Here is a 72,089-nt window from a genome sequence, read left to right as displayed (position 1 = left end):
TTTGGATCAAGAAGGTCATTCTGAGAGAGATAGCAAGAGAGTTGGCTAAAGACGGCACGCTCAATAGTTTTGGAGAGAAAAGAAAGAAGGGATACTGGTCTGTAGTTGTTGACATTTTTTTTTTTACATTTTTAGTCATTTAGCAGACGCTCTTATCCAGAGCGACTTACAGTTAGTGAGTGCATACATTCTTTTTACATTTTTCATACTGGCCCCCCATGGGAATCGAACCCACAACCTTGGCGCTGCAAACGCCATGCTCTACCAACTGAGCTACATCCCTGCCGGCCATTCCCTCCCCTACCCTGGACGACGCAGGGCCAATTGTGCGCCGCCCCATGGGTCTCCCGGTCGCGGCAGGCTACGACAGACAATCCTTATCTCATGTAGGTTTACATACCTTCCTTATCTCACATACCTTTCTTATCTCATGTAGGTTTACATACAATCCTTATCTCATGTAGGTTTACAAACAATCCTTATCTCATGTAGGTTTACATACAACCCTTATCTCATGTAGGTTTACAAACAATCCTTATCTCATGTAGGTTTACAAACAATCCTTATCTCATGTAGGTTTACAAACAATCCTCATCTCATGTAGGTTTACAAACAATCCTTATCTCATGTAGGTTTACAAACAAACCTTATCTCATGTAGGTTTACAAGCAATCCTTATCTCATGTAGGTTTACAAACAATCCTTATCTCATGTAGGTTTACAAACAATCCTCATCTCATGTAGGTTTACAAACAATCCTTATCTCATGTAGGTTTGCAAACAATCCTTATCTCATGTAGATTTACAAACAATCCTTATCTCATGTAGGGTCATTTTCCAAAACATACAACATTCTGTATATTCTCCCAAAATGCCCAAAAACATTTTTTGCTTACTTCGGAATTATACTTTGGAGGGATCGAGTGTTGGTTTTTTGAGAAGGGGTGCAACTCTCGCTCTCTTGAAGACGGAAGGGACATAGCCAGCGGTCAAGGATGAGTTGATCAGCGAGGTGAGGTAAGGGAGAAGGTCACCGGAGATGGTCTGGAGAAGAGAGGAGGGGATAGGGTCAAGCGGGCAGGTTGTTGGGCGGCCTAGGTTTAATCGGTGTCTGGGAAACCGGCTCTAAAGATGTTAAAAGGTTTTGAATGAAATATAAAAGATGTTAAATGTTCATTGTGGAAGAAACATTTCCATTGAATGTTGAGAGGCAGATACATCAGCCATCTGTTGGAAGACCGGAGACTTCGAATGCCGTAAAGGAATTGTAGACTACACTTGTAACTGTGGATTACAACAAAAAATGAAATCAACTATTTTCTATTGTAGTTAAGAAAATCCTACTTGGCATAACGGAATTTCTAAAACGCATCTTATTCCCTCTGATGGTTATTTTGCTAGATTGTGCTCAACTTTACCACAGCATGTTGCCAAAACAGCAGACTAATTGCTGAAAGTCTGCTTGCATTACACATAATCTTCAATGAAGCCATCTGGTTCTACAGTTACACAGCCATCCTACTCTCTAATGCCCACAATTAAACAGTACCTGTCGGCCGTCAGTGTTCTTGGCGTGTCTGACCTCTTAGAGAAACATCCTATCCCTGTAGTCATAAAAAAGTTTCATAGTTCATCATTTAAACACAGTATCTGCCTACAAACGTAGTTTGACGGAGGAAAAATGTACATCTTACAGTAAGTGAGCAAAGGTCAAGTAAGCTTAAGGTCTAAGCCATTTGAATATGTTTTTCAGGTTTGGTTTGAACGGTGTTGTATGCACACTACAGTCCACATAACAACCAGTGACACCTGTAGTGACATCACTGGACTATGTTGCCTTTCTCACAGTCCTAAGGCCTACTAGTTAGTGTGGCTGAAATACAATGGTTGAAGGGACTACTTAACACTGTGTATACTTGTAAATAAACATTTACCATTAAGGTGCAACATTTCGGTCACATAGATTCAATATTCCCACTTGAGAAATACCAGTAGATAAAAATGATTACTATGTATACAGTGTTTCAGTATGTTGGCATAGCTAGGTGAGTTACAGAGTGGGTGGTGTACTGTTGAATGGAGCTTAAATATTTCCTCCTATCCAGCTCGACCTGAAATCAGAGGAAAACCAGCTCCTTTTGGCTCTGCCCCCTCAGAGTGCTACTTTAGTATCCTCTGTGTCCCTGCCAAAGTGTGTACTCATCTCTCCCAATCTCAACAACATAAAGCGCTGGCAGAGAAGAGGAGTGGGCCTGAGGGAGAGCTGATTTGAGTTACATAAAGGGGATTAGATGTTGCATCTTAAAAGCATGGGATGCATTCCCAAATTGCACCCTGTTCTCTATATAGTGCACTCCTTTTGACCAAAGCCCAATGGGAATAGGGAACAGGGTGCCATTTGGGACACCAGTGTTTTTTAGATCCCAGGGAGTCAGTGATGATACTCTTTAATATGAACTGCGACAAAATTCTCAAGAACAGAGAGGAGCCTTGTACAGTACAGTAGGTCCCAACTGAGATGGGCCATAGAAGACAGTAGCCAATAGAACCTGTGTGTGTGAGCCCAGGGTTTTCAAAGAGCACTGACTGAGGCTACATGTTAGGTAACAGCTAGCGTAAATGACGTCACGCTGCTAGCTTAGCGAGTACCACATCCTCCTGATTCGGCTCACACAGAAGCTCGAACCCAAGACCTCCACCTTGCTAGCACACTTGACTGCCTTCCTGAAGCGTCTTACCAGTCGGCGTCATGCGAAAAGCTAGCTATTCGCTGGCAGAGGTGGGGATATTTCACACTCCTCCATGTCTTACACTAGGTTTCTATTGTTGAATGTCATTCTCTAAGCACAATAGGATATTAATGAATTTATTTAATACATTGCAATTTGATAAACTAGGTATTGTTACAGACATAAACACATATCCTGTACATAGGCTCCCAAACAGTCAACAAATAAAACCCAATGTGGCATGGTGAATTGTCATATTTGTTGAGCATATATCCAAAGCATGTTAAATATCTCTGTATCAGTAATGTGTTGTTGGGAGATGACAATATGTCAGGGGCACAAGGCATGTAATTGCAGTCCTGAATCATAAGCTTGTGATTAATTCACTTAATTTGTAAGGGAAAATGTTTTAAAAGTAATCAAATTAATTTAAATAGCTTCAATAAGGCTTACATTTTTCGTAAACAAAACCCATTTTGTATTGCACATAGGAGGAATATGGTGATACTCATTTAAATTTATTTCAAATGCTGTATTATTATGTTGGCATTTCTGCCATGCATTGGAACCATACTGATGTAGGATCTTCATTTGATCACTCTTTTGTTGCTGATAATTTTTCTGCAGAGCAGGAAATAAACTAGTATATTTGAGGTTTTTAAAAGGCTTCTAAAGTTAGTAATTTCCACTTTCAAATTTCAGACTTGATTTGAAATGTAAATTTGCCCTAACAAAAAATGTATCAACCGCTACAAAAAATATCCATGAATTATAAACCACATAATAATTCACATTTCCTGTTGCTGCAGAATTATTTTCCTGCTGTAGCAAACCTGCTCAAATTAAGATCCTACATCTGTATGCAATAACTGTCTCCATTGGTTTGTCAGGAGGATCAAAGTAATTGCTGTGTGGATGTGTTTACCTGGATCTGGATGTGAATTCATTATACCTGTTTTGACAGTTTGGGTTGTGGGAATTCAAATTGTTTACCAACAGATAGCGTGTCTGTGTTGATGAGTAACTGCAGATGTAAGATCTTAATTTGATCACTCTTTTGTTGCTGAGAATTTTCCTGCCCAACAGGAATTGCAAACTTGTAGCGTATTCAAGGTTTAAAAAGGCTTCTAAAGTTTGTAATTTCCACTTTAAAATGTTAGACTTGATTTGCCTTTATGAAAAATGTATAAACTACTACAAAAAATGTCCATTAATTATAATCCACATAATAATCCACATATCCTGTTGCTGCAGGATTATTTTCCTGCTGTAGCAAATTGTCTCAAATTAAGATCCTACATCTGTATGACACCTTGAGGCAGCACTTATGGACTCCCTTCATCAATTCAAACCACAGAATGGATTCCAGGTCTGGAGAATGGAATGACCATTGCAAAATGTTGATTTTGTGTTAAATTCATAATTTTTTGTGGATTTTGATGTGTGATTGGGGTTATTGTCTTGTTGGAAGATCCACTTGCGGCCAAGTTTCATGCACCTGGCAAAGGCAACCAGGTTTTTGGCTAAAATATCCTGGTACTGGGTAAAGTTCATGATGCCATTGACCTTAACATGGGCCTCAGGACCAGTGGAAGCAAAATAGCACCATAACATCAAAGATCCACCATCATATTTTACAGTAGGTATGTGCTTCTTTTCTGCTAATTTTCTGCTGTGTGTGTGGCCAAAGAGCTCTGATTTCATGTCATCTGACCAAAGCACAGGTTCCAATCCAAGTGCCAATGCCGTTTAGCAAACTCCAGGTGTTTACATTTGTTAGATGATATGAAAACAGGGGTGCCAATACTTATAATTGTTTTTATTTTTATTACTTGGTTTCTCTGAGCAGTTGTATTAGTAGACTAATATCCTCAATTGGTGTGTCAGTAGGTTCAAAGTCATTGCTGTGTGGATGTGTTTACCTGGATCTCAATGTGAATTCATTATACCTGTTTTGACAGTTTGGGCTGTGAGAATTCAAATGGTGTACCGAAAGATAGTGTGTCTGTGTTGATGAGGAACTATGATGCCTTGAGGCAGCACATTTTGAGTGAATAATTTAACTGAAATAGAAACCCTGCTCATATTTTTTGTCTTCAGTCAGAGGCTATGAATAGAACATGGTATTCACAAAGGGTAAATGGTGTGTGGGTAGTCCCCTTCTACTAGCTAGCTACATTGATATGCTGTATACAGTGGGGTCTGAAATTATTGACACCCTTGATAAAGATTAGCAAAAATAACTGTATAAAATTAATAATTAAAACACTGAGCTATATTGAAATTATATTACATAAAATGATTGACACCCCTGTTTTCAATACCTTTCAATATTTCACCTTGCGAGGAAAACGGCACTGAGCCTTTTTCTCAAATGTTTTAAGAGTCGGAGAACACATCAAATCAAATCAAATTGTATTAGCCACATACACGTGTTTAGCAGATGTTATTGCGGGTGTAGCAAAATGCTTGTGCTTCTAGCTCCGACGGTGCAGTGATGTCTAACAAGTAAAATCTAACAATTTCACAACATATACCCAATACACACAAATCTAAGTAAGTAATGGAATTAAGAATATATACATATATGGACAAGCAATGACAGAGCGGCATGGACTAAGATACAGTAGAATATTATAGAATACAGTATATAAATATGAGACTAGTAATGCAAGATATGTAAACATTATTAAAGTGACTAGTGTTCCATTTCTTAAAGTGGCCATTGATTTCAATAGGCAGCAGCAGCCTCTAATGTGCTAGTGATGGCTATTTAACAGTCTGATGGCCTTGAGATAGAAGCTGTTTTTCATTCTCTCTGTCCCAATTTTGATGCACCTGTACTGACCTCACCATCTGGATGATAGCAGGGTGAACATGCAGTGGCTTGGGTGGTTGATGTCCATGATGATCTTTTTGGCCTTCCTGTGACATCGGATGCTGTAGGTGTCCTGGAGGGCGGATAGTTTCAAATCAAATCAAATCAAATTTTATTGGTCACATGCGCCGAATACAACAGGTGCAGACATTACAGTGAAATGCTTACTTACAGCCCTTAACCAACAGTGCATTTATTTTTAACAAAAAAAAAAGTAAAAATAAAACAACAACAAAAAAAGTGTTGAGAGAAAAAAGAGCAGAAGTAAAATAAAGTGACAGTAGGGAGGCTATATATACAGGGGGGTACCGTTGCAGAGTCAATGTGCGGGGGCACCGGCTAGTTGAGGTAGTTGAGGTAATATGTACATGTGGGTAGAGTTAAAGTGACTATGCATAAATAATTAACAGAGTAGCAGCAGCGTAAAAAGGATGGGGTGGGGGGGCAGTGCAAATAGTCCGGGTAGCCATGATTAGCTGTTCAGGAGTCTTATGGCTTGGGGGTAGAAGCTGTTGAGAAGTCTTTTGGACCTAGACTTGGCACTCCGGTACCGCTTGCCGTGCGGTAGCAGAGAGAACAGTTTATGACTAGGGTGGCTGGAGTCTTTGACAATTTTGAGGGCCTTCCTCTGACACCGCCTGGTATAGAGGTCCTGGATGGCAGGAAGCTTGGCCCCAGTGATGTACTGGGCCGTACGCACTACCCTCTGTAGTGCCTTGCGGTCGGAGGCCAAGCAGTTGCCATACCAGGCGGTGATGCAACCAGTCAGGATGCTCTCGATGGTGCAGCTGTATAATATTTTGAGGATCTGAGGACCCATGCCAAATCTTTTCAGTCTCCTGAGGGGGAATAGGCTTTGTCGTGCCCTCTTCACGACTGTCTTGGTGTGTTTGGACCATGATAGTTCGTTGGTGATGTGGACACCAAGGAACTTGAAGCTCTCAACCTGTTCCACTACAGCCCCGTCGATGAGAATGGGGGCGTGCTCAGTCCTCTTTTTTTTCCTGTAGTCCACAATCATCTCCTTTGTCTTGGTCACGTTGAGGGAGAGGTTGTTGTCCTGGCACCACACGGCCAGGTCTCTGACCTCCTCCCTATAGGCTGTCTCATCGTTGTCGGTGATCAGGCCTACCACTGTTGTGTCGTCGGCAAACTTAATGATGGTGTTGGAGTCGTGCCTGGCCATGCAGTCATGGGTGAACAGAGAGTACAGGAGGGGACTGAGCACGCACCCCTGAGGGGCCCCCGTGTTGAGGATCAGTGTGGCAGATGTGTTGTTACCTACCCTTACCACCTGGGGGCGGCCTGTCAGGAAGTCCAGGATCCAGTTGCAGAGGGAGGTGTTTAGTCCCAGGATCCTTAGTTTAGTGATGAGCTTAGAGGGCACTATGGTGTTGAATGCTGAGCTGTAGTCAATGAATAGCATTCTCACGTAGGTGTTCCTCTTGTCCAGGTGGGAAAGGGCAGTGTGGAGTGCAATAGAGATTGCATCATCTGTGGATCTGTTGGGGCGGTATGCAAATTGGAGTGGGTCTAGGGTTTCTGGGATAATGCTGTTGATGTGAGCCATGACCAGCCTTTCAAAGCACTTCATGGCTAAAGACGTCAGTGCTACGGGTCGGTAGTCATTTAGGCAGGTTATCTTAGAGTCCTTGGGCACGGGGACTATGGTGGTCTGCTTGAAACATGTTGGTATTACAGACTCAGTCAGGGACATGTTGAAAATGTCAGTGAAGACACTTGCCAGTTGGTCAGCACATGCTCGGAGTACACGTCCTGGTAATCCGTCTGGCCCTGCGGCCTTGTGAATGTTGACCTGCTTAAAAGTCTTACTCACATCGGCTACGGAGAGCGTGATCACATAGTCATCCGGAACAGCTGGTGCTCTCATGCATGCTTCAGTGTTGCTTGCCTCGAAGCGAGCATAGAAGTGGTTTAGCTCGTCTGGTAGGCTTGTGTCACTGGGCAGCTCGCGGCTGTGCTTCCCTTTGTAGTCTGTAATAGTTTTCAAGCCCTGCCACATCCGACGAGCGTCAGAGCCAGTGTAGTACGATTCAATCTTAGTCCTGTATTGACTCTTTGCCTGTTTGATGGTTCGTCGGAGGTCATAGCGGGATTTCTTATAAGCGTCCGGGTTAGAGTCCCGTTCCTTGAAAGCGGCAGCTCTACCCTTTAGCTCAGTGCGGATGTTTCCTGTAATCCATGGCTTCTGGTTGGGGTATGTACGTACGGTCACTGTGGGGACGACATCATCGATGCACTTATTGATGAAGCCAGTGACTGATGTGGTGTACTCCTCAATGCTGTCTGAAGAATCCCGGAACATGTTCCAGTCTGTGCTAGCAAAACAGTCCTGTAGCTTAGCATCTGCATCATCTGACCACTTTTTTATTAACCGAGTCACTGGTGCTTCCTGCTTTAGTTTTTGCTTATAAGCAGGAATCAGGAGGATAGAGTTATGGTCAGATTTGCCAAATGGAGGGCGAGGGAGAGCTTTGTATGCGTCTCTGTGTGTGGAGTAAAGGTGGTCTAGAGTTTTTTTTCCTCTGGTTGCACATTTAACATGCTGGTAGAAATTAGGTAGAACGGATTTAAGTTTCCCTGCATTAAAGTCCCTGGCCACTAGGAGCGCTGCATCTGGATGAGCGCTTTCCTGTTGATTTATGGCCTTGTACAACTCATTCAGTGCAATCTTAATGCCAGCATTGGTTTGTGGTGGTAAATAGACAGCTATGAAAAATATAGATGAAAACTCTCTTGGTAAATAGTGTGGTCTACAGCTTATCATAAGATACTCTACCTCAGGCGAGCAAAACCTAGAGACTTCCTTAGTATTTGATTTTGTGCACCAGCTGTTGTTTACAAATATACACAGACCGCCACCCCTTGTCTTACCGGAGTCAGCCGTTCTATCCTGCTGATGTAGCGTATAGCCCGCTAGCTGTATGAAATCCATGTCGTCGTTCAGCCACGACTCGGTGAAACATAAGATATTACAGTTTTTAATGTCCCGTTGGTAGGATAACCGTAATCTTAAGTCATCCAATTTATTTTCAAATGATTGAACGTTGGCTAATAGGATTGATGGAAGAGGCAGTTTACTCGCTCGCCGTCGGATCCTTACAAGGCACCCCGATCTACGTCCACGATATCTCCGTCTCTTCCTCACGCGAATGACGGGGATTTGGGCCTTGTCGGGTGTCTGTATGATATCCTTCGCGGCCGCCTCGTTGAAGAAAAAATCTTCGTCCAATACGAGGTGAGTAATCGCTGTCCTGATATCCAGAAGCTCTTTTTGGTTATAAGAGACGATGGCAGAAACATTATGTACAAAATAAATTACAAATAACGCGGAAAAACACACATAATAGTACAATTGGTTAGAGGGCTGTAAAACGGCAGCCATCTTCTCCGGCGCTGTTTTTGGTCTGTCTTCAGCCCCCGGTAATGTCTGTCTTCAGCCCCCGGTAATGTGTTCGGCAGACCACACCACCCTCTGGAGAGCCCTGCGGTTGCGGGCAGTGCAGTTGCAGTACCAGGCGGTGATACAGCCCGACAGGATGCTCTCAATTGTGCATCTGTAAAGTTTTGTGAGGGTTTTAGGTGCCAAGCCAAATTTCTTCAGCCTCCTGAGGTTGAAGAGGCTCTGTTGCGCCTTCTTCATCACACTGTCTGCGTGGGTGGACCATTTCAGTTTGACGGTGATGTGTACGCCTAGGAACTTGAAGCTTTCCACCTTCTCCACTGCGGTCCCGTCGATGTGGATAGGGGGGTGCACCCTCTGCTGTTTCCTGAAGTCCACGATCATCTCCTTTGTTTTGTTGACATTGACTGAGAGGTTATTTTCCTGGCACCACACTCCCAGAGCCCTCACCTCCTCCCTGTAGGCTGTCTCGTCATTGTTGGTAATCAAGCCTACTACTTTTGTGTCGTCTGCAAACTTGATGATTGAGTTGGAGACGTGCTTGGCCACGCAGTCATGGGTGAACAGGGAGTACAGGAGGGGGCTGAGCACGCACCCTTGTGGGGCCCCAGTGTTGAGGATCAGCGAAGTGGAGATGTTGTTTCCTACCTTCACCACCTAGGGGCGGCCCATCAGGAAGTCCAGGTCCCAGGTGGTCCCAGACCCAGGTCCCAGACCCAGGGCCTCGAGCTTAATGATGAGCTTGGAGGGTACTATGGTGTTGAATGCTGAGCTACAGTCAATGAACAGCATTCTTACATAGGTATTCCTCTTGTCCAGATGGGATAGGGCAGTGTGCAGTGTGATGGCGATTGCATCGTCTGTGGATCTATAGGGGCGGTAAGCAAATTGAAGTGGGTCTAGGGTGACAGGTAAGGTAGAGGTGATATGATCCTTGACTAGTCTCTCAAAGCACTTCATGAGGACTGAGGTGAGTGCTACGGGGCGATAGTCATTTAGCTCAGTTACTTTTGCTTTGTTGGGTACAGGAACAATGGTGGCCATCTTGAAGCATGTGGGGACAGCAGACTGGGATAGGGAGAGATTGAATATGTCCGTAAACACACCAGCCAGCTAGTCTGCGCATGCTCTGAGGACGTGGCTAGGGATGCCGTCTGGGCCGGCAGCCTTACGGGGGTTAACATGCTTAAATGTCTTACTCACGTCGGCCACAGAGAAGGAGAGCCCACAGTCCTTGGTAGTGGGCCGTGACGGTGGCACTGTGTTATCCTCAAAGCGGGCGAATTAGGTGTTTAGCTTGTCCGGAAGTGAGACATCAGTGTCGGCGACGTGGCTGGTTTTCCTTTTGTAGTTTTTCCGTGATTGTCTGTAGACCCTGCCACATATGTCTCATGTCTGAGCCGTTGAATTGCGACTCCACTTTACCTCTATACTGATGTCTTGCCAGTTTAATTGCCTTGCAGAGTGAGTAGCTACACTGTTTGTATTCTGCCATATTCCCAGTCACCTTGCCATGGTTAAATGCGGTGGTTCGCGCTTTCAATTTTGTGCGAATGCTGCCATATATCCATGGTTTCTGGTTAGGGTAGGTTTTAATAGTCACAGTGGGCAAAACATATCCTATACACTTCCTGATAAACCCAGTCACCGTTTCAGTGTATTAGTCTAAATTATTTTCGCAAGCTACCCGGAACATATCCCAGTCCATGTGATCAAAACAATCTTGAAGCGTGGATTCCGATTGGTCAGACCAGCGTTGAATAGTCCTTAGCATGGGTACTTCCTGTTTGAGTTTCTGCCTATAGGAAAGGAGGAGCAAAATGGAGTCGTGGTCAGATTTGGCGAAAGGAGGGCGGGGGAGGGCCTCATAACCATCCCGGAAGTTCGAATAGCAATGGTCGAGAATTTTAGCAACCCGAGTACAACAGTCGATATGTTGATAAAACTTCAGCAGCCTAGTCCTCAAATTTGCTTTGTTAAAATCCCCGGCTACAATAAATGCAGCCTCAGTATATGTGGTTTCCAGTTTGCATAAAGTCCAGTGAAGTTCTTTGAGGGCCGTCGTGGTATCGGCTTGAGGGGGGATATACACGGCCGTGACTATAACCGTAAAAAATGATCTTGGGAGATAATACGGTCGGCATTTGATTGTGAGGTATTCTAGGTCGGGTGAACAAAAGGACTTGAGTTCCTATATGTTACTACAATTACACCACGAGTCGTTAATCATGAAACACACATCTCCGCCCTTCTGCTTCCCGGAGAGATATTTATTTCTGTCTGCGTGATGAACTGAGAACCCATCTGGCTGGACCGATTTCGACAGAATATCCCAAGAGAGCCATGTTTCCGTGAAACAAGGTATGTTACAGGCCCTGATGTCTCCCTGGAAAGAAACAGCTGTCTCACGACAACACTGTTAGACATGATAAAACAACAGCATGCTTTATTAGGAGGTTCCACAGAGACACTACTGCAAAAACTTATTTCTCAGATATCTCGGCTTCAATTCCTTGAATTTCCTCAAACAAATCTTTCATACCTAACTATTTTGTACTGAAACATTATCAAACACTGTTTGAGATTTTCACACAGCGCAGCATTGGTACCGGTATTACATAAAACAAGAAATATTGAGTTAAAACAAGCCTCTGCTCATAAGAAGAGAAGCAGTTCCCTGTGAACTAGGAGACTCCTCTCTCTATATATATCACCTCCCATTGAAAAGAGCACGTCTCAGATGAATGGGTTATAGGAAAGGAAAAACAAGGCTATTTTTAGACTTCACATTCATGCATTTATATGAATCAGTTGGCTCTCCTCTCTTGCCTGTAGCAAATATGCACATCCCTGGCTGGCTTGCCTACAATACATACAGTCTGATTGAATGGCAGTACATGTTTATTCGGATGAAAGGTAATCATTTGTGACAGGTTTAAGGACACGCGTGAACTGGGAGGGAGGCATTTGGGGAGCAGCATAGGCAGGCGCAGCAGAAAGTGTAACTGCCTCAGGGGCTTCTGAAACTATTAGGGTAAACCTGACAGACACTGGAGTCTATTCTCCAACATTAATCAGAGCAAGACTGCAGATCATGATGAGCAGAGAGATGAAGTGGGATGAGAGAAGATGGTAACACATACTTGTGGATGTGAATAGGTTCTCACTTAAGATTAATCATCTTTCTATTCAGAATTCATCAATGAATGTTAATCTGTAACAGTTTCTTATCTACTAGCTTTTCATCTATCTTTACTGATGTCCATTATGGTTTGAACACAAGTACAATACATACCCATGTACAGGTAACTGCCAAAACAAAGGAAACAGCAACATAAAGTGTCTTAATAGGGCGTTGGGCCACCACAAGCCAGAACAGCTTCTATTCACCTTGGCATAGATTCTACAAGTGTCTGGATCTCTATTGGAGGGATGCGACACCATTCTTCCATGAGAAATTCCATCATTTGGTGCTTTGTTGATGGTGGTGGAAAACACTGTCTCAGTTGCCGCTCCAGAATCTGTTCAATTGGCTTGAGATCTGGTGACTGAGACGGCCATGGCAGACACTGGAAGGCTTACATCGTTTTCATGCTCATCAAACCATTCAGTGACCACTCATGCCCTGGGGATGGGCCATTGTCATCCCATAGCCATGGAAGCCAAAATAATGTCCTGCCCAGCATTTTTATACATGACCCTAAGCATGATGGGATGTTAATTCCTTAATTAACTCAGGAACCACACCTGTGTGGAAGCACCTGCTTTCAATATACTTTGTATCCCTCATTTACTCAATGTTTCCATTATTTTGGCAGTTACCTGTAAATTGTATGTTATGATGTTGGATTGTTGGAATATGAGCTCAGCTGCACCATTGGTTACTTTGCTAGGGATATGGGGTGGTGGGGGTCCTATTTCTCAAATAGGGGTCTTTATCCAATTAGGGAATGTTGCACTTCAACAGACACCCATCAAGAGTTATTGGTTTTATCACTTTACCCTCTAAAAGCTGTTTTTAACAAAAAAAGGAATATTTTAAAATCCTAATTTGTGCTAATTGTTCTGAGGGTAAACCTGCCTGGGAGCCAGAGTGCAGCGGGGTAAGCTGACTGCTGGATCAGCCTGCATGGATGAGTGTTTTGTAACCACCGTGGAAAAGTACAATCTCTGTGGGAGTGAATAAAGTCCCATAGTGCCCTAACCTGTAGTCATGAACCATACTTTATTTAGATTCAGGTGTTGAAAAGTGATGGGCATTCTCCGAAATTTCAATTCTCAATGACTTTGATTTTGGCCTTGTAGGAGGAGGGGACCGGAACTGAAGAGGTTTGCACTCTGTGGGCTATACAGTAAAGAGATTCAGTGTCATGGAAGGTATCTACAGTATATCAGTACAGCCCACAGAGTGCAAACCTCTCCAGTTCCGGTCCCCTCCTCCTACAAGGCCAAAATCAAAGTCATTGACAATTGAAATTTCGGAGAATCACACCGCCTCCCACTCCTCTCCCACAAATTTGGATGGTTGGACGAGGTGGGAACACACTGTTAACAGTTTGTCCATCCTCTGATCTCTGAAAGGTATAGAAGCGTGTTGTGGGACTGGACAGGTACAGGTATTGGTTCCCTCCCTTAGATGGCTGATAACAATGAACCTCACCAACCTTGCATCACTTCTAACTGGATCCCGACAGAATCTTTCCAGTCACACACACTAAACCTAAAGATATTAATAAGCAGCAGTTGACTTTGCAACAAGTGGAAATAAACTTCTGGATAATAGGGAGGAGGGAGGAATGACTGTGGTATCCGCTCCTCATTAAATGCACACCACCTTTCCCATCCCAGCAGCCAGCGGATGGAGAGAGGCTGTGTCTCAGTTAGTGGTAATTGGGCAGAGCGGCTCTCACTACTCACAGGTCTCCTCTGCTGCTCTAAGTGCTGTATGTTCCTCATAGGGCCAATCCTGGGCTGTGTCCTAAATGGCTCATGTCCCGGCTCTGGTCAAAAGTAGTGAACTATATAGGGAATAGGGTGCCATTTGAGATGGAAGGATAATGGAGCAGCTCCTCAGGGTCAAAGCCTGGGGCATCCTCCAATCCCTCCCTCCCTTTCAACCAACCCCTCCCTCCCTCCCTCCCTCCCTCCCTCCCTCCCAACCCCTCCTTCCCAACTAGAGCTCTGCTACCTGACCCCAACAGGCCCTGACATTATACATCGGGTAAGGTCTGGGTAGGGCCTGTTTTTTCATCAATAAGTAGGGTACGGGCAGGGCATCACTAAATTGTGCACTAACATTTAAGCTGAGCCATTTGCACATGCTATGCAGTAAAGTAATATCTGACTAAAATCATAACATGGTGTCAGAAGTGCTTCAACCTCGTCAAATAATGTTCCTTGAGTTGTCAGAGTTTAGAGTGATGAAAAGTAGCTAAAATCTGCAGAGCCGTTGCTATGGACACTCAGAGACTCAGAGCCGCCATGAGCAAAGCGAGCTGCCCAGGAAGCGAGTGACAGACAGACAGGAGCAGCTAATGGATTTACTAATGAGGAGGTTATTTCTGATTTCGGGTTTCAGGCAGCGCCAGGCCTTAAATTTGGAAGAAGCAATTGGGCCTGGGTAGGGTAGGACCTGAAAGTTGCGGGCATGGGTAGGGCTCGGGCTTAAAATTCATGCCCGTGCAGGGCTCTACTCCCAACCCCTCCCTCCCTAAAATGTAGTAGCACCAGAAAATAAGGATTTTTAATTAATTGATATACAGCCTTTATTGGTCCTATATGAACTCTACCTACTTTTGAAGCACATATTGTGCCATAGAAACTAATATGTAACCCTGTAAAGGCATTTGTTTATTATAAAAGTGAAAATGTTGATACACTACATAGGGGTGTTAGAAAGCGGGATAAGAGGAGTTAGTGAGCTACATTATATGACCAAAAGTATGTGGACACCTGCTCGTCCAACATCTCATTCCAAAATCATGGGCATTAATATGGAGTTGGTCCCCCCTTTGCTGCTCTAACAGCCTCCACTCTTCTGGGAAGGCTTTCCACTAGATGCTGGAACATTGCTGCGGAGACTTCCCTTCAGCCACAAGAGCATTAGTAGGGTCGGGCACTGATGTTGGGCGATTAGGCCTGGCTCGCAGTCGGTGTTCCAATTCATCCCAAAGGTGTTTGATGGGGTTGAGGTCAGGGTTCTGTGCAGGCCAGTCAAGTTCTTCCACACCGATCTCAACAAACCATTTCTGTATGGACCTTGCTTTGTGCACGGGGGCATTGTCATGCTGAAACAGGAAAGGGCCTTCCCCAAACTGTTGCCACAAAGTTGAAAGCACATAATCGTCTAGAATGTCATTGTATGCTGTAGCATTAAGATTTCCCTTCACTGGAACTAAGGGGCCTAGCCCGAACCATGAAAAACAGCCACAGATCATTATTCCTCCACCAAACTTTACACTTGGCACAATGCATTCGGGCAGGTAGCGTTCTCCTGGCATCCGCCAAACCCAGATTAGTCAATCACCAGATAGTGAAGCGTGATCCATAATTCCAGTGAACACGTTTCCACTGCTCGTGAGTCCAATGGCGGCGAGCTTTACACCACTCCAGCCGACGCTTGGCATTGCGCATGGTGATCTTAGGCTTGTGTGCAGCTGCTTGGCCATTGAAACCCATTTCAAGAAGCTCTCGGCGAACAGTTATTGTGCTGGTGTTGCTTCCAGAGGCAGTTTGGAACTCGGTGGTGAGTGTTGCAACCGAGGACAGACAATTTTTACATGCTACGCTCTTCAGCACTCTGCGGTCCCGTTCTGTGAGCTTGTGTGGTCTACCACTTCGCGGCTGAGCCGTTGTTGCTCCTAGACGTTTCCACTTCACAATAACAGCACTTACAGTTGACCGGGGCAGCTCTAGCAGGGCAGACATTTGACAAACTGACTTGTTGGAAAGGTGGCATCCTATGACGGTGCCACGTTGAAAGTCACTGAGCGCTTCAGTAAGACCATTCTACTGCCAATGTTTGTCTATGGAGATTGCATGGCTGTGTGCTCTATTTTATACACCTGTCAGCAACAGGTGTGGCTGAAATAGCCTAATCCACTAATTTGAAGGGGTGTCCACATACTTTTGTATATATATATTATAACTTTGGTCACTTATGTTCAACACAAGATAACCATTGACACGAAGGTGGCTCACCTTTTAGCCAGGTAAATTTCTTTGGCAATGAATCTTTCAGCTCTAACCTGCTCTGGGGCAGGCTAACTCACTAACTCCACTAATCCTGAAGGAAGTGTTGATTTCCTTCCTCTTGCAAAGATTGCATCATCCCCTTCATTGGAGAAAGACTACTGATTACATATACATTTTTTTTTACATTTTAGTCATTTAGCAGACGCTCTTATCCAGAGCGACTTACAGGAGCAATTAGGGTTAAGTGCCTTGCTCAAGGGCACATCAACAGATTTTTCACCTAGTCAGCTCGGGGATTAGAACCAGCGACCTTTCAGTTACTGGCACAACGCTCTTAACCACTAAGCTACCTGCCGCCCCATATTTTATTCATCAAATGTTTGTGTTAATTTTTTAAATTATTGTACCTATCACATTACACATTTAGTAATGACAGGATGCATTTGAAACCACGCACAGTAAAAAAAAGAAATTACTTAACACATTTATTTTATCGATAGGAATGGGGTAAAAAGGTACTTATGTATTGATAAGCACACCAACGATGCCATGAACGAAATGTAATGAATGAAAGACGGCACTTCTATCCTAGTTCACACCATAGCCTGCTGAATTTGCAAGATAACATTTGATTTCAGCAAAAATGTTAACTTTGCCCTGGATGGGTGTTTCAACAATGTCTAAATGAAGAGCGACATGCACGCGCAGTTCCAAGCCTGGCTGGAGTTAACAGCAGCTGGAGGATCAATTTCCACCGTTGTAACATGGATGAAGTCTGAGCTGGAATGTGAAACTAATTGAACCTGGCTAGCTTTATAAATACACCCCTCTGAATCCACATGTAAATGTAAATATAAAATAGACCCATCTTGGCTGATGTCTCATGCTAAGTGTCAAATCAAATCACATTTGATTGGTCACATACACGTGTTTAGCAGATGTTATTGCGGGTGTAGCGAAATGCTTGTGCTTATAGCTCCGATAGTGCAGTAATATTCAACAAGTAATATCTAACAATTTCACAACATATACCCAATACACACAAATCTAAGTAAGGAATGAATTAAGAATATATACATATATGGACTAGCGATGTCAGAGCGGCATGGACTAAGATACAGTAGAATAGTATAGAATACAATATATACATATGAGATGAGTAATGCAAGATATGTAAACATTATTAAAGTGGCTAGTGTTCCATTTCTTAAAGTGGCCAGTGATTTATAGTTTATATGTCTACAGGCAGCAGCCTCTAATGTGCTAGTGATGGCTGTTTAACAGTCTGATGGCCTTGAGATAGATGGAAGCAGTTTTTCAGTCTCTGTCCTGGAGGGCGGGTAGTTTGCCCCCGGTAATGTGTTGGGCAGACCGCACCACCCTCTGGAGAGCCTTGCGGTTGCGGGCGGTGCAGTTGCTGTACCAGGCAGTGATACAGCCCGACAGGATACACTTTCCGATGCAAAATTGAGAGTAAGTAATGAAACACTGGTAATGAAGGTCACTATACATCCTGAGCCAGGCTGTAGAGGAGAGGAGAGGGAGAGAGGAGAGGCTGAGGAATAAAGAATGCTCTTCTCTATTGATTTAAGTGTCTATTGTAAACTGGGTTGTTCGAGCCCTGAATGATGATCGGCTGACAGCCATGATATATCAGAAGGTATACCATGGGTATGACAAAACATTTATTTTTACTGCTCTAATTGCATTGGTAACCAGTTTATAATAGCAATAAGGCATCTCATGGGTTTGTAGTATATGACCAATATACCGCATTGCGTCATACCTAAGAACATCCCTTAGCCATGGTATATTGGCCATATACCACACCACCTTGTGCCTTATTGCTTAAGTAACCAACTATAGTTCAATCGAGTACAGGATTAACTGAATGACAACAGATGCCATATGGAATGTTCTTGAATAGTTTGGGGTAGGCCTCGTATCCGAGGTATGACAGGTTGGCCTATGCATGGCAGCTGGCATCGAAACCCAAAATAAGTGAGTTACTCACCAGGGAGAAGGTACACAGCGGAGCAATTGTTGGATCTAAAGATTGAAGACAAGATAACTAGATGTAAAAGAGATACATGCGAATAGAACAAAAGTGCAATTATGCTGTAATGAAAAGTATTATATGGAATGTTTATTAATGCAAGGTTCGCTGAGCGCAGGATGGAAATCGTGTAATGTGTTTGGTTGAAATGAGACTGCGTGGACGTCTACCCAGCCACGCATGCTGTGTGATATGTATTATTAACATGAAACACTACCCGAGCGTTGAACCCAACAGTGAAAGACGAAATGCGGGAAGATATGGGCACCTGCCCAAGTCCCGGCCCAATGCTGACCTGCAGAGTGCCTCGCATTGTTACGCTGATGTGTTGAGATGAAATGTTACGTACGCTTGTACATTTTACATTTACATTTTAGTCATTTAGCAGACGCTCTTATCCAGAGCGACTTACAGGAGCAATTAGGGTTAAGTGCCTTGCTCAAGGGCACATTAACGTCATTTAGCAGACGCTCTTAGCCAGAGCGACTCACAAATTGGTGCGTTCACCCTATAGCCAGTGGGATAACCACTTTACAATTTGGGGGGGGGGGGGGGGGGGGTTAGAAGGAACACTTTATCCTATCCCAGGTATTCCTTAAAGAGGTGGGGTTTCAAATGTCTCCGGAAGGTGGTGAGTGACTCCGCTGTCCTGTCCTGTTGTAAGTAGAACCCAACCACACATGCTGCAATGCGATTAGTAGGATATGAGACATTTGCTGCTTCAAGCCCAGTCATGCACGCGGTAATGAAGCAATAGGGACACATGTCAAAGAGTGTCTGACCCAAAGCCAGGTGTAATAATGAATGACCGCCACACGCACAAGTGTCATTGGAACCTCGCCAACTAAAGTAGCTATTGATAGCTATGGTAAAGGGGTCATTGCTGAGAGGATGGCAAATAGATTGAGCCTAACATATGAGGTGTAGGCAGAGCATGACCTAGTTGCTGGAGAGTGAGGTTGGAATTATAGCTAATGTTGCAGCTCCAGTTCTGAATGAAACACCAGTGTAGCGTAGAGGGGAAAGATAACACCTTTATATAACTTGAGAAAGGAGAGAAGTGAAATAGATGAGGGTTGAAGAGGAGAGTAAGGTGAGGAGCAGAGCGATGAGAAAGTATCACATGTACAGTGCATTCGGAAAGTATTCAGACCCCTTCACTTTTTCCACATTGTTACTTTACAGCCTTATTCTAAAATGGATTAAATTATCCCCCCCCCCCCCTCAATTCTACACAATACCCCATAATGACAAAGCAAAAACAGTTTTAGTTTTTTTAAATTTTTGGAAAAACTGAAATATCACATTTACAGAAGTAGTCAGACCCTTTACTCAGTACTATGTTGAAGCACCTTTGGCAGCGATTACAGCCTTGAGTCTTCTTGGGTATGACGCTACCAGCTTGGCACACCTGTATTTGGGGAGTTACTCCCATTCTTCTCTGCAGATCCTCTCAAGCTCTGTCAGGTTGGATGGGGAGCGTTGCTGCACAGCTATTTTCAGGTCTCTCCAGAGATGTTTGATCGGGTTCAAGTCCGGGCTCTGGCTGGGACACTCAAGGACATTTAGAGACTTGTCACAAAGCCACTCCTGCGTTGTCTTGGCTGTGTGCTTAGGGTCATTGTCGTGTTGGACAGTGAACCGACGCCCCAGTCTGAGGTCCTGAGCAGTCTGGAGCAGGTTTTCATCAATGATCTCTCTGTACTTTGCTCTGTTCATCTTTCCCCTCGATCCTGACTAGTCTACTAGTCCCTGCTGCTGAAAAACATACCCACAGCATGATGCTGCCACCACCATGCTTCACCGTAGGGATGGTATTGGCCAGGTGATGAGCGGTGCCTGGTTTCCTCCAGACGTGATGCTTGGCATTTAGGCCAAAGAGTTCAATCTTGGCTTCATCAGACCAGAGAATCTTGTTTCTCATGGTCTGAGAGTCCTTTAGGTGCTTTTTGGCAAAGTCAAAGCGGGCTGTAATGTGCCTTTTACTGAGGAGTGGCTTCCGTCTGGCCACTCTACCATTAAGGCCTGATTGGTGGAGTGCTGCAGAGATGGTTGTCCTTCTGGAAGATTCTCCCATCTCCACAGAGGCACTCTGGAGCTCTGTCAGATTGACCATCAGGTTCTTGGTCACCTCCCTGACCAAGACCCTTCTCGCCCGATTGCTCAGTTTGGTTCCGAACTTCTTCCATTTAAGAATGATGGAAGTCACTGTGTTCTTGGGGACCTTCAATGCTGCAGACATTTTTTGGTACCCTTCCGCAGATCTGTGCCTCGACACAATCCTGTCTCGGAGCTCCAGGGACAATTCCTTTGACCTCATGGCTTGGTTTTTGCTCTGACATGCACTGTCAACTGTGGGACCTTATATAGACAGGTGTGTGCCTTTCCAAATCATGTCCAATCAATTGACTTTACCACAGTTGGACTCCAATGAAGTTGTAAAACAGCTCAATGATTATCAATGGAAACAGGATGCACCTGAGCTCAATTTCGAGTCTCATAGCAAAGGGTCTGAATACTTATGTAAATAAGGTTTTTCTTTTTTTCTTTTTAATAAATTAGCAAAGATTTTTAAAAACCTGTTTTTTTCTTTGTCATTATGTCATAGATTGATGGTGAATTTGTTTTATTTAATCAATTTTAGAATAAGGCTGTAAAGTAACAAAATGTAGAAAAAGTGAAGGGGTCTGAATACTTTCCGAATGCACTGTAAGTGCGAGCTATCATGATGGTACCCCAGGATCCTGATTTAGAATGCTTAAGAAGGAGGCTTGTGATTAAGCTGGCAAGACCAGATCATAAACCCTAAATCACATGAAGGAATAAGAGTGATAGAAGGAGTTGTGAACTCGCCATTTAAAGGAACCATGGAAAACCAGTAAGAAAACATCCTACCGGAGACATCAATAATGAGGGAAACTGTCTTGTCTGAGGCCGTGAGCATATGCTGGCGAATAGGAAGTAGCAAGTAGCTTAGGGTTGAGATTACAAATGTTGTGTTGTGATGAAGATCAGTCGATAGGAATGGGAAAAAGATGGCATGAGACAAAGCAACTAGACGTAGTAGTGCCTGAATAATGGGATTCACCTAGTGTGGACATGCTGTAGCTAGGCTTATGAGTTGAGGCCCACTATAGGGTAACCAATTATCCATAACGTAAAGCCGATGAACTGCAGACTACTTAGCCTGAAAATCCCCCCAAAAGTACATGGATGGGAATCATCCATATTAAACCCGTACTCAGAGCCTAGTGTCTAACCCATAATGAGATCTTGAGATCAGGCACTGTTGCAACATAACCATAGAAACTGTAGGACCAACTGCGAAAAGGCACTTGAGTAAAAGTGAAAAACTGAGTGCAGGTGCCATATGAGCCTTACAAGCTAGCAGTAAGGGAACCAATGGGGTAAACCCATTGCAGGGTAGCCGAACTTTGGTGAGGAGTATGGGACCAAACTGTTGTTAGTAGGGTAGGATGTTAGAAGCTTGCATAGAGAAGCATTTCCCCGGATCAGTTCAGCAAGGTGTAACACGGTTCTTAGAGACTGAAGCTCCACCTGTAATAAAAACAAATTGTTAGAATGATGACAAAACCATAAAATGAGCATTAATAGGCTATGGGCAACCTAACTGAAGCTGAAAGCCACAGTTCTTAATTGATATATTACTGTCGATGGCCACCAGGCCACTTGGTCTGCTGCTAGGAGGTTGGCGAATATAACCATTATTTGAGATAGAACTGATGCAGGAACTGACACGTCATATGAAGTATTGCAGAAGTGCAGAATAGATTTTGTTTATGATGAGATTAAACACAAATGAAATTAAAATGCCAAGAGTGATGAGAGTTAAAGGCAGTAGTAGGTCTCCTGAGCTCAGAAAGCATGGATTAAATATTCAACAGAAAAAATATCGCTGACGACTCAATTGATAAAATGAATAATGTTGCAAAGCACCACTTGTGAAATGCTACGATTATGTCGGCCAACTTAATGTCAAATATGAATGACTAGCTTACAGACTTTATGAAGCATGTTGTCTCTGATTATTATACGATACCATTCCACGATTGCTGGCGATGGATTGTCAGCAAGACCGTTCGACGAGCTCTCTTGGGTTCACCTTAGTTAGAGTCCACTCCTATGCAAACATGTAGCTGTAAACAGCATGCCAGCAATCGCCTGTGTAGATCAGTGGATGGGAGTTCTCACGCACGGCAGGGCACGACCATGAGACACGCCAGTGTTATATGGCGTTCCATACGTTGAGCCACTACCAACAGCTTAGATCCACCCTTGTACCTGTAGAGCAGGGTTCCTCAACTGGCGGCCCGCCAGTTGGACATAATAGACTAATAGACTAATAGACTAAAAACACACTAAACACGCCTTCTGTAAGAAAGTTTGGTGAACAGGCCATGGCTCGGGTGGCTGAGGTCCTATTTGAATCAGCACTACACAGTTGATTAAAATAATCAAAGCTTGATGATGAGTTGGTTGTTTGAATCAGCTGTGTAGTACTTGGGCAAAAACCAAAACGTGCACCCAGGGGGGGCCCCAGGATCAAGTTTGGGAAACCCTGTTCTAGAGCTCTGACTTTCCAACCTGAAGTTCACTGGCGTCATGATTTGACCTTGCTTTTTTAGAGTTCCCAGTTGTCGTGAAAGCACCATGACCATCAGACCAGTAAAATAAAAAGCCAATTATTTGCAAATTATTTCAATTTATGCTCAGCTGTGCCTCGCAAGTGTTACACCAACTGATCTATTTTGTTATCAAAGCTCGAGTTTTGAAATATAATATGGTCTGAGAAGAACAATATTGACAGGTCAGGCATACAGTGGGGGAAAAAAGTATTTAGTCAGCCACCAATTGTGCAAATTCTCCCACTTAAAAAGATGAGAGAGGCCTGTAATTTTCATCATAGGTACACGTCAACTATGACAGACAAACTGAGATTTTATTTCTCCAGAAAATCACATTGTAGGATTTTTTATGAATTTATTTGCAAATTATGGTGGAAAATAAGTATTTGGTCACCTACAAACAAGCAAGATTTCTGGCTCTCACAGACCTGTAACTTCTTCTTTAAGAGGCTCCTCTGTCCTCCACTCGTTACCTGTATTAATGGCACCTGTTTGAACTTGTTATCAGTATAAAAGAAACCTGTCCACAACCTCAAACAGTCACACTCCAAACTCCACTATGGCCAAGACCAAAGAGCTGTCAAAGGACAACAGAAACAAAATTGTAGACCTGCACCAGGCTGGGAAGACTGAATCTGCAATAGGTAAGCAGCTTGGTTTGAAGAAATCAACTGTGGGAGCAATTATTAGGAAATGGAAGACATACAAGACCACTGATAATCTCCCTCGATCTGGGGCTCCACGCAAGATCTCACCCCGTGGGGTCAAAATGATCACAAGAACGGTGAGCAAAAATCCCAGAACCACACGGGGGGACCTAGTGAATGACCTGCAGAGTGCTGGGACCAAAGTAACAAAGCCTACCATCAGTAACACACTACGCCGTCAGGGACTCAAATCCTGCAGTCCCCCTGCTTAAGCCAGTACATGTCCAGGCCCGTCTGAAGTTTGCTAGAGTGCATTTGGATGATCCAGAAGAGGATTGGGAGAATGTCATATGGTCAGATGAAACCAAAATAGAACTTTTTGGTAAAAACTCAACTCGTCGTGTTTGGAGGACAAAGAATGCTGAGTTGCATCCAAAGAACACCATACCTACTGTGAAGCATGGGGGTGGAAACATCATGCTTTGGGGCTGTTTTTCTGCAAAATGACCAGGACGACTGATCCGTGTAAAAGAAAGAATGAATGGGACCATGTATCATGAGATTTTGAGTGAAAACCTCCTTCCATCAGCAAGGGCATTGAAGATGAAATGTGGCTGGGTCTTTCAGCATGACAATGATCCCAAACACACCGCCCGGGCAACGAAGGAGTGGCTTCGTAAGAAGCATTTCAAGGTCCTGGAGTGGCCTAGCCCATAGAAAATCTTTGGAGGGAGTTGAAAGTCCGTGTTGCCCAGCAACAGCCCCAAAACATCACTGCTCTAGAGGAGATCTGCATGGAGGAATGGGCCAAAATACCAGCAACAGTGTGTGAAAACCTTGTGAAGACTTACAGAAAACGTTTGACCTGTGTCATTGCCAACAAAGGGTATATAACAAAGTATTGAGAAACTTTTGTTATTGACCAAATACTTATTTTCCACCATAATTTGCAAATAAATTCATTAAAAATCCTACAATGTGATTTTCTGGAATTTTTTTTTCTCATTTTGTCTGTCATAGTTGACATGTACCTATGATGAAAATTACAGGTCTCTCTCATCTTTTAAGTGGGAGAACTTGCACAATTGGTGGCTGACTAAATACTTTTTTTCCCCACTGTATAGCCAATATGCTGTGATAATGTATTAGCACTACTGCACAAACCTCATTCCTACAGAACTGTTTTTATTAGGTTAATGTTCCATTTTTTAAGTAATGTTTTTTTTTTTATCTGAGGGGTAGATATCGGCTTGCTTTTTGACTGCGAACGTGATCTTGACTCAGAAAAGGTTGGTGACCACTGGCGTAGACCATCGTCGGAAGACTGTTGCTGCAAAAGAGCAAGTGGGAACACAAGGTTTGAGTTGACATATAAATACTCCCCTAGATTTATGCCCATTGGTTGAAAGAAAGGAAAGTCATTATTGCACCAGTGAGCCCATAGGTTAATCAGCAAGTGTGGTAGAATTGCCTTAGTTTGCCATGCTCATAGACTGAAGTTAATAGGTGAATGACATTCCGCACTCTTGCTAATAGGAAAGGAGAAAGAGAGACATGACACTATGCTGATGAGGTAACATTATAACCACTACCCTATAAATACCTGCTGTGCTGATGAGGTAACATTATAATCACTACCCTATAAATACCTGCTGTGCTGATGAGGTAACATTATAACCACTACCCTATAAATTCCTGCTATGCTGATGAGGTAAGGTAGGAAGCAATGTGAATGATATTGTGTTCACTAGATTAATTAAAAGTGACAAGCCATTCAGACCAGCCTTCCTGATTGAACTTTCCTAAACTACATGAGAAAACCTCCTCACACCATATGCGTCTTAGATGATCAAAACAAACATGATTCTATTATTCTAATAGTATGACGTCAATAAACACTCACACCTTTGTCTCACACAAGACACACCTGTATTTCCCTATTTGTCCAGAGTGATATTTGTTTTGGTGGAGCGGGGTTTTGCAGTAGGGTGTCATATTAAATGTCTCCATTAAATTAATTAACTGGAGTGTGAACAGGGTTAGGTGATAAGTTATGATACTGTACCGGAGTGAAAAAAAATCCTCATCAATCTACACACAATACCCCATAATGACAAAGTGAAAACAGGTTTTTAGATTTTTTTGCACATTTATTACAAATAAAAAACAGAAATATCTTATTTACATAAGTATTCAGACCCTTTGCTATGAGACTCGAAATTGAGCTCAGGTGCATCCTGTTTCCATTGATCATCCTTGAGATGTTTCTACAACTTGATTGGAGTCCACCTGTGGTAAATTCAATGAATTGGACAGGATTTGGAAAGGCACACACCTGTCTATATAATGTCCCACAGTTGACAGCTCATGTCAGAGCAAAAACCAAGCCATGAGGTCGAAGGAATTGTCTGTAGAGCCCGAGACAGGATTGTGTCGAGGCACAGATCTGGGGAAGGGTACCAAAACAATTCTGCAGCATTGAAGGTCCCCAAGAACACAGTGGCCTCCATCATTCTTAAATGGAAGAAATTTAGAACCACCAAGGCTCTTCCTAGAGCTGGCCGCCTGGCCAAACTGTGCAATCTGGGAGAAGGGCCTTGGTCAGGGAGGTGACCAAGAACCCGATGGTCACTCTGACAGAGCACCAGAGTTCCTCTGTGGAGATGGGAGACTCTTCCAGAAGGACAACCATCTCTGCAGCACTCCACCAATCAGGACTTTATGGTAAATTGGCCAGTCGGAAGCCACTCCTCAGTAAAAGGCACATAACAGCCCGCTTGGAGTTGCCAAAAGGCACCTAAAGGACTCTCAGACCATGAGAAACAAGATTCTGGGGGGGCGGAGCTAGCATGTTGGAGTGAACGGCTGTGTGTGAGAGGCTCCCGCAACTTTTTTGCGAAATAATCTAACCTAACTTACTTTATTGCACTTGTTACAACAAACTTTTCTTTCTAATACAATATTGTAACTTTCTATGTGAAAATGCCTAGTAATAAGCGACCAAAGGACAATAAATCCACATCAGAGGCCTTCTCCCCACCAAACAACGAGACAAACATGGCGGAAGGCACAGGTAACAACGTGACACTTACAGAACTTACCCGGGCTTTGGGAGAACTACGTGTTGCTATAGCGGAGGATCTTAAGGCTACTATTGCTGAACTGGACACTAAAATTGAGAGCACCATTCGAACGGTCGCTTCGCAGGGCCAGAGTATTGTGGACCTTGAGAAAGCTTCTGAATTCAACGCTGGTAGGATCGACGAGTTAGAGAAGCTATGCACGTCATTGCAGGATAATGTGCAGAGGCTTTCTGTGAAAGTGGTCGACCTGGAGGGCAGATCCAGGCGTCATAACCTTCGCGTGGTGGGTCTGGCAGAAGGGGTGGAGGCGGGCTCTCGCCCCACCGACTTCTTCGCCAAGCTACTGAAGGATGCAATGGGACCGGATGTTTTGGCGTCGGATCCCCTACTGGACCGTGCACATCGCGCCCTTGTCCCAGTGCCTGGACCGGGCCAGCGTCCTCGCCCAGTAATCATCTGTTGTCACAGTTTCAAGACCAAGGATCTTATCCTGCGCGAGGCTCGAATGAGGGGCAACCTGTTACATAAAGGGCACCCCTTTCGTGTCTATGAGGACTATGCGCCCGATGTGGCAAAGCACCGCGCTGGCTACAGAGATGTCATGACCAAACTCTACAAACTCCATCTTCGCCCAGCCTTGCTCTTCCCTGCAAGACTAAGAATTACCCCGCCTTCCGGGGAGAAGATCTGGCTCTCCTCGGTTCTGGACGCAGAGAAGTTTGTCCGGGAATATACTCCAATCCCCCGTACAGGTTAGAGTGCCTTGTCATTGTGTGTTAAGGTCTGCTCACGGACTCGAATCCATACCATACCATAACGGGTGAAACCGTATTCAACGATCTCAGCAAGGGCTACCGAGCATGTAATACGAGGAGCTGACCAATGGAGGGTGGTCAGAGCTCTCACTTAACGTTAATTTCACTTTCATTCCGACTGGGTTTAGAGCGATGCCTGTTTGGGAGGCCTTCCAGGTCGGATCATTGACACTTTCGGATGGATATACTTATATTCCCCCATTTTTGTTTTGTTTCATTATTTATTTTTCAATTCTTACATTATTCCTGTGCGTACATATAATAATAATTATTTGTACTTTATTATTATTTTCTCTTAGCATTTTTGTATTATGTATGTGTATATTTTAAATTTGTATAGATTATTATTCTGGGGTATGCATGTTTGTGTATGTAGATGTGTGTGTATGGATGTATGTGTGTATGCGTGTGTATGTATCTGTATATATTTAAGAATATTTATTTTATATGTATATTTTTTTTGGGTGTGTGTATGTATGTGTGCGTGTATACGTGTGTATGTGTGTGTGTGTGTGCGTATATATATATATATACGTGTGTGTGTGTGTGTGTATGTATGTAGGTATACACATGTATGTATGTATGTATGTATGTATGTATGTATGTATGTATGTATGTGTGTGTGTGGATGTGTATGTGTGCACATATGTATTTTTAATTTTTTTACATTTTTATTTACATTGTTATTTTTTTGATTGGGGGGTACGTTCAATTTATCAAAATCCTTGTTCCCTTCTCCTAACCCACAATATCTAACTGTACTGCTGTCTATGTCGGTTACTGATGGTTTATGTTTAGACCGGTATTGCTTAGCAATAGAATCTTGTGATGATACATCTTGCTTATCTCAGGGATTGACCCAAGATGAACCTTAAGTGCGCAATATGTTTAAGTTGCAACTTATTCTGTTTAGGTTTATTAGATGCTAATTGAACACTTTAAGTGCGGGAGCCTCCTCAGTTCATATGTTAGTAGAAGTTCTAGGATAGTGAGAGGTGAGCGCATAGTTGGGATTTTATTTGTGTTTTACCTCTTGTTCGAGGTCGCGCCGTGCTTTTTTGGCATCGGCCAGACAATGTGTTTGTTATTTTTATTTTCATATTTTTTTCTGTCCTATGTGTGTATGCCTGTTAAATGTGGGTTGATGGGGGGGGTAAAGGTTGGGGAAAGTAGGGGAACAGGGTGGAGAGTAAAGGTGCTTGCGGGGGGGGAGGGGTGGGTTGGATACTGCTCGGGTGTAGGTGCTACATATGCTGATCGTGATGGTTTGGTGCGCTTTCTTACCTTTTTAGTGAGTTACATGTTATGCAGGCCACCATAGGAACTACAAATGAGAGGAGGGCGGGACTTACATTCACTTCCTGGAATGTCAAGGGTTTAAACGAACCAATTAAGAGAGGCAGGGTCCTAGCCCACTTGAAAGCACTTTCGTCTGATATTATATTTTTGCAAGAAACCCATCTGAAAAACAAATCTCATAACAGACTTAAATGTAAGTGGGTGGGACAAGTGTATCACTCTAACTTCTCTGCCAAAACGAGAGGCACAGCGATTCTGGTACGGAAAGGAATTCCCTTTCTACATAAAACCACTATTGTGGATAAAGAGGGTCGTTATGTGATCGTAATAGGAGAGATCCATTCTACTTCTGTAACTCTACTAAATATCTATGGGCCAAACATTGATAACCCCTCTTTTTTCAAAAGAGTCCTTGCCCTGATTCCAGATATCTCCCATACTAATCTGGTCATTGGAGGGGACCTTAACTGTGTACTAGACCAATATTTGGATAGATCCTCTACCCGGCGAACCCCTACCTCCCATTCAAGCGAATTCTTGAATACCTACATAAAAAATTCTAACTTATTTGATATATGGAGGATCTCTAATCCTACGGGTAGGGAATACTCCTTTTACTCTCATGTTCACAATGTATATACTCGAATTGACTACTTTTTGGTTGATGCTAAACTACTCCCCTATACCTGTAATGTGAGATATCATGATATTATAATCTCTGACCACAGTCCACTCACCTTCTCCCTGAGATTGGGTGACATCGTACCAAACGAGAGGGTCTGGAGGTTGAATCCTCAGCTCCTCACAGAACCAACATTCTGTGAACATCTTAAAGACCAAATTACATTTTTCTTTGATACCAACGACAACACAGAGACTTCCCCAGCATTATTGTGGGAAACGCTGAAGGCTTATTTGAGAGGCTGTATCATCTCCTTTCAGACTGCCAGGAGTAGGCAAAACAGAAAACAATTGGTAGAACTGGAGGGACAAATTCACTTACTGGATAGGGAGAATGCTAGACATCCATCTATGGAGAAACATAAACAAATTATGTCTTTAAAATTGAAATACAATCAGATCCTCTCGGCTAAAATTGCTAAATCTTTTCTCTATGCCAAGCAAAAATATTTTGAGTTTGGTGACAAACCACACAAATTACTCGCCAGACAACTTCGAAAAAACGTGAGTGACCGAATGATTCACAAAGTTAAATCTGCATCTGGGGAATTACTCTCCTCCCCCAAAGACATCAATGACAGATTCCGTCAGTTTTATGAGACTCTATATACATCTAAAGCGGATCCTAACCCCTTAATTATGCAAAACTTTTTGGAGGACTGTAATCTTCCTGCCCTGAACCAGGAAGACTCTAACTTCCTGAATAAGGAAATATCTCTTGAAGAAATTAGAGAAACAATTAAATCTCTAAAGAGTGGCAAGACCCCGGGCCCAGATGGATACCCTGGTGAATTCTATAAAACATTCAGCAACATGCTATCTTCCTACCTGCACAAAATGTTGGTTCGGGCCAATGAGGATGGAGCTCTCCCATCTACTTTGGATGAGGCGTTTATTACAGTTATACATAAGAAGGGTAAAGATCCGGAAGAGGTAGGGTCATACAGACCAATATCCCTCCTTAATACAGACCAAAAGATTTTAGCAAAAACTCTGGCTAACAGGCTTAGCACTTTAATTGGCAAATTGGTCCATTCGGACCAGACCGGCTTTATCCCTAATAGAAACTCATTCTTCAATCTCAGGCGCCTCTTCAACATTATGTATTCTCAGAGGTTACCTAACGTGGACCTTGCCGTTATGTCTCTTGACGCCGAAAAGGCCTTTGACCAAGTTGAGTGGCCCTATCTATTCAAGGTCCTACAGAAATGTAATATTGGAGATGGGTTCATAAATTGGATCCAGCTTTTATATAGGAACCCCTGTGCGAGAATACTCACTAACCAATCAATGTCGCCCCGATTTAACCTTCACAGAGGGACAAGGCAGGGTTGTGCGCTGTCGCCTATGCTCTTCGCCCTAATTATTGAACCTCTCGCTCAAGCGATCAGATCTCATTCAGCAATACACGGCTATAATACTAAAGATACTCTAAATAAGATTTCCCTATACGCAGATGATATTCTCCTCTATGTAACAGAACCCCAAGCTAGTATTCCAGCTATTCTTGAGGTGATTAATTTGTTTGGTACCTTCTCGGGATACAGAATAAATTGGAACAAGAGTGAATTAATGCCCATACGGTTGCAAAACACCTCCTGGCTAGAACATCTTCCAGTTAAGTTATCTTCAGAAAAATTTATCTACCTTGGAATTGTAGTTACCAAACAATACTCCTTACTATTTAAAGAGAATTTCCCTTCTCTGATGCAAAATCTCAAGGCAAACATACAGTTTTGGAGAACTCTCCCAATTTCTCTGCTCGGAAGAATTAATGCCATTAAAATGGTCTTCCTCCCACAACTGCTCTACCTATACCAGAACATCCCAGTATTCATACCTAAATCATTTCATAAACAACTGGACTCTATTATCAATCCTTTCATCTGGGATTATAAAACACACAGGATAGGTAAAAAACACCTATGTAAATCCAAGATGGAAGGAGGATTGTCTCTCCCAAATTTTATATTTTACTATTGGGCCGCTAACCTCCGCGCTGTTACGTTTTTGCTGGATGACGCAACCCCGCCACCCAGCTGGCTTAGCATGGAGCGGGAGGAGTGTCACCCCTTCTCTATTGGTGCCGTGATTTTGTCACCTGTTAATCTGGAGATGTCACTTTACCATAACAATCCTATTATACATAGCACAGTCCGAATCTGGAAGCAAATTAAAGCCCACTTTGAGCTTAGACCAATATCATTCATGCTCCCTGTTGCCAGGAATCCCTCCTTTGCCCCCTCTAACCTTGATAACACCTTTGAGCGATGGGGAGAGTTGGGGATAAGTACCATAGGGGATTTATATATAGGAGGGACCTTTGCTTCCTTTGAAGCGCTGAGGGAAACTTATAACCTTCCCAGAAGTAACTTTTTCAGATACCTACAAATTAGAGACTATGTTAGAAAACACCTCCCAACATTTGAGAATGCTAAACCTTCCATGTTTGACGGATGCATAAAAATATGCCCCACCTCAGACAAACTGATATCTCGTCTATATGACGCTTTTCAATCTGTTAGCGCACCCTCTACTGATGCCATTAAGGCAAAATGGGAGGAAGAACTAGGGACTGACATTTCGGTGGCAGACTGGGAGGATAGCTTGGAGTATATCCACACCTGCTCCATTAACTCCAGACATAGTCTCATACAATTTAAGGTATTACACAGATTACACTATTCCAAAACTAAACTGCATAGGATATTTCCTGATACATCCCCTATGTGTGATAAATGTCAGGCTGAGCAGGGTACACTACTCCACTGCTTTGCCCTATGCTCTAGTCTGTATGGTTATTGGTGTGGAATATTTGGGGTCCTCTCTGAAGTTCTGGAGACTTCAATAGACCCAGACCCGCTTCTGATAATCCTGGGAGTGTCCGACTCCCTAAACGGATTAACCAACTCCCAAAAACAACTCATCTCTTACAGTCTCATCTCGGCAAAAAAATTAATATTGTTGTTTTGGAAAAGGAGGGAAGCGCCCTCTACCAAATTATGGCTCAGCGAAGTGGCAAAAACTGTACACTTAGAAAGAATTAGATATATTCTGAACAATAAATTATCAACATTTGATCAAATCTGGCAGCCTTTCCTCTCTTACCTGGACCAGTCGGTGCTGTGAATTTGTACTTTTTAACGCACTCTCAATTGTCATATTTATATATACCTTTGGGCAGCGTGTGCTGGCCCCGACACTCGAGCAGTCGGGAGGGGAATAGGGTGGAATGGGGGGGGGGGGGGGATAAAGGGGGGTATAAGTGGGGGGGGTTACATCTACCCTTTTTCTTTCTACCTGTCCCTGTTCTGTATGTCGTGTTTTGTAATATTTGTTTTGTGTCCAGAACTCTGGGTCTTGTTGTTCATGTCTGTTCTCTTATGTTTAGATAAGAACTGTACACATGTCTTTCATACCTATACACCATTCTTGTGTGTGTTCAATAAAAAATATTTGAACAGAAACAAGATTCTGTGGTCTTATGAAACCAAGATTGAACTATTTGGCCTGAATGCCAAGCATCACATCTGGAGGAATCATGGTGGTGGCAGCATCATGCTGTGCGGATGTTTTTCAGTGGCTGGGAGACTAATCAGGATCGAGGTGAAAGATGAACGGAGCAACGTACAGAGAGATCCTTGATGAAAACCTGCTCCAGCGCTCAGGACCTCAGACTGTGGCGAAGGTTCACCTTCCAACAGGACAACGACCCTAAGTACACAGCCAAGACATTGCAGGAGTTGCTTCGGGACAAGTCTCTGAATGTCCTTGAGTGGCCCAGCCAGAGCCCAGACTTGAACCCGATCGAACATCTCTGTAGATACCTGAAAATAGCTGTGCAGCAACGCTCCCCATCTAACCTGACAGAGCTTGAGAGGATCTGCAGAGAATAATGGGAGAAACTCCCCAAATACAGGTGTGCCAAGCTTGTAGCGTCATACCCAAGAAGACTCGATGCTGTAATCGCTGCCAAAGGTGCTTCAGCAAAGTACTGAGTAAAGGGTCTGAATACTTATGTAAATGTACGATTTCAGTTTTTTACTTGTAATAAATTAGCAAAAATGTCTAAAAACCTGTTTTTGCTTTGTCATTATGGGGTATTGTGTGTAGATTGATGAGGGAGAAAAACAATTTAATCAATTTTAGAATAAGGCTGTAACGTAACAAAATGTGAAGGAGATCACGTTACACTCAACAGCTCTCCACCAATTACAAACAGCACTGAGTGCATCTACCTTTTCTAGGTTACTGTGATTTATATCAATGCTGTACCATAAAAACAACTGACTGACTGACTCAGCAAAGGACAGTACAGGCTGCAAACAATGATGTATGAGCATCTTTTGGTGTCACAGTCAGACATCTTGGTAGTAATCAGACAGAGTAGACTAGACTCAACCTTTACCCATAATCCCATTTGGTCACACTTTTCCAGCTTCATGCAGTGTCCCAAATGACACTCTATTCCCTGTATAGTGCACTACTTTTGACCAGAGCCCTATGGTTCCATGCCAAAAGGAGTGACCTATAAAGGGAATAGGGTGTCATTTGAGACGCAGACTATTTATCTACCAGAGCTGTAACATAAAGGTATAAAGATGTCCTTGTGGATAATTTTATAGTTCATAGAGCATTATAATCATGGGATTGTGCCTGTCTACTCTGGATGACCATGATGTTCCAAACGGCTCCACAATGCCAAGCGATGCCATGAAGGCGCGCACAGCAAGCACAGGTAATGTTTAATATCAGCCCCTGGGGACATAATGTGGCTCCAACACCTCAGTTCTCGATTATTTTCAGTCTCCCCGAGCCCACTCTCAGGGCAAACAGGCCTCTGCTGAACCTTAATGCCTCCAAGAGGGGTTCGATGGGAGATGGATCCACATGCTCAACATAAAGCTTAAAGTACAATTTTGGGAAAAGATTAGATGCATCGTCGTAAAATTGTGAGGTGACCTTTTGGTATGGATGTTGTTTAATATTAGAACATTGTACAAATTGTGATAAAAGTAACACTTTTGCTCTCACTATCGTCCCCCCTATCTAGAAGGGTGACTAAATAACCCATACAGTGAGGGAAAAAAGTATTTGATCCCCTGCTGATTTTGTACGTTTGCCCACTGACAAAGACATGATCAGTCTATAATTTTAATGGTGGGTTTATTTGAACAGTGAGAGACAGAATAACAACAACAAAATCCAGAAAAACGCATGTCAAAAATGTTATAAATTGATTTGCATTTTAATGAGGAAAATAAGTATTTGACCCCTCTGCAAAACAAACCCTTGTTGGCAATCACAGAGGTCAGACGTTTCTTGTAGTTGGCCACCAGGTTTGCACACATCTCAGGAGGGATTTTGTCCCCTCCTCTTTGCAGATCTTCTCCAAGTCATTAAGGTTTCGAGGCTGACGTTTGGCAACTCGAACCTTCAGCTCCTTCCACAGATTTTCTATGGGATTAAGGTCTGGAGACTGGCTAGGCCACACCAGAACCTTAATGTGCTTCTTCTTGAGCCACTCCTTTGTTGCCTTGGCCGTGTGTTTTGATTCATTGTCATGCTGGAATACCCATCCACGACCCATTTTCCATTTGCGAATAATCGCACCAACAATTGTCACCTTCTCACCAAGCTGCTTGGCGATGGTCTTGTAGCCCATTCCAGCCTTGTTTAGGTCTACAATCTTGACCCTGACATCCTTGGAGAACTCTTTGGTCTTGGCCATGGTGGAGAGTTTGGAATCTGATTGATTGATTGCTTCTGTGGACAGGTGTCTTTTATACAGGTAACAAGCTGAGATTAGGAGAACTCACTTTAAGAGTGTGCTCCTAATCTCAGCTCGTTACCTGTATAAAAGACACCTGGGAGCCAGAAATCTTTCTGATTGAGAGGGGGTCAAATACTTATTTCCCTCATTAAAATGCAAATCAATTTATAACATTTTTGACAAGCGTTTTTCTGGATTTTTTTGTTGTTATTCTGTCTCTCACTGTTCAAATAAACCTACCATTAAAATTATAGACTGATCATTTCTTTGTCAGTGAGCAAATGTACAAAATCAGCAGGGGATCAAATACTTTTTTCCCTCACTGTATATAGGGCCAGTCTACATAAGGCCAGTCTACATAGGGCCAGTCCACATAAGGCCAGTCTACATAAGGCCAGTCTACATAGGGCCAGTCTACATAAGGCCAGTCTACATAAGGCCAGTCTACATAGGGCCAGTCTACATAAGGCCAGTCTACATAGGGCCAGTCCACATAAGGCCAGTCTACATAGGGCCAGTCTGCAGAGGGCCAGTCTACATAGGGCCAATCTACTGTACATAGGGCCAGTCTACATAAGGCCAGTCTACATGGGGCCAGTCTACATAGGGCCAGTCTACATAAGGCCAGTCTACACAGGGCCAGTCTACATAAGGCCAGTCTACACAGGGCCAGTCTACATGGGGCCAGTCTACATAGGGCCAGTCTACATAGGGCCAATCTACTGTACATATGGCCAGTCTACACAGGGCCAGTCTACATAAGGTCAGTCTACATAAGGCCAGTCTACATAAGGCCAGTCTACATAGGGCCAGTCTACATAAGGCCAGTCTACATAAGGCCAGTCTACATAGGGCCAGTCTGCACAGGGCCAGTCTACATAAGGCCAGTCTACATAGGGCCAGTCTACATAAGGCCAGTCTACATAGGGCCAGTCTACATAAGGCCAGTCTACATAAGGCCAGTCTACATAGGGCCAGTCTACATAAGGCCAGTCTACATGGGGCCAGTCTACATAAGGCAAGTCTACATAAGGCATGTGCATAACATCATTTTAATAACTTAAGTGTTGGTCATTATCAAAATATTAATTATGTACTAATATAATATAATATATGGTTCTTAGAACAATTGAATCCACATTCCCCTTTGAGCATTTTGTTCTGAGTGATCATTTTATTATAGAAATGTTAAGCCTGACAAAAATGGACAGGGAATTTGTTATCATGTTTGTTTTCCAACTTGAATAACATTTTGTAAAACCCCAAATGTAATAACATTTTGTAAAACAGACGATGCCAAAGTTAAGGATTGGCTAGGTGACAGAACAAAGAAAGACCTGTTAGCATTTGCTTTCCTTGACGAATGAACCAACTAAGTAAAACAAGCCCCTTTGTGTGCTCGACAAATAAATAACATTTCAGGAGGAAACGTCACTGATTTATTTGACAGACAAATAACACAAGGGTTATTGAATACCACCAATGCATGTTACACAATCCCAAGGACAGATGTTATCTACGTCTCAGGGTTGGAAAAACAAAGGGCATCATTTTTAGTAGCTAGTAACCTAAGATAATTTAACCTCTCATGACACTGTTTTCCTAGTGAGACAAAAATAACATGTAAACATTAGTCAACCCGATTACTGGGCTGATAACGTTTTCCAGGACTCTTTAAGGAAAGCCATTGTTCTGAGTGTCGTGGTCTGGCTCCTGCTCAGTTCCTGTCTCGAAACACACACACTCGCACACACACTCAAAAAAACACACACACAAACAAACACACACACACACACCCTGTCACCCTGTCACTGTGGTCTCGGTCACACCATACCCCAACAATAGACCAGAGAAACCCCATAGGGGCAAACCTAGAGAGCACATTGCCCATGCATGAGGAGGTCTTCTGGAATGATGCTTCTCTACATGTGTTGCCATGGTGATAGATAACATTCACAGCTCATCTGCTATGTGCTGTTCTGACATGGACGTGGAAGGCTTATCTAACATGGTTGCAATCCAATGGTTCAGGGTGTATGTAGTACAAGGATGGGACATTTTGTCCCAGAGTGAGTCAATTTGTTTGAATGGCTCATTTCTACAAAGTGTTCATTCTCATCATTCTAGCTTTAGGTTTTTACCAATAGGAGATGCAGCAGGGTAGAGAATGGCCCCTGTCTGATGTGGATGAGGACGGTACTGGAAGATAGAGTTGCTTTACTGGAACAATTATCCTTCCACTCTACAAGAAAGAAACAGAAAACAGTCTCCCTGCTCCACAATATGGGTCTACACCGGACATCCTGGGGTTGCCTGTGATGGAGGAAGGTTCCACTGTATCAGGCAGCTCATCCTCCTGTTCAAGTTCATTCAAAAAGCACACCCACTACAGCCAGCTAGTTATAGAGCGGGGTGGCTGCTAGTTCTCAGAACAGCCATGATCCTTTGTAAAGCCAGTTTAGAAGAGATAAACACAATTACTGCAGCCTCCTCAGCTCTTTACAATACCCTTTCATCTGAAAATCCAGAAATAACCAAATTGTGGTAATTGAAGCAGGTCAATCTATAGAACCACTGCCATGTGTTGTATCTAAATATAGCACAACAGAATTGTACAAGCTGTGTATATTATCCAAATGTATGAGTCACAATATAAAACATTTATGTATGGAAATGTGTCCAGTATATGAAGCATCAAACATTTCTGCTGCACTGCAGAAGTGATGGATATCACATCTTAATGTGTTTATATGCCAATGATGTTCCAGTTTTCTATGCAATGCAAGCCCCATGCAACAAGCTGCCCTTTATCTTAGGATTCTTTGTCATCAGTTTTTGAGACTAAACACATACTGTTTTAGAAATAGCACAGCACATAGATGTAGACTGTAACATACAGCGCTATTATACGTGTAAGTGTATATATAGTATCAAATATATGATTTGGATTTTAAATGTCTTTTACACACGGATCTATAGCACATCACCTCAGACAGCCGTATATGACAATATGAAAATGACAGGAAGGAGATTGACACTTTTTGTCAGTTTTAACAGTTTATATTCCCTCCGGCCCTGACTTCTTGAAACCCACCTGCAGCACATATTATTTACTTGCTTATTTATTTCAGTACAGACTAGTCACATTTCACAACTGTAAAATTAAACAAGCAAACAATTTTGTTGTAAACAATGTGTTAACGCTATTTAAACAATTGGTCTTATGGCAATGGTTTATTTGGAGTTATTCTTAATATAGCCATGACTAGAGCCAAATCTGTGGAATGTGTATGTTATCATGTTTGTGTCACATTTCACAGTGCACACTTCACACCAAACATATTGCTTTTCAAGCTTCTGAATTTCCTTTACACTAGCAACCTACAGTATGTAATACAACTTTGATGTTATAGTCAGAAGTACCGATCATTACTATGTTATTTCTCATACAGATACAGATAAAGCACAGTAGACTTGTAAATATAGCATAACGTAAGAAACCCTTTCAGCTCTATGCTGTGACATTTTGTCATATTATCCATTGTCAATATAAAATAAATACATACATTGATAGTTCATTATTGTAAACATTTAGACAGAGGGGAACATACAGCTACTGTAATGCACCTTGACTGAGAAAAATATGTTTAAAAAAATGCATACACGCCGTTAGTCATTGGCTTCAGTTCAGTACACATACATCATAAATACACCTGCAGTCTGGAAGCAGTGTGTGTTTTTAGTATGTCTTTGTTCACAGTGCTCCCTTTATGACCTCTCACACGGAGTCTACTTTCACTTGGTTGTTGTTAGTTATTAAAGGGGCTGGCTTGACTCTCTCCGCAGCGTCGTTGGAACTGTCAGGGAACAACAATGTCACAGTGCAAAGCGAGACAACTATCCGTTTGTACTCCCTCCGGAAGTTCTGGTTGAGCAGTCCATAAACGATGGCATTAAGGCAGCTGTTGAAGTAGGCCATGAAGTAGCTGAACACGAACAGCCACTCTGGAATCATGGGTATTACTGCGGCGGGGTTGACGGCCACCGCCAGTCCGATGAAGTTCAGCGGTGCCCAGCACACAGCGAACAGGACGAACACCACAAACATGGTGACAAAGTTCCTCACGTCATGCGGCGTGAGCCTAGGCCTGAACTCAGGCTTCACCCTCCGCCTCACCTGGATTACCAGGATCCAGATCCTCAGGTAGCAGTAGGAGACGATCATGATGGGCAGGAAGAAGTGGAAGAAGACCACGGCGATGGTGTACGCTGAATTGGCCGACTGGACAAACGTACACGAATACACCCTGGGATCGTACTGCAGCGAGCCCACGAAGAAGTTGGGCACCAGGGCCACCACAGTCAGCAGCCAGATGAGCAGGACGTAACACAGGGAGTTCTTGTCGCTGTACAGCTTGTGGTATTTAAGACTGTGACATATATAGCAGTAGCGGTTGATAGCGATGCCGGTGATATTGAAGATGGAGCCGATGACGCTGAGGCCCATAAGGAAGCCGCTGACCTGGCAGTGAATGAAGCCCAGGTTCCAGCCGTTGTGGAAGATAGAGGTGAGGACCAGAGGGTAGGGGTAGAAGGCTACCACCAGGTCTGCTACAGCCAGACTCACCACAAACACGTTGCCTGGAAAACAAAGGAACAGTCTGTTTATTTATTTTTTCAAAATCTGCCTATTATCTTATCTGAAAGGATCAACACCTTATACCCCTCGAAACCAGTAAGTATTTATACAGCTCAAAACCAGTACTGATTTGATATTTCAAGAGCTGTTTACAAGTACATATTGAGTCCCGCCGCTTTCATTTAGGATTTGGAGGGATTTGAAATTACATTAAAAACAAATCAATGGATTATATTCCTCAGTCTATATTTCTCAATGGTAACAGGTTGACTGAAATGGAATGACCTTTACTGCTCTTTCTCTTAGAAGGGTGCTGAATCTCTGGGAAAAGTTTATCTTCAAACTTCTGGAGCACCAACAAGTAAATACATTAGACATAGTTGGACACATTCTTTGTATTCTGTAGACCCCCCCCCCCCCCCCCCCACACACACACACACACACACACTAGTCATTTGAGCTATTATGATCAAATAAATGTCTTACGCTGTGTCACAAATGACACCATATTTCCTGTACCCTATTCTCTATGGGCCCTGGTCAAAAGTAGTGCACTATATAAGGAATAGGGTGCCATTTGGGATGCCACCGTATTATGACTTGTCCACTGGTGACCTGGACTGGAACTTGCTTTGCTATGTCTAGCCTCATTAATGCTAATCCTGGGTGACAGTGTGCCTCTTTGTTAGCAATGGTTTGGAACCATAACACACTGTGGGGAACACATTTATAAAAAAGATCCCTAAATGTGAGGTATGCCCTAGTCCCCTCAAACTCAACTCTGGACCTGGAAGCCAGTTCCACTGCCTTTTTTAATTGCTTCCCTCTAACCAGGGACTGATTTAGACCTGGGACACCAGGTGGGTGCAATTAATTATCAGGTAGAACAGAAAACCAGCAGAATTACTACAGTCTTAATATAGCTACTAGCTAGTCTTCATAGCGTTGAGAACTGTTATGACCAGCCTGTGGTGACCAGCTTATAGGAATGTCTCTTCTTTGAACAACTCCACTTATTCATTGTGGTTTCAAAAACAACTATGTTAATTTGTTCGTTAAGTAGGACTAACTAGATCTCCAACCTACGACATGTGATATAAGGTAGGAGAAGAGTCTCTCTCTCTCTCCTCCCCCAACAACAAAATACCTATTAACCTGTTAAACTCTGAGTGGTTGTTTTTGTTTTGTATCATTTGAAAGCCACAGTCCTTGTCTTTTTGGAAATCGAACTCAAATGTTACTGCTGGCAATGTCATAAGAATCTTTCCCACCACCGCCCCCCCACCCCTCCATAAAGGCCATACAGTGGCTTGCGAAAGTATTCACCCCCCTTGGCATTTTTCCTATTTTGTTGCCTTACAACCTAGAATTAAAATGGATTTTTGGGGGGGTTTGTATCATTTGATTTACACAACATGCCTACCACTTTGAAGATGCAAAATATTTTTTTTCATCAATCCCCCCCACATCAACCACCCCCAACATCAACCCCACATCAACCCCCCCACATCAACCCCCCTACATCAACCCCTCCACATCAACCCCCCCACATCAACCCCCCCACATCAACCCCCCCCCCCCCCCCCCCCCCAACATCAACCCCCCTAACATCAACCCCCACATCAACCCCCCCACATCAACCACCCCACACATGGTACCTTCATATTGGGGGAAACTGGGCCTCTCCATGCACAGTACAGCTCCCCAGCCAGTTTACTAAGCCAACTGTGCTGTGGGTCAAACCTTTGGTCACTTCACACAGAGAAAGAGACATGGGCATACATTCCCAGGATCCCTTGAGAGACAGGGGAGTGCAAATACACTACATGACCAAAAGTATGTGGACACCTGCTCGTCAAACATCTCATTCCAAAATCATGGGCATTATTATGAAGTTGGTCCCCCCTTTGCTGCTATAACAGCCTCTACTCTTCTAGGAAGACTTTCCACAAAATGTTGGAACATTGTTGCAGGGACTTAATTCCATTCAGCCTCAAGAGCATTAGTGAGGTCGGGCACTGATGTTGGGATATTAGGCCTGGCTCAAAGTCGGCGTTCAAATTCATCCCAAAGGTGTTTGATGGGGTTGAGGTCAGGGCTCTGTGCAGGCCAGTCAAGTTCTTCCATACCGATCTCGAAAGACCATTTCTGTATGGACCTTGCTTTGTGCACGGGGGCATTGTCATGCTGAAACAGGAAAGGGCACTATGCATTGGCAGGTAACGTTCTCATGGCATTCACCAAACCCAGATTCGTCCGTCGGAATGCCAGATGATGAAGCGTGATTCATCACTCTAGAGAACACGTTTCCACTACTCCAGAGTCTAATGGCGGCGAGCTTTACACCACTCCAGCCGACACTTGGCATTGCGCATGGTGATCTTAGGCTTGTGTGCGGCTGCTCGGTCATGGAAACCCATTTCATGAAGCTCCCAACGAACAGTTCTTGTGCTGACGTTGCTTCCAGAGGCAGTTTGGAACTCGATAGTGAGTGTTGCAACCGAGGACAGACAAGGTTTTACGCGCTACTCGCTTCAGCACTCGGCGGTCCCGTTCTGTGAGCTTGTGTGGCCTACCACTTTGCGCTGAGCCGTTGTTGCTCCTAGACGTTTCCACTTCACAATAACAGCACTTACAGTTGACCAAGGCAGTTCTATCAGGGCAGAAATTTGACGAACTGACTTGTTGGAAAGGTGGAATCCTATGACAGTGCCACGTTGAAAGTCATTGAGCTCTTCAGTAAGGCCATTCTACTGCCAATGTTTGTCTATGGAGATTGCATGGCTGTCAGCAACGAGTGTGGCTGAAATAGCCAAATCTACAAAGTTAAAGGGGTGTCCACATACTTTTGTATATATAGTGTATACACACTCACAATTTGAACTACTGGTCATCTCTGCTTCATGCTCTACCATGATGAAGAGGACACATACTCTCAAACATCAACAGGCTGAAAACAGATACCATGCTATAACTCTGCAGCTGGTTTGCTACAGATACAGTATACTACAAAATATGACATTTCTACAACATGATAAAACAAGTGATATGTCTTCTAACCTCCTGTGGAGACATTCCAGATGTATTTTACCTCAAATTCATGAGGGATTGTTTTTATTCTGAAAGAATTATTAAATGTTTTATATCTTTATGATACATTACATTGGAAAGAATCATTAAATGTTTTATATCTTTATGATACATTACTTCGGAAAGAATCATTAAATGTTTTACATCTTCATGATAAATTATATAACTTGGATCTAATTATCAGTTTTCCTCATTTGACAACCTCTTTTAGACATGGCAGGAGCAAAAGACAGTGAAAGAGAGGCTTAGGGCATTAAAATGTAATAGTCATTTGTGATTAAGTCGACATATGCAGCGTTTACCGTGAATGCAGTCTCCGTGAATGCGGGATCATTGCCTTTACATTTCAATCAAGCTATAACGCGGATACACAAACAATACAAATAATCATAATAATAATAAAAAAACAACAACAACAAGAAATCAAGAAATCTCGGAAACAGTATTTATATACACAGTACACAATTCAATGTCAAAATGGATAGAATTGCAGGAAATTAGCTTCCGGGCCTGAGTCTGGAATATAAATATATACAGTGCATTCGGAAATATTCAGACCCCTTGACTTTTTTCCACATTTTGTTACGTTACAGCCTTAATCTAAAATTGATGAAATTGTTTTTTTCCCCTCATCAATCTACACACAATACCCCATACTGAGAAGGCAAAAATGTGTAATAATAATAATAATAAATATCATATTTACCTAGGTAGTCAGACCCTTTACTCAGTACTTTGTTGAAGCACCTTTGGCAGCGATTACAGCCTCGAGTCTTCTTGGGTATGACGCTACAAGCTTGGCACACCTGTATTTGGGAAATTTCTCCCATTCTTCTCTGCAGATCCTCTCAAGCTCTGTCAGGTTGGATGGGGAGCGTTGCTGCACAGCTATTTTTAGGTCCCTCCAGAGATGTTCGACCGGGTTAAAGTCTGGGCTCTGGCTGGGCCACTCAAGGACATTCAGAGACTTGTTCCGAAGCCACTCATGCGTTGTCTTGGCTGTGTGCTTAGGGTTGTTGTCCTGTTGGAAGGTGAACCTTCGCCCCAGTCTGAGGTCCTGAGAGCTCTGGAGCAGGTTTTCATTAAAAAACTGTCTGTACTTTGCTCCGTTCATCTTTCCCTTGATCCTGACTAGTCTCCCAGTCCCTGCCGCTGAAAAACATCCCCACAGCATGATGCTGCCACCACCATGCTTCACCTTAGGGATGATGCCAGGTTTCCTCCAGACGTGACGCTTGGCATTCAGGCCAAAGAGTTCAATCTTGGTTTCATCAGACCAGATAATCTTGTTTCTCATGGTCTGAGAGTCCTTTAGGTGCCTTTTGGCAAACTCTAAGTGGGCTTTCATGTGCCTTTTAGTGAGGAGTGGCTTCCGTCTGGCCACTCTACCATAAAGGCCTGATTGGTGGAGTGCTGCAGAGATGGTTGTTCTTCTGTAAGGTTCTCCCATCTCCAATGAGGAACTATGGAGCTCTGTCAGAGTGACCATCGGTTTCTTGGTCACCTCCCTGACCAAGGTCCTTCTCCCCCGATTGCTCAGTTTATCCAGGCAGCCAGCTCTAGGAAAAGTATTGGTGGTTCCAAACTTCTTCCATTTAAGAATGATGGAGGCCACTGTGTTCTTGGGGAGCTTCAATGCTGCAGACATTTTTTGGTACCCTTCCTCAGATCTGTGCCTCGACACAATCCTGTCTCGGAGCTCTACGGACAATTCCTTCGACCTCATGGCTTGGTTTTGCTCTGACATGCACTGTCAACTGTGGGACCTTATATAGACAGGTGTGTGCCTTTCCAAATCCTGTCCAATTAATTTAATTTACCACCGGTGAATTCCAATCAAGTTGTAGAAACATCTCAAGGATGATCAATGGAAATAGAATTCACCTGAGCTCAATTTCGAGTCTCATAGCAAAGGGTCTGAATACTTATGTAAATAAGATATTTCTGTTTTTATTTGTAATAAATGTGCAAAAAAATCTAAAAACCTGTTTTCACTTTGTCATTATGGGGTATTGTGTGTAGATTGATGAGGATTTTTTTTCACTCCGGTACAGTATCATAACTTATCACCTAACCCTGTTCACACTCCAGTTAATTAATTTAATGGAGACATTTAATATGACACCCTACTGCAAAACCCCGCTCCACCAAAACAAATATCACTCTGGACAAATAGGGAAATACAGGTGTGTAAATAGGGAAATACAGGACCTTATATAGACAGGTGTGTGCCTTTCCAAATCCTGTCCAATTAATTTAATTTACCACCGGTGAATTCCAATCAAGTTGTAGAAACATCTCAAGGATGATCAATGGAAATAGAATTCACCTGAGCTCAATTTCGAGTCTCATAGCAAAGGGTCTGAATACTTATGTAAATAAGGTATTTCAGTTTTTTATTTTTAATACATTTGCAAAAATGTCTACAAATCTGTTTTCACTTTGTCATTATGGGGTATTGTGTGTAGATTGATGAGGAAAAAATGTAATTTAATCCATTTTAGAAAAAGGCTGTAATGTAACTGTCGTGTATTAGGATTATGCCTTTGTTAAATGTTTTTAAGTGGAACTGAAAGAATGTTGATTTTAGTATCAAGAGGGAATGTTTTAGTGTAACGCCACATACAACAGACAGGAAGTGTGTTGTAGACAGGGGAGACCGGTGATTGGCCAGAAGAGGGAGCACCCATCTTTTTGCATTGTTTATAAGTAGGGGCTAGACAAAGAAAGGGCAGAACGGCCATTGCAATCTGGGACGCCGTTCTCCGGATGTCATGACATCTGTCACTTATGCTGAAGCTTGTGATATGAATAAACCTTATGATCCAAGTTCAGTATGAGCGGACTCCTTTGTTCATCAGCAATAATTGCCAGCATTCACCCGATACGACATAACAAAATGTGGAAAAAGGGAAGGGGTCTGAATACTTTCCGAATGCACTGTATGTATGTCAATGGTGTGTATAGACAGTATGGACACTATGTGAATAGAAAAGGTGTGTACAGCAGTAGTTATATAGGATGAGCCTTGACTAGAATACAGTATATACATATGAAGTGGGTGAAACAGTATGTAAACATTATTAAAGTGACCAGTGTTCCATGACTATGTACATAGGGCAGCAGTCTTTAAGGTGCAGGTTAGACTACCTGGTGCTAGTAACAGTGTCTAAGGTTCAGGGCAGGGTGCTGGGCAGAGGCCGACTAGAGATGACTATTTAACAGTCTGATGGCCTGGAGATAGAAGCTGTTTATCAGTCTCTTGGTCCCAGATTTGGATGCACCTGTACTGTCTCCGCCTTCTAGGTGGTAGCGAGGTGAACAAGCCATGGCTCGGGTGGCTGAGGTCCTTGATGATCTTCTTGGCCTTCCTGTGAGACCGGGTGCTGTAGATGTCCTGGAGGGCAGGCAGTGAGTCCCCAGTGATGCGTTGGGCTGACCTCACCACCCCCTGGAAGAGCCCTGCGGTTGCGGGTGGTGCAGTTGCCGTACCTTGCGGTGATACAGCCAGAAGTTTGTGAGGGTCTTAGAAGATGTCCTGCGGAGCAGCACTAATCTCATCAACATAAGAATCACTCTCAACATTCAGCAGAGCCTAAATTATTCATTTGGATATATGTTACTCCCAGCAATACTTTTTTTTTCTTCTAACAATTATGTATGTACTGCATTCTGCCCAGTATGTCTCAGCACATTTGTCATCTAAAATTCTAAATAACTAATAAACCAAACTAGAAACATCCTCCATAAAGCAACAATAAAAACACTGTGAACCATGGAACATCTCATGTCTTATCCCTCCATGAATGATCAAAAATATTCTCTAGTTGAAGATAAACTGTTGTGGGACCATTACCGTAATATTGTAATTCATCATAATAAATCCAATGCACGCAGAAGGAAATCCAGTGGTAGTGTGTGATGCTAGTATCCATCTCAAACTTGTCCCTGTCATATTTAACCATTTAACACCCCAGAAAGTACCTTGAAATGTTGCAAAATATTACAGCCATTTACTGTCGTGAATGAGTAGGTTAAGACTGTAGTTGAATACTGATGTGGTGGGAGGAGTGACTCTCAAAAGATCCTAATAATCCTAATAATAACTGTATGCACTTCAATAAATGTTCAAGATGTGCATATGCTGATAGGAATCAACCAACGTCACTAATATTGAAAATTGACTATTCATCTCCGGACTATACGATACAATCTTTGACAAGGTGTCACGCCACAGAACAGTTGATATATATATATATATATATATATATATATATATATATATATATATACACTGCTCCAAAAAATAAAGGGAACACTAAAATAACACATCCTAGATCTGAATGAATGAAATAATCTTATTAAATACTTTTTTCTTTACATAGTTGAATGTGCTGACAACAAAATCACACAAAAATTATCAATGGAAATCAAATTTATCAACCCATGGAGGTCTGGATTTGGAGTCACCCTCAAAATTAAAGTGGAAAACCACACTACAGGCTGATCCAACTTTTATGTAATGTCCTTAAAACAAGTCAAAATTAGGCTCAGTAGTGTGTGTGGCCTCCACGTGCCTGTATGACCTCCCTACAATGCCTGGGCATGCTCCTGATGAGGTGGCGGATGGTCTCCTGAGGGATCTCCTCCCAGACCTGGACTAAAGCATCCGCCAACTCCTGGACAGTCTGTGGTGCAACATGGCATTGGTGGACGGAGCGAGACATGATGTCCCAGATGTGCTCAATTGGATTCAGGTCTGGGGAACGGGCGGGCCAGTCCATAGCATCAATGCCTTCCTCTTGCAGGAACTGCTGACACACTCCAGCCACATGAGGTCTAGCATTGTCTTGCATTAGGAGGAACCCAGGGCCAACCGCACCAGCATATGGTCTCACAAGGGGTCTGAGGATCTCATCTCGGTACCTAATGGCAGTCAGGCTACCTCTGGCGAGCACATGGAGGGCTGTGCGGCCCCCCAAAGAAATGCCACCCCACACCATGACTGACCCACCGCCAAACCGGTCATGCTGGAGGATGTAGCAGGCAGCAGAACGTTCTCCACGGCGTCTCCAGACTCTGTCACGTCTGTCACGTGCTCAGTGTGAACCTGCTTTCATCTGTGAAGAGCACAGGGCACCAGTGGCGAATTTGCCAATCTTGGTGTTCTCTGGCAAATGCCAAACGTCCTGCACGGTGTTGGGCTGTAAGCACAACCCCCACCTGTGGACGTCGGGCCCTCATACCACCCTCATGGAGTCTGTTTCTGACCGTTTGAGCAGACACATGCACATTTGTGGCCTGCTGGAGGTCATTTTGCAGGGCTCTGGCAGTGCTCCTCCTGCTCCTCCTTGCACAAAGGCGGAGGTAGCAGTCCTGCTGCTGGGTTGTTGCCCTCCTACGGCCTCCTCCACATCTCCTGATGTACTGGCCTGTCTCCTGGTAGCGCCTCCATGCTCTGGACACTACGCTGACAGACACAGCAAACCTTCTTGCCACAGCTCGCATTGATGTGCCATCCTGGATGAGCTGCACTACCTGAGCCACTTGTGTGGGTTGTAGACTCCGTCTCATGCTACCACTAGAGTGAAATCACTGCCAGCATTCAAAAGTGACCAAAACATCAGCCAGGAAGCATAGGAACTGAGAAGTGGTCTGTGGTCACCATCTGCAAAACCAGTCCTTTATTGGGGGTGTCTTGCTAATTGCCTATAATTTCCACCTGTTGTCTATTCCATTTGCACAACAACATGTGAAATGTATTGTCAATCAGTGTTGCTTCCTAAGTGGACAGTTTGATTTCACAGAAGTGTGATTGACTTGGAGTTACATTGTGTTGTTTAAGTGTTCCCTTTATTTTTTTGAGCAGTGTATATATAACATGTAAAAAGACCCCCTAGCAATCATTCTTTTTCTGTGTGTAGAGAATAAGTCCTCTGTCTTATCAGTAGGAGAGATGAGACACTTGATACTGAGTCATCTAGTCATATGGAGCCGCCAAACAAACAAAACACATGCTTGTTATCAGCTCTATGGCCGCCACACCGCCAGGGGACGTGGCCCAAACATTCATGGACGTCTTTACATGGACGTCTGTTCAAGTATTACATCTGTTTAACAAGTAGGCTTAACCTGTGTCAAAGAAAGTCTTCAAAGGAAAAATGATCTGAAAAATATCCCTGAACTGTGGCAAAGTAGTCTGTCTAAGAACCTCTGCACCTGTGAACTGTGGAGTAGACCTTGGCCACAGGGCTGGCTAGCTAGTAGTGTACGCAGTGTAAGAGAGAGGCATGCAGGACTATCTGGACACTTTCTTCCCTTAGTATTTCCTTCATTGATGTGGTGGTCTGTCTGTAGGACTCTGATGGCTGCCCCGCCCTCTTCGCTGGCCATCTAATGGGATACTTAGGCCACATTCTACTGCGGTTGGACTTAGCCTCAACTGTTTTGGACCCAGGACCTAGCAGGCCTGCCAGACTAATCATAATGTAATGTATCCCTAACATACTGTACTTAGCTACTTCATTGTTTTTCTTTTCACTTCAGATTGTACTGTGGAGACAAGATAGTTCCTACATTAAAGTCATTATACGTTTTTTAGGTCTATTTGCATAAAGAAACAGGAACAATAATAAGAAATCAATAGTAGTGGGACCAAAATGATCATCTATAATAAGATGCAACAGTTTGACAGAGAGTGCAAGAGGCCATGTAAGTGTTGGATGGAAACGAGGATTCTACAGTAATAGAGGCGGCGTGGAGCTGGAGTCCCACTCCAATCACATCAAGTGGAGCTGGAGTCCCACTCTATTTAACATAAACTGTAGATGTATAATGTGTAACAGAGTTCCCCTTGAATGAGCAGTGAGCTTCAGTTGATATGACTGCCCCAGGCACCCAATTCACATCAGACCCACTAAGAGAGACTGAGAGAGAAGAAAGAAGTAGAGAACAGCTCTACTCTACTCTGCTCTACTCTACTCTGCTCTGCTCTGCTCTGCTCTACTCTACTCTACTCTACTCTACTCTACTCTACTCTACTCTACTCTACTCTACTCTGCCCTGCTCTGCTCTGCTCTACTCTACTCTACTCTACTCTACTCTACTCTACTCTACTCTACTCTACTCTGCTCTGCTCTGCCTTCCGCTGCTCTACTCTGCTACTTTTGTGTTTTGTTGTTTTGCTCAGTGAAAAAAAAACAGATGTTCACTTCTGCTAAATTGATCTCAAATGACATGTAACATTTCCATGTTCTCTCCCTCTGTTGTGGCGCTGTAAACATTGGAACAGCAGAACCTTAAGCTGCATGTTAGTTCCATAGGCGCACGGTGGGTGAGCTGATGCGTTGGTTATTGGCAGAGTGACACTGTAGTTACCCAGGGTGTGTTGTTGTTCATTCTTACCAAGCAGCCCATGCTGACTAATGCAAACAGACAGTGGTGGCACAGTACATAGAGTCTCACCAGCTGAATTTGTTTATTAGAAAAAAGAGACGGTGTGGGGAGAGGGCGGAGCAACTGTGGCATGCCATTGAGGAACAATGAGCGTGCAATTAGGTTCTAAATACATGCTTGGTTGGGGCTTTGTTGGAGGTACTATGTGCCTGTGGCAGGGTGTCTGTTGTCAGTCTAGTGGGAGGGAGTGTCTGCTCTGGTCATTACGTATTCCTCTGTGGACCAGCGGGACAGTTTCACAGCACACTGGACAAACAGAATGAACAGGAGGCTAATGGGAGAGTTGGTGGGTAGGGGGGAGGGAGGCCCCAGAACATACAGTAGATACTGGAGGAAGAGATGGTGGTGGAGACAGAAAGATAGCTGTACATACCAACTACCTTATATGGTGTTATCTTTTCAATCAGATACAGATACAGATCTAATTATGTATTTTTCGTTCTAAACATCACAGGCCAAAGTAAAGATAGTGCCTAAAAAATTAAAACAAAGGCCTACTCATCCTGAGAAAATATCTTTGTCTTATAACGTCTCATTCAGTTAATGAAGTGTAGCTGTCCAGATGGTAAATACTGCTGGACCATACATTTACATTTACATTTTAGTCATTTAGCAGACGCTCTTATCCAGAGCGACTTACAGTTAGTGAGTGCATACATTTTCATACTGGCCATACCTCCAGATCTAATGTCACATGGCCACAGGATCGATTAATGAATCAATGAAATGCATGCAAAGACACAAGAACAAAACCAGAAAGAGCTCTACCACTCTTTATGTCTCACATGTATAGAGAGAGAGAGAGAGAGAGAGAGACACAGTGGCAGAATACCTGACCACTGTGACTGACCCAAACTTAAGGAAAGCTTTGACTATGTACAGACTCAGTGACCATAGCCTTGCTATTGAGAAAGGCCGCCGTAGGCAGACCTGGCTCTCAAGAGAAGACAGGCTATGTGCACACTGCCCACAAAATGAGGTGGAAACTGAGCTGCACTTCCTAACCTCCTGCCAAATGTATGACCATATTAGAGACACATATTTCCCTCAGATTACAGCGATCCACAAAGAATTCGAAAACAAACCCAATTTTGATAAACTCCCTTATCTACTGGGTGAAAAACCACAGTGTGCCATCACAGCTGCAAGATTTGTGACCTGTTGCCACAAGAAAAGGGCAACCAGTGAAGAACAAACACCATTGTAAATACAACCCATATTTATGTTTATTTATTTTCCCATTTGTACTTTAACTATTTGCACATTGTTACAACACTGTATATATACATAATATGACATTTGAAATGTCTTTATTCTTTTGAAACTTCTGAGTGTAATGTTTACTGTTAATATTTATTGTTTATTTCACTTTTGTTTACTATCTACTTCCCTTGCTTTGGCAATGTTAACACACGTTTCCCATGCCAATAAAGCCCTTAAATTGAATTGAAATTGAATTGAATTGAGAGAGAGAGAGAGAGAGAGAGAGAGAGAGAGAGAGAGAGAGAGAGAGAGAGAGAGAGAGAGAGAGAGAGAGAGAGAGCGAGAGACAGAGACAGAGAGACACAGAGAGAGAGCGAGGGAGAGAGAGAGGGAGCGAGAGACAGAGACAGAGAGACAGAGACAGAGAGACACAGAGAGAGAGAGCGAGGGAGAGAGAGAGGGAGCGAGAGACAGAGACAGAGAGACACAGAGAGAGAGAGCGAGGAAGAGAGAGAGGGAGCGAGAGACAGAGACAGAGAGACAGAGAGAGAGCGAGGGAGAGAGAGAGGGAGCGAGAGACAGAGACAGAGAGAGAGAGCGAGGGAGAGAGAGACAGAGACAGAGAGACACACAGAGAGAGAGAGAGGGAGCGAGAGACAGAGACAGAGAGACACAGAGAGAGAGAGAGGCGTGGGGGAGGGCATTTGCAATCATTTAATTTCCAAAGCAAAGTTTTAAAAAACATGAGAGGTTACTACTGCACTCCCTCCAGCACTTAATTTACAAACACTTCTAAAATTACGTTATATCTAAGCACTTAGCTTTATGGTAATTGGCAACAATTTATATTCAGTGCAGGTAAGTACTGTATAGGCTTTGGTTGCATATATATTAGGGATCATAGCTTTCATGGAAAGAGCAGGTGTTCCTAATGTTTTGTCAACTCAGTGTCCCGGAGTCACAGTCAGAGTTAACAGCATGTAGGCTCTAGAATGCATTATGCACATATACTGTATATTCTCCTAAATAAATAAACCATAAAGTGACTATATTTTATATCTAAAAGCTGTATTATGCTGTTGTATTTTTGACTTTATGTTTTGTTTTACCCCATATGTAACTCTATGTTGTTGTTTTATCGCACTGCTTTGCTTTATCTTGGCCAGGTCACAGTTGTAAATGAGAACTTGTTCTCAACTGGCTTACCTGGTTAAATAAAGGTGAAATAAAAATAAAAATAAATTATAAATAATTTATGAATAATCTGGTGACTGCCATTCCCCCTTTGGTGCAGATTAAAGAATGCAACATGAATACTCCATTTATAGATTAAACTGCAACTGTACTTTGTAGCAACACGAAGCCATCCTGTCTAACTGGCAGAGGAGGAGGGTATTAGAAGGCTTGGTGGTATCGCCAGTGATCACCCCTCCATGAACATGATACAGGGAAGGCTGGGTCCAATATTGCTCGTTCTAATTTTTTCTATTTAAAAAAAAATGTTTGTATTATGTGTGTATTGTTATTGTATTGCTAGATATTACTGACTGTTGGAGCTAGAAACATAAGCATTTTGCTGCACCTACAATAACATGTGTACGTGACAAATACATTTTGATTTGATTTGATCTGTTTGATAGGGAGCCAATTACCTGCTGCTGCTAAAAACAGTGGGCTAAGCTGCAATATGATTGTGTTCAGCTCATGTGATAACCTAAGGTTCCAACAATTAATGTTCTCTCAAATGAAAAGGACTGCATGGAATACAATAACAGCAGCTCTACAGAATAAATGTTGGTTTCACAACTAGGGTTGCAAACTTCCAGGAACTTTCAATAAATTACCTGGTTTACCAGAAATCCTCCAACCAAGATTTCTGGAAAACCAGGAACTTTTGCAACCCTAATCACAACACTTACAGCACTACAGTACCTGCTACAATACCAGTCAATGATGCTCTTTTGTAAAGTGATTTTTAATCTAGAAGATCATTAAATTGTTACTTGAGGCCCCACAACAACACACACCTGTCTGTGTAATGCAGTGTGACACTACACAGCAGCTGGTCTGTTTCACACATCATTCATATCTTCTCTGTGATGCTGAACAGAATGAGGTTACAGTAATGAGGATAGATTTTCTCTGTGACACTGAACAGAATGAGGTTACAGTAATGAGGATATATCTACTCTGTGATGCTGAACAGAATGTGGTTACAGTAATGAGGATATATCTACTCTGTGATGCTGAACAGAATGAGGTTATATATCTACTCTGTGGTGCTGAGCAGAATGAGGTTACAGTAATGAGGATATATTTTCTCTGTGATGCTGAGCAGAATGAGGTTACAGTAATGAGGATATATTTTCTCTGTGATGCTGAGCAGAATGAGGTTACAGTAATGAGGATATATTTTCTCTGCGATGCTGAACAGAATGAGGTTACAGTAATGAGGATATATTTTCTCTGCGATGCTGAACAGAATGAGGTTACAGTAATGAGGATATATTTTCTCTGCGATGCTGAACAGAATGAAGTTACAGTAATGAGGATATATCTACTCAAAATGTATTTGTCACATGCTACCTTACCGTGAAATGTTTACTTACAAGCCCTTAACCAACAATGCAGTTCAAGAAATAGAGTTAAGAAAATATTTACTAAATAAACTAAAGTAAACAATTAAAAATAAAAGTAACACAATAAAATAACAATAACGAGGCTATTTTAAAAATTGTATTTCACCTTTATTTAACCAGGTAAGCCAGTTGAGAACAAGTTCTCATTTATAACTGCGACCTGGCCAAGATAAAGCAAAGCAGTGCGGAAAAAACAACACAGATTTACATATGGAATAAACAAAACGTACAGTCAATAACACAATAGAAAATCTATATACAGTGTGTGCAAATGTAGTAAGTTATGGAGGTAAGGCAATAAATAGGCCATAGTGCAAAATAATTACAATTATAATTTAGTATTAACACTGGAGTGATAGATGTGCAGAAGATGATGTGCAAATAGAGATACTGGGGTGCAAATGAGCAAAATAAATAACAATGTAAATAACAATATGGGGATGAGGTAGTTGGGTGGGCTAATTACAGATGGGCTGTGTACAGGTGCAGTGATCGGTAAGCTGCTCTGACAACTGATGCTTAAAGATAGTGAGGGAGATAAGTGTCTCCAGCTTCAGAGATTTTTGCAGTTCGTTCCAGTCATTTGCAGCAGAGAACTGGAAGGAAAGGCGACCAAAGGAAGTGTTGGCTTTGGGGATGACCAGTGAGATATACCTGCTGGAACGCATACTACGGGTGGGTGTTGCTATGGTGACCAATGAGCTAAGATAAGGCGGGAATTTGCTTAGAAGGGATTTATAGATGATCTGGAGCCAGTGGGTTTGGCGACAAATATGTAGTGAGGGCCAGCCAACGAGAGCGTACAGGTCACAATGGTGGGTAGTATATGGGGCTTTGGTGACAAAACGGATGGCACTGTGATAGACTACATCCAATTTGCTGAGTAGAGTGTTGGAAGCTATTTTGTAAATGACATCGCCGAAGTCAAGGATCGGTAGGATAGTCCGTTTTACGAGGGCATGTTTAGCAGCATGAGTGAAGGAGGCTTTGTTGCGAAATAGGAAGCCGATTCTAGATTTTACTTTGGATTGGAGATGCTTAATGTGAGTCTGGAAGGAGAGTTTACAGTCTAACCAGACACCTAGGTATTTGTAGTTGTCCACATATTCTAAGTCAGAGCCGCCAAGAGTAGTGATTCTAGTCGGGCAGGTGGGTGCAAGCATCGTTTGATTGAAGAGCATGCATTTAGTTTTACTAGCGTTTAAGAGCAGTTGGAGGCCAGGGAAGGAGTGTTGTATGGCGTTGAAGCTCGTTTGGAGGTTTGTTAACACAGTGTCCAATGAAGGACCAGATGTATACAAAATGGTGTCGTCTGCGTAGAGGTGGATCTGAGAGTCACCAGCAGCAAGAGCGACATCATTGATATACACAGAGAATAGAGTCGGCCCGAGAATTGAACCCTGTGGCACCCCCATAGAGACTGCCAGAAGTCCAGACAACAGGCCCTCCGATTTGACACATTGAACTCTATCTGAGAAGTAGTTGGTGAACCAGGCAAGGCAGTCATTTGAGAAACCAAGGCTACTGTGACACTCTGGCTCTGGGACTTTTGGATTTGAGCCAGGGTGTATTTTGTTTTGTTGGGTATTTGGGTGTATTTCTATGTTTGCATTTCTGTGGGGTTCGTTTCTAGGTTTGGTCAATGACTCCCAATCGGAGGTAACGAGTGTCAGCTGTCGGCTCGTTATCTCTGATTGGGAGCCATATTTATCTGTATGTTTTCCTGTGGGAGTTGTGGGTTTTTGTTCCTTTTGGTCAGTGTACCGTGGACTTCATTGAGTCGTCTTTTGTTTGTAGTTCTATTACGTTTATTTAATAAAGTCATGTTTCTTGGACACGCTGCGCCTTGGTCATACTTGGACGACATAGACGACCGTGACAGAAAAACCCACCATAAGAGGACCAAGCAGCGTGTCAAGCGGCAACAGGACCCAGCTCCAAAGGATTCATGGACATGGGAGGAGATACTGGCTGGAAAGGGTCCTTGGGCACAACCGGGAGAATATCGCCGCCCTCGTGAAGAGCTGGAGGCAGCTAAAGCCGAGAGGAGGTGGTATGAGGAGGCAGCACGGAGTCGAGGCTGGAAGCCCGTGGGTACTACCCAAACATTTCTTGGGGGGGGGCTTAAAGGGAGTGTGGCGAAGTCAGGTAGGAGACCTGCGCCTACTCCCTGGACTTACCGTGGAGAGCGAGAGTACGGGCAGACACCGTGTTACGCAGTAGAGCGCATGGTGTCTCCTGTACGCAGGCATAGCCCGGTGCGGTACATTCCAGCTCCACGTATCGGCCGGGCTAGATTGAGCGTTGAGCCGGATGTCATGAAGCCGGTCCAACGCATCAGGCCACCAGTGCGTCTCCTCGGGCCGGCTTACATGGCACCAGCCTTACGCATGGTGTCCCCGGTTCGCCTACATAGCCCGGTGCGGGTTATTCCTCCTTCCCGTACTGGTCGGGCGACGGGGAGCATACAACCAGGTAAGGTTGGGCAGGCTCAGTGCTCAAGGGAGCCAGTAAGCCTGCACGGTCCGGTATTTCCGGCGCCACCTCCCCGCTCCAGCCCAGTACCACCAGTGCCTACACCACGCACCAAGCCTCCTGTGTGTCCCCAGAGTCCTGTGCGTCCTGTTGCTGCTCCCCGCACTAGCCCTGAGATGCGTGTCCTCAGCCCGGGACCACCAGTTCCGGCACCACGCACCAGGCCTATAGTGCGTCTCGGCCGGCCAGAGTCTGCCGTCTGCCCAACGGCGCCTGAACTGCCCGTCTGCCCAACGGCGCCTGAACTGCCCGTCTGCCCAACGGCGCCTGAACTGCCCGTCTGCCCAACGGCGCCTGAACTGCCCGTCTGCCCAACGGCGCCTGAACTGCCTGTCTGCCCAACGCCGTCTGAACTGTCCGTCTGCCAAGCGCTGCATGAACTGCCCGTCTGTACTGAGCCTGCAAAGCCGCCCGTCTGCCATGAGCCTTCAGAGCCGTCCGCCAGACCGGAGCCGCTAAAGCCTTCCGCCAGACAGGAGCCGCTAGAGCCTTCCGCCAGACAGGATCAGCCAGAGCCTTCCGCCAGACAGGATCAGCCAGAGCCTTCCGCCAGACAGGATCAGCCAGAGCCTTCTGCCAGACAGGATCAGCCAGAGCCTTCCGCCAGACAGGATCAGCCAGAGCCTTCCGCCAGACAGGATCAGCCAGAGCCTTCCGCCAGACAGGATCCGTCAGCCTGCCATGAGCAGCCAGAGCCTTCCGCCAGCCATGAGCAGCCAGATCCGTCAGCCAGCCATGAGCAGCCAGATCCGTCGGCCAGCCATGAGCAGCCAGATCCGTCGGCCAGCCATGAGCAGCCAGATCCGTCAGCCAGCCATGAGCAGCCAGATCCTTCAGCCAGCCATGAGCCGTCCAGCCAGGATCCGCCAGAGCCGTCCAGCCAGGATCCGCCAGAGCCATCCAGCCAGGATCCGCCAGAGCCAGCCAGCCAGGATCCGCCATTGAGTCCGGTGCTGTCCCTTAGCCCGGTGCTGCCCCTTATCCTGGTGCTGCCCCTTAGTCCGGTACTGCCCCTTAGTCCGGTGCTGCCCCTTAGTCCGGTGCTGCCCTTTAGTCCGGGGCCGCCCCTTAATCCAGTGGAGTTTAGTTGGGGGGTGGTCATGTGGAGGAGGCTACGGAGGCGGATAGTGACTAAGGTGGGGTGGGGACCACGACCAGGGCCAGAACCGCCACCGTGGACAGACGCCCACCCAGACCCTCCCCTAGACTGTATGCTGGTGCGCCCGGAGTGCGCACCTTTAGGGGGGGGTACTGTGACACTCTGGCTCTGGGACTTTTGGATTTGAGCCAGGGTGTATTTTGTTTTGTTGGGTATTTGGGTGTATTTCTATGTTTGCATTTCTGTGGGGTTCGTTTCTAGGTTTGGTCAATGACTCCCAATCGGAGGTAACGAGTGTCAGCTGTCGGCTCGTTATCTCTGATTGGGAGCCATATTTATCTGTATGTTTTCCTGTGGGAGTTGTGGGTTTTTGTTCCTTTTGGTCAGTGTACCGTGGACTTCATTGAGTCGTCTTTTGTTTGTAGTTCTATTACGTTTATTTAATAAAGTCATGTTTCTTGGACACGCTGCGCCTTGGTCATACTTGGACGACATAGACGACCGTGACAGCTACTTAGTCTGCCAATAAGAATGCAGTGATTGACCGAGTCAAAAGCCTTGGCCAGGTCAATGAAGACGGCTGCACAGTACTGTCTTTTATCGATTGCAGTTATTATATCGTTGAGGACCTTGAGCGTGGCTGTCGCTCAGATTGCATAGCGGAGAAGGTACGGTGGGATTCTAAATGGTCGGTGATCTGTTTGTTAACTTGGCTTTCATATACTTTCGAAAGGCAGGGCAGGATGGATATAGGTCTGTAACAGTTTTTACCTTTAAAGAGGGGGATGACTGCGGTAGCTTTCCAATCTTTGGGGATCTCAGACGATACGAAAGAGAGGTTGAACAGGCTGGTGATAGGGGTTGCGACAATTTTGGCGGCTAATTTTAGAAAGAAAGGGTCCAGATTGTCTAGCCCAGCTGATTTGTAGGGGTCCAGATTTTGCAGCTCTTTCAGAACATCAGCTATCTGAATTTGGGTGAAGGAGAAGCGGGGGCATGGGCAAGTTGCAGCGGAGGGTGCAGAGCTGGTGGCCGGGGTAGGGGTAGCCGAGTGGAAAGCATGGCCAGCCGTAGCAAAATGCTTGTTGAAATTTTCGATTATCGTAGATTTATCGGTAGTGACAGTGTTTCCTAGCCTCAGTGCAGTGGGCAGCTGGGAGGAGGTGCTTTTATTCTCCATGGACAGTGTTCCAAAACTTTTTGGAGTTAGTGCTACAGGATGCAAATTTCTGTTTGAAAAAGATTTGCCTTTGCTTTCCTAACTGATTGTGTATATTGGTTCCTGACTTCACTGAAAAGTTGCATATCGCGGTGACTGTTCGATGCTAATGCCGTACGCCACAGGATGTTTTTGTGCTGGTCAAGGGCAGTCAAGTCTGGGGTGAACCAGTGGCTATATCTGTTCTTAGTTCTGAATTTTTTGAATGGGGCATGCTTATTTAAGATGGAGAGGAAAGCACTTTTAAAGAACAACCAGGCATCCTCTACTGACGGAATGAGATCAATATCCATCCAGGATACCCGGGCCAGGTCAATTAGAAAGGCCTGCTCGCTGAAGTGTTTTAGGGAGCGTTTGACAGTGATGAGGGGTGGTCGTTTGACCGCGGACCCATTACGGACGCAGGCAATGAGGCAGTGATCGCTGAGATCCTGGTTGAAGACAGCAGAGGTGTATTTAGAGGGTAAATTAGTCAGGATGAAATCTATGCCCATGTTAACGGATTTAGGGTTGTACCTGGTAGGTTCCATGATAATTTGTGTGAGATTGAGGGCATCTAGTTTAGATTGTAGGACGGCCGGGGTGTTAAGCATATCCCAGTTTAGGTCACCAAGCAATACGAACTCTGAGGATAGATGGGGTGCAATCAATTCACATATGGTGTCCAGGGCACAGCTGGGGGCTCAGGGGGGTCTGTAGCAAGCGGCAACAGTGAGAGACTTATTTCTGGAAAAGTGGATTTTTAGAAGTAGAAGCTCAAACTGTTTGGGCACAGACCTGGATAATATGATAGAGCTCTGCAGGTTATCTCTACAGTAGATTGCAACTCCGCCCCCTTCGGCAGTTCTATCTAGACGGAAAATGTTGTAGTTGGGAATGGAAGCCAGGATTCAGACACTGCTAGAACATCAGGGTTGGCTGAGTGTGCTAACGCAGTGAATAACTCAAACTTAGGGAGGAGGCTTCTGATGTTAACATGCAAGAAACCAAGGCTTTTGCGATTACAGAAGTCAACAAATGATAGCGCCTGGGGAGCAGGAGTGATACTGGGGGCTACAGGGCCTGGGTTATCCTCTACATCACCAGAGGAACAGAGGAGGAGTAGAATAAGGATACGGCTAAAGGCTTTAAGAACTGGTCTTCTAGTGCATTGGTTACAGAGAATAAAAGGGGCAGATTTCCGGGCGTTGTAGAATAGATTCAGGGCATTATGTACAGACAAGGATATGGAAGGATATGAGTACAGTGGAGGTAAACCTAAGCATTGGGTAAAGATGAAAGAGATAGCATCACTGGAGGCACCGATTGAGCCGGTCTCCGCGTGTGTGGGGGGTGGGACAAAGGATCTATCTGAGACAGGTTGAGCAGGACTGGGGGCTCTACATTGAAAAAGTACAGTTAGAAGTAACCGAAACAGCAATAGGCAAGGCATATTGACATGGGTGATGGGCATAAAGCAGTCACAGGTGTTATTCGAGAGAGCTAAGACAATAGCTGGTAATGGTGACGAAAGTTTGGGCTGAGTGTAGCTCACCTGTTCAGGTGTAGCTGAGTGATCATAAGGTCATACATACATATACATATACATATATACATATACATACAGTTGAAGTCGGAAGTTTACATACACATTTGCCAAATACATTTAAACTCAGTTTTTCACAATTCCTGACATTTAATCCTAGTAAAAATTCCCTGTTTTAGGTCAGTTAGGATCACCACTTTATTTTAAGAATGTGAAATGTCAGAATAATAGTAGTGAGAATGATTTATTTCAGCTTTTATTTATTTCATCACATTCCCAGTGGGTCAGAAGTTTACATACACTCAATCAGTATTTGGTAGCATTGCCTTTAAATTGTTTAACTTGGGTCAAACGTTTCGGGTAGTATTCCACATGCTTCCCACGATAAGTTGGGTGAATTTTGGCCCATTCCTCCTGACAGAGCTGGTGTAACTGAGTCAGGTTTGTAGGCCTCCTTGCTCACACACGCTTTTTCAGTTCTGCCCACACATTTTCTATAGGATTGAGGTCAGGGCTTTGTGATGGCCACTCCAATACCTTGACTTTGTTGTCCTTAAGCCATTTTGCCACAACTTTAGAAGTATGCTTGGGGTCATTGTCCATTTGGAAGACCCATTTGCGACCAAGCTTTAACTTCCTGACTGATGTCTTTAGATGTTGCTTCAATATATCCACATAATTTTCCTTCCTCATGATGCCATCTATTTTGTGAAGTGCACCAGTCCCTCCTGTAGAAAAGCACCCCCACAGCATGATGCTGCCACCCCGTGCTTCACGGTTGGGATGGTGTTCTTCGGCTTGCAAGCGTCCGCCTTTTTCCTCCAAACATAACAATAGTCATTATGGCCAAACAGTTCTATTTTTGTTTCATCAGACCAGAGGACATTTCTCCAAAAAGTACTATCTTTGTCCCCATGTGCAGTTGCAAACCGTAATCTGGCTTTTTTATGGCAGATTTGGAGCAGTGGCTTCTTCCTTGCTGAGCAGCCTTTCAGGTTATGTCGATATAGGACTAATTTTACTATGGATATAGATACTTTTGTACCTGTTACCTCCAGCATCTTCACAAGGTCCTTTGCTGTTGTTCTGGGATTGATTTACACCAAAGTACGTTCATCTCTAGGAGATAGAACGCGTCTCCTTCCTGAGCAGTATGACGGCTGCGTGGACCCATGGTGTTTATACTTGCGTACTATTGTTTTTGCAGATTAACGTGGTACCTTCAGGCGTTTGGAAATTGCTCCCAAGGATGAACCAGACTTGTGGAGGTCTACAATGTTTTTTCTGAGGTCTTGGCTGATTTCTTTTGATTTTCCCATGATGTCAAGCAAAGAGGCACTGTTTGAAGGTAGGCCTTGAAATACATCCACAGGTACACCGCCAATTGACTCAAATGATGTCAATTAGCCTATCAGAAGCTTCTAAAGCCATGACATCATTTTCTGGTATTTCCCAAGCTGTTTAAAGGCACAGTCAACTTAGTGTATGTAAAACTCTGACCCACTGGAATTGTGATACAGTGAATTATAAGTGAAATAATCTGTCTGTAAACAATTGTTGGAAAAATTACTTTGTCATGCCCAAAGTAGATGTCCTAACCGACTTGCCAAAACTATAGTTAGTTAACAAGAAATGTGTGGAGTGGTTGAAAAACGAGTTTTAATGACTCCAACCTAAGTGTATGTAAACTTCCGACTTCAACTGTATACAGGGGGTACCGGTATCGAGTCAATGTGCGGGGATACAGGTTAGTCTAGGTAATTTGTACATGTAGGTTGGGGTAAAGTGACTATGCATAGATAATAAACAGCGAGTAGCATCAGTGTAAAATCAAAGGAAGGGGGTGTCAATGTAAATAGTCCAGGTGGCCATTTGATTAATTGTTCAGCAGTCTTATGGCTTGGGGGTAGAAGCTGTTAAGGAGCCTTTTGGTCCTAGACTTGGCGCTCCGGTACCACTTGCTGTGCGGTAGCAGAGAGAACAGTCTATGACTTGGGTGACTGGAGTCTTCAAAATTTTTTAGGGCCTTCCTCTGACACCGCCTAGTATATAGGTCCTGGATGGCAGGAAGCTTGGCCACAGTGATGTACTGGGCCGTACGCACTACCCTCTGATCCTGAACAGAATGAGGTTACAGTAATGAGGATATATCTACTCTGTGACGCTGAACAGAATGAGGTTACAGTAATGAGGATATATTTTCTCTGACACTGAACAGAATGAGGTTACCGTAATGAGGATATATCTACTCTGTGATGCTGAACAGAATGAGGTTACAGTAATGAGGATAGATTTTCTCTGACACTGAACAGAATGAGGTTACCGTAATGAGGATATATCTACTCTGTGATGCTGAACAGAATGAGGTTACAGTAATGAGGATAGATTTTATCTGACACTGAACAGAATGAGGTTACCGTAATGAGGATAGATCTACTCTGTGATGCTGAACAGAATGAGGTTACAGTAATGAGGATAGATATACTATGTGTTGCTGAACAGAATGAGGTTACAGTAATGATGATAGATCTTCTCTGTGATGCTGAACAGAATGAGGTTACAGTAATGATATATCTACTCTGTGTTCAAATCAAATTGTATTTGTCACATGCGCCGAATACAACAGGTTTAGACCTTACCGTGAAATGTTTACTTACAAGCCCTTAACCAACAATGCAGTTCAAGAAATAGAGTTAAGGAAATATTAACTAAATAAACTAAAGTAAAAATAAAAAATTAATAAATAAATAAAAAATAAAAATAAGTAACACAATATATATCAAAAACGAGTGTATATACAGGGGGTACCGGTAACGAGTCAATGTGCTGGGGTACAGGTTAGTCGAGGTAGTTTGTACATGTAGGTAGGGGTAAAGTGACTATGCATAGATAATAAACAGCAATGAGGATAGATATACTCTGTGATGCTGAACAGAATGAGGTTACAGTAATGAAACGATAATGAAAGGTAACTCTGGATCAGATATCATATTAACATGGCATAAGCCATGGCAAAATGTGTAGAATAAAAATAAAAAAATGCTTTAAAACTGCAACATTTTTTATATGCCCCAATGCTAAATGTGTAGCATTGCACAAAATGTACTTTAGAACGCAAAGGAGGTCGGGCCCTTGATACGCGCCCGGTCAGTAATTCGGCCATGATTACTACAAGTTTAGATAGCAGGTCAGACTAATTTACCAATCTACATTTTTTTAGCTGACATGGGCTAATTGAGTAACTGTCAGTGCCAAGAGGAAAACTGCTGAAGCACTACCAAATTTCGAAATTGCACCTAACGCTCAACAGTTCAACTGACCCCGACTGAGTTCCTAAATCGGGGTCTGTCGGGGGCCCTCGGGACCACCTATGTAGCTTATGCCCAGGGCCGGGCACTGCTCTCAACTATCTCCATAGGACATCTCTGTGGCATGTACTTATGCAGAATAAAGATGTAGGATCTTAATTTGAGCCAGTTTTCTACAGCAGGAAAATAATCCTGCAGTAACAGGAAGTGTGAGTTATTATGTGGATTATAATTAATTGACTTTTTTGTTGGCGTTGATACATTTTTCATAAGGGAAAATCATATCTGAAATATATAAGTGGAAATTACAAACTTCAGAAGCCTTTTTAAACCTTAAATACTACAAGTTTTTAATTTCCTGCATTGGAGGAAAGTTATCCTGCAACAGGGTGATACAATTAAGATCCTACACCTGTAGATAGACACATAAGTTTCATTTTGTTGTAAAATACTACATCAAACTACAGTATGCTTTTCCAAATACACACATTTTATTGGGTTAGGCTACTTTGACTTACCTGCGTTTCTGAGTTTTTTGTTTCTGTATACAGAGATAATGACCAGGAGGTTGCCCAAAATATCAATGACAATGGTGAAAATCAGAAAGCATCCCAAAGTTGTCGCAACCCACGGAGGGCGATTCAGGTTAGTGTCGTGGGGGGCCAGCGAAGAACCGTTCGTCGGACCGCTTTCATTTATTATCATTTTATCGTATCCCTTCACCTTCTCTCAGTCTCGTAATACATCTCAGGTTTGCGCTCCATAGTAGCCGTCTTTGCGCAGCTAAAACTTATATTTCACCATGTTGTAACCTAGTCCTCTGCTGAGTGGCCAAGTTAAATTATTCTGCCACTTCTACAAGCAGCTACACTTTTATAGCCTTGCATCATCTTCCATCACTTTGCGCGTCTGTCACATTCAGCGGCAACTTCAGTGCCGGATTCCAAGACCAAACTGTAGCCTAAATGATGAAAATACTGACACCTAGTGGCCAAACGTGGTAAGCACTTCTCCACTCCACAACATCATCAATGTCTTATGTTTGTCTGCTACTGCGCCATTCATATCACCACTCTTCACGACACTTTTCACTCGCACGAGTCTATAATTGATTAATGTGTTCATTCATTATTTTCAGTCATTCATGCTTTATATATACCAAACCAGCCATTTACATATATTTATCAGAAGCGTGTGTTACACAGTATTTATACTATTGTTTCCTTCTGTAATCTGTACTGACCCTTTATTTTATTTTTACCCCACCACAGTTTCGGTAAACAGCTGAGGAATAGGGCTGGAGAAATGTAACCCATATCTATTTAATAGAGCTATGGATGCAAGGACTGACCATCCATGATATCAGAGTTATAGTTTTAACCATGTTTTGAGGCTATACAGTGTTGGTTTACATTGCAATTACAAAAAAAATTGTAAAACCAGCTTATACAACATTAAGAACACCTGCTCTTTCCATGACATAGACTGACCAGGTGAATCCAGGTGAAAGCTATGATCCCTTATTGATGTCACTTGTTATATCCACTTCAATCAGTGTAGATGAAGGGTAGGAGACAGGTTAAAGAAGGACTTTTAAACCTTGAGACAATTGAGACATGGATTGTGTATGTGTGCCATTCAGAGAGTGAATGGGCAAGACAAAAGGTTTAAGTGCTTTTGAACGGGGTATGGTAGTAGGTGCCAGGCGCACCGGTTTGAGTGTGTCAAGAACTGCAACACTGCTGGGTTTTTCACGCTCAACAGTTTCAAGAGTGGTCCACCACCCAAAGGACATCCAGCCAACTTGACAACTGTGGGAAGCATTGGAGTCGACATGGGCCAGTATCCCTGTGGAACGCTTTCGACACCTTGTAGAGTCCATGCCCCGACTAATTGAGGCTGTTCTGAGGGCGAAAAGGGGTGCAAGTCAATATTAGGAAGGTGTTCCTAATGTTTTGTACACTCAGTGTTAATTTAATAGTAAAACAATGTATGTAGCAATCACAGATTGCCCCTTTAAAGGCAGGGTAGAAAAGCAGATCTTTCCTGTTTTCAAAAAACTCTAAGTTTTGAATACAAAGTAATCTAAAGAAGGTTTCATGACCGTGTCTTTAAAACCAGGGTCCTCAATATTGTAGCTATACAAATATCTTACAATCTGTTTCTTATAGTTGCAACTCTGTTTGGTTACATAATCATTATGAATACATAATCATAATTGAATAATTGATTATATTATAATTGATGATTAATATAATTAATTTTCCATTAGTTTTCTATTACAATTCATGATTACCTCCTTTATACTGTAAATCTACATTTCTTTGGAGGAGGAAGCCATTTCCTGTCCCAGACACCACAACAAGCATTTGGTTTAAAATGTCAAAGTTAAGGTTGAACGGTGAGATTCTTGGAAAAAGGGAACGGAAAAGTGTGTTTTTTGTTATCAGGGATCTTACCTGCAGATAAATGAGCCAACAATGCAATAAAGAACAATTCAATGCGACTTTGCATTTGGTAATTTATCAAGATAATGTCCCACCACACATATTGATTTCCCATCCTCCTTCACCTCAGTAGGCATTAGTAATGGTTTTCATCACTGTGTGTATCTACAAGGTCTGTATATCTGTATCTATGTACACTGAGTATACCAAACACTAGGAACACCTTCCTTCAAACCGGTGCGCCTGGCACCTACTACCATACCCCGTTCAAAGGCACTTAAATATTTTGTCTTGCCCATTTACCCTCTGAATGGCACACATACACAATCCATGTCTCAATTGTCTCAAGGCTTAAAAATCATTATTTAACCTTCTCCTTTCTCCTAAAACACATAATCATTCCCATCGAGATCTGATGCCATCAGTATAAAGAACGGAAGGGGAATCTTTGATTGTTATTCTTGTGAAGTGAGAAAACAGACAATGTGATGGAGCTTAATGTGATGGAGATGAATGTGATGGAGATGAATGTGATGGAGATGAATGTGATGGAGATGAATGTGATGGAGATGAATGTGATGGAGATAATTGTGATGGAGATAATGTGATGGAGTATATGTGATGGAGATTCATGTGATGGAGATTAATGTGATGGAGATTAATGTGATGGAGAATGTATAGGAAGAGAATGGCACCATTCACACACACACACACACACACACACACACACACACAACCCTCACCTGCATGATGTACCCAGCCTTAGGTATTCATATAATTCTTCAGTGCCAGACTCTCTCATCACTTACAGTAAGCGTCTGTTTTCACCCCCTGTCCTTTCATCTGACAGTGTTTTCTCTTCTCCCCTGTAGAGCAGGGTTCCCCAACTGGGGATATTATAGCCGTTTGGGCTTCTTGCAGTCAATTTGCAGTCTACAAATTATATGTATTTATGTTCTAGCCCCCTGTCCATCGCTCAAGAAAAAAAACGTCCCGCAGCTGAATCTAGTTGATGATCCCTGATGTAGAGTGTTCACGTCAGATTGGTTTCAAAGTGACAACATTGCTGGCTGAGGAGTTAATGTATCGTGTAGGCTATACATGATCTGCTCTGTGTTGATAGATAACAAGTTGATACTGACTCTGTTAGAGCGTAGCGAATGTGTTTTTCACGGGAAACACAAACAACTGAAAAAATCTACAGATATGTATTATTGACAAGAGTATTGATATGGGGTTGTGCTTCTCCATTCTCTCCCCTGCTGCTCACTGCTCAGGAGTGTGGGTTGGTTAACGGGTGCTGTGAGGAGTGTGGGTTGGTTGATGGGTGCTGTGAGGAGTGTGGGTTGGTTAACGGGTGCTGAGAGGAGTGTGGGTTGGTTAACGGGTGCTGTGAGGAGTGTGGGTTGGTTGACCGGTGCTGTGAGGAGTGTGGGTTGGTTGACTGGTGCTGTGAGGAGTGTGGGTTGGTTGACTGGTGCAGTGAGGAGTGTGGGTTGGTTGACTGGTGCTGTAAGGAGTGTGGGTTGGTTGACTGGTGCTGTGAGGAGTGTGGGTTGGTTGACTGGTGCTGTGAGGAGTGTGGGTTGGTTGACGGGCGCTGTGGGATCGTGTTTGAGTTGGATCCGGTCTGAGAGGAAGGATGTGAATGGGGCAGGTCTGGGTTGGATCTGGTCTGATATGAATGGGGCAGGTCTGGGTTGGATCTGGTCTGATGTGAATGGGGCAGGTCTGGGTTGGATCTGGTCTGATGTGAATGGGGCAGGTCTGGGTTGGATCTGGTCTGATATGAATGGGGCAGGTCTGGGTTGGATCTGGTCTGATATGAATGGGGCAGGTCTGGGTTGGATCTGGTCTGATATGAATGGGGCAGGTCTGGGTTGGATCTGGTCTGATATGAATGGGGCAGGTCTGGGTTGGATCTGGTCTGATATGAATGGGCCAGGTCTTTAATCCTCAGACAGCTGTCAGCAGAGGGTGAAACTTGCTCTCTACAACAGAGACTGTGAGAAAGCAGAAAAAAGACCACAGGCGTTAATAAACCATTGAAGCTCCTTGGCCACAGTCAGTTCAGTCTGAGTGGGAGTTCCTCTCATTCAGTTACAGACTGGTTTGTTGAGGAAACACACCACAAAGATACAGTCCAGTTTTAATTCAGGTTGAACAGAAATGTGCAACAAAATGCTTGCATAATAAACTATGGCCTGGCCTCTCAAATTATACAGCTGGTCTATGTCCTGGCCAGTGGATCCACAAATTACATTTATCCAGCCTATATTGGACCTAGCAGGACACCGTCCTTTGTGCCAAGCACTTAGTAGCAAAGTTAGAGTGTTTGGAAGGAGTTTAATATGGAGCCCTCTTTATCACACTGGCATCCAAAGGGCCCCCATGTGTCACTCAGCAGGCACTGGCTATTTTCAAATGCAAGAGGAGGTAGCAGATAGATAAAGCCTTGCTTCCTATGTTCGTGCTGTTGCCGGTAGGTGCACTTGATTCAGCAGCCCTAATGCCAGGAAGGCAAAGTGTTCCCATTTTGAACCATTTCATGTGTCTGAAGGTAGAACTTGTTCTAACCAGCAGGCCCAGAGAGCAATGACCTCTGAAAACCCGCCCACAAGGCCTGAAAACTAGGCCAACATTCGCAGCAAGAGAGGAGTTGCCACATTTATCCAATAACATTATGGAAAATGGTTTATCGAGCGAATTAAGAAAGAATATCGACGTAATTTTTTACAACATAGGCTAAGAAGCAAAATTCGGTTTTCCATCAACATAATAATTCTTGTCAGTTTTTAAGAATATGTCGCAAGAGAAAAGATAAATCGCCCTTATTAAACTATTGTTTAAATAAATCCCGTTTGCGCATGTGCATAACTATAGATAAATCCAACAGGAGAGTTAGAGTGATGAAAGTTGGATAGAGGATCTCGAAATATCTGTGCAAGAAACACTGGAGGACAAACTTCAAAAAAAGGAATGTTGGGCTATTTCTGGCAATTGGGCCGTTATTTTGTGTCTATTTGCGAGATTGACTTGTTATTTCAATAGGCATAGGCTACTGACTAAAATGTGGGTTTATAATTGCAATTCAACTTTGCCTGGGTTTGCTGAGCTAGATGCAGGTAGCCTATAGCCCCTGATAGGCCAACATCTCATTTCAGGGAAAAGTGCACAATGAAACTGACATTACATTTGGAAAATGATACATTTGCGATAGAGCTGTGACCATGATCACAATTGATAACTTCCAATTTAATTAACTAAACATGGCCATTCATAATTGCGCAATAACACAAGGCTACGACAACAAACTGAGTTATAGGCTATTTATTAAATCAATTTGCCAGCTCCTGGTAGGCTACCCAAGTGGCACAAATTGATTTGCAATGATTCCAGTGATTTCGTCATTTCAATATATTTATTGTATCAAATGGTAGGCTACAGTAGCCTGCAATGGCAAATAAATTAATAGCCTACTTGATGGCCAACAAATGCAACTGTAGCCTATCATTCTCCACATTTAATGTAATTTTAATTGCAGACTTTTTCCCATAACAAGCATGCTAAGGAGTTCCATAACTTCCATTTCACATGTCCACTCGCGCAGCGCTCCAGACCCTAGAACTGAGCATGAGTAAAACCCTTCACTTGATACTGTTATTCATAAGAAAAGTCGACATTAGAATGCAGTTTACTTTAAACCACCTCTGAGCGAATGTATCTAACGCGCTCTAGTGCGCCTTACAGTCGTTTTCCAATGCTTTGTTGCCGTTATATCAGTTCTAGCGCGTTAATATGCTTTATGGAAAAAGCGTGTCTCCATAATGACCAATCTAAATAGCCTACCTACAACTGGTCAAAAGTTGTCACGACGTGCGCGCGTGCTGCTCTGTCTCCGTGACTCAGCTGCAGCACTCTAATAACCAGTGCTCTCAACTCACACACACCCCTCCGGCCCTCCTCCTCTCAACCACTCACTCACTCACGCAGTCAGTAACACTGCCTGATAGTCAGCAGCAGCAGGTCACAGTGAAATATATATATTTTAAGAGAAATTACCAATTTTTCAGAAAAACAAAGAACATAGTAACACTGCCAGAAAGCAAATCAAGTGCAATTATAGGCCTACCGCTGGCCAATCAGATCAAATCAAATTTTAAATAAAATAAAATAATATTTGTCACATGCCCCGAATACAACCTTACAGTGAAATGCTTACAAGCCCTTAACAAACAACGCAGTTTTAAGAAAAATAAGTGTTAATTAAAAAATAGATACGTAAAAAATTAATAATTAAAGAGCAGCAGTAAAATAACAGTAGCGAGGCTATACAGGAGGTACCGGTACAGAGTCAATGTGCGGAGGCACAGGTTAGTCGAGGTACAGTACCAGTCAAAAGTTTGGACACACCTACTCATTCAAGGGTTTTTCTTTATTTTTACTGTTTTCTACATTGTAGTTCTGGGTGTCTTTAACCTCCCTACATCTGCCTTTGACTCATTTCTCTCTGTCTCCTTCTTTCCACTCGTTTCCTCTTTTGACCTCACCCTCTCACCGTCCCCCCCTACTCACAAGGCAGGCAATATGCTTGACCTCATCTTTACTAGATGCTGTTCTTCTACTAATCTCACTGCAACTCCCCTCCAAGTCTCTGACCACTACTTTGTATCCTTTTCTCTCTCGCTCTCCTCCAACACTACTCACTCTGCCCCTACTCAGATGGTAATGTGCCGTCGCAACCTTCGCTCTCTCTCTCCCGCTACTCTCTCCTCTTCCCTCTGCTAAATCCTTCTCCCTCAAATCTCCTGATTCTGCCTCCTCAACACTCCTCTCCTCCCTTTCTGCATCTTTTGACTCTCTATGTCCCCTATCCTCCCGGCCAGCTTGGTCCTCCCCTCCTGCTCCGTGGCTTGACGACTCATTGCGAGCTCACAGAAGAGGGCTCCGGGCAGCCGAGCAGAAATGGAGGAAAACTAGACTCCCTGCGGACCTGTCATCTTTTCACTCCCTCCTCTCTACATTCCTCTGTTTCCGCTGCTAAAGCCACTTTCTACCACTCTACATTTCAAGCCTCTGCCTCTAACCCTAGGAAGCTCTTTGCCACCTTCTCCTCCCTGCTGAATCCTCCTCCTTCTCCCCCTCCCTCCTCCCTCTCTGTGGATTACTTCGCCAACCATTTTGAAAAGAAGGTTGACGACATCCGATCCTCATTTATTAAGTCAAATGACACCGCTGGTCCTGCTCACACTGCCCTACCCTATGCTTTGACTTCTTTCTCCCCTCTCTCTCCAGATGAAATCTTGTGACTTGTGATGGCCGGCCGCCAAACAACCTGCCCGCTTGACCCTATCCCCTCCTCTCTTCTCCAGACCATTTCCGGAGACCTTCTCCCTTACCTCACCTCGCTCATCAACTCATCCTTGACCGCTGGCCATGTCCCTTCCGTCTTCAAGAGCGAGAGTTGCACCCCTCCTCAAAAAACCTACACTCGATCCCTCCGATGTCAACAACTACACACCAGTATCCCTTCTTTCTTTTCTCTCCAAAACTCTTGAGCGTGCCGTCTCTAGCCAACTCTCCTGCTATCTCTCTCAGAATGACCTTCTTGATCCAAACCAGTCAGGTTTCAAGACTGGTCATTCAACTGAGACTGCTCTTCTTTGTGTCACGGAGGCTCTCCGCACTGCTAAAGCTAACTCTCT

The 72,089-nt window shown here is 43.6% G+C and overlaps 1 protein-coding gene across 1 annotated transcript; it reads right to left on the bottom strand.

The window, feature by feature from the left end:
* Positions 1–39,003: 39,003 nt before the first annotated feature.
* On the bottom strand, positions 39,004–64,642 carry mtnr1ab (melatonin receptor 1A b; the record flags this gene model as incomplete). Its single annotated transcript, XM_084146557.1, has 2 exons — positions 39,004–39,866; positions 64,456–64,642. 2 exons carry the CDS (start codon positions 64,640–64,642, stop codon positions 39,004–39,006), a joined length of 1,050 nt encoding a protein of 349 aa, XP_084002683.1.
* Positions 64,643–72,089: the final 7,447 nt, after the last annotated feature.

Source organism: Coregonus lavaretus, assembly GCF_964263955.1.
Source record: "Coregonus lavaretus genome assembly, chromosome: 29".
In the NCBI taxonomy this organism is placed as follows: domain Eukaryota; kingdom Metazoa; phylum Chordata; class Actinopteri; order Salmoniformes; family Salmonidae; genus Coregonus; species Coregonus lavaretus.
This window is presented reverse-complemented; position numbering and strand designations above follow the sequence as displayed.